General features: G+C 31.6%; 7 protein-coding genes across 12 annotated transcripts; 4 read left to right on the top strand and 3 right to left on the bottom strand.

Annotated features, from left to right (window-relative positions):
- Positions 1-14,093: 14,093 nt before the first annotated feature.
- Positions 14,094-15,166, bottom strand: LOC114185758 (myelin transcription factor). Of its 2 annotated transcripts, none has more exons than XM_028073661.2 (3): positions 14,647-15,166; positions 14,483-14,557; positions 14,094-14,393 (listed from the first exon to the last, which is right to left on the bottom strand). In XM_028073661.2, the coding sequence occupies exons 1-3, from the start codon at positions 15,085-15,087 to the stop codon at positions 14,253-14,255; spliced, it is 657 nt and encodes a 218-aa protein (XP_027929462.1). In that variant the 5' UTR covers positions 15,088-15,166; the 3' UTR covers positions 14,094-14,252. The 2 variants fall into 2 exon arrangements, with proteins under 2 accessions (XP_027929462.1, XP_027929463.1); XM_028073662.2 differs by having other exon boundaries at positions 14,094-14,390.
- Positions 15,167-16,065: 899 nt separating this feature from the next.
- Positions 16,066-21,211, bottom strand: LOC114185905 (uncharacterized). The gene is made up of 7 exons (XM_028073855.2): positions 20,444-21,211; positions 20,170-20,250; positions 19,779-19,853; positions 18,707-18,751; positions 18,539-18,628; positions 17,233-17,334; positions 16,066-16,421 (listed from the first exon to the last, which is right to left on the bottom strand). Exons 1-7 carry the CDS (start codon positions 21,023-21,025, stop codon positions 16,254-16,256), a joined length of 1,143 nt encoding a protein of 380 aa, XP_027929656.1. The 5' UTR covers positions 21,026-21,211; the 3' UTR covers positions 16,066-16,253.
- A 1,095-nt stretch (positions 21,212-22,306) lies between these two features.
- Positions 22,307-28,931, top strand: LOC114185109 (serine/threonine-protein kinase AtPK2/AtPK19-like). 2 transcript variants are annotated; one of them, XM_085673932.1, is made up of 8 exons: positions 22,307-22,433; positions 24,216-24,417; positions 24,949-25,889; positions 26,060-26,142; positions 26,234-26,354; positions 26,462-26,635; positions 27,622-27,729; positions 28,370-28,931. In XM_085673932.1, the coding sequence occupies exons 3-8, from the start codon at positions 25,236-25,238 to the stop codon at positions 28,667-28,669; spliced, it is 1,440 nt and encodes a 479-aa protein (XP_085530058.1). In that variant the 5' UTR covers positions 22,307-22,433; positions 24,216-24,417; positions 24,949-25,235; the 3' UTR covers positions 28,670-28,931. The 2 variants fall into 2 exon arrangements, with proteins under 2 accessions (XP_085530058.1, XP_027928427.1); XM_028072626.2 differs by lacking the exon at positions 24,216-24,417 and having other exon boundaries at positions 22,335-22,433.
- Positions 28,932-30,274: 1,343 nt separating this feature from the next.
- Positions 30,275-34,818, top strand: LOC114186316 (serine/threonine-protein kinase STN8, chloroplastic-like). Of its 4 annotated transcripts, none has more exons than XM_085673982.1 (5): positions 30,275-31,037; positions 31,619-31,763; positions 32,063-32,484; positions 32,929-33,300; positions 34,074-34,818. In XM_085673982.1, the coding sequence occupies exons 1-4, from the start codon at positions 30,462-30,464 to the stop codon at positions 33,268-33,270; spliced, it is 1,485 nt and encodes a 494-aa protein (XP_085530108.1). In that variant the 5' UTR covers positions 30,275-30,461; the 3' UTR covers positions 33,271-33,300; positions 34,074-34,818. The 4 variants fall into 4 exon arrangements, with proteins under 4 accessions (XP_085530108.1, XP_085530107.1, XP_085530106.1 ...); XM_085673981.1 differs by having other exon boundaries at positions 30,276-31,037; positions 31,619-31,792; positions 32,080-32,484; positions 32,929-33,278; XM_085673980.1 differs by having other exon boundaries at positions 30,276-31,037; positions 31,619-31,792; positions 32,080-32,484; positions 32,929-33,304.
- On the bottom strand, positions 34,807-37,688 carry LOC114186317 (mannan endo-1,4-beta-mannosidase 6-like). Its single transcript, XM_028074374.2, has 6 exons — positions 37,432-37,688; positions 37,076-37,352; positions 36,359-36,553; positions 36,045-36,167; positions 35,642-35,853; positions 34,807-35,452 (listed from the first exon to the last, which is right to left on the bottom strand). Exons 1-6 carry the CDS (start codon positions 37,581-37,583, stop codon positions 35,020-35,022), a joined length of 1,392 nt encoding a protein of 463 aa, XP_027930175.1. The 5' UTR covers positions 37,584-37,688; the 3' UTR covers positions 34,807-35,019.
- A 6,122-nt stretch (positions 37,689-43,810) lies between these two features.
- LOC114183116 (alpha-galactosidase 1-like) lies at positions 43,811-47,615 on the top strand. Its single transcript, XM_028070002.2, has 15 exons — positions 43,811-44,099; positions 44,380-44,438; positions 44,637-44,693; positions 44,823-44,857; positions 44,964-45,067; positions 45,161-45,236; positions 45,334-45,392; positions 45,475-45,540; positions 45,627-45,710; positions 45,959-46,023; positions 46,111-46,193; positions 46,292-46,382; positions 46,608-46,657; positions 46,742-46,882; positions 47,301-47,615. Exons 1-15 carry the CDS (start codon positions 43,927-43,929, stop codon positions 47,391-47,393), a joined length of 1,236 nt encoding a protein of 411 aa, XP_027925803.1. The 5' UTR covers positions 43,811-43,926; the 3' UTR covers positions 47,394-47,615.
- A 2,461-nt stretch (positions 47,616-50,076) lies between these two features.
- LOC114183212 (receptor-like protein kinase FERONIA) lies at positions 50,077-53,565 on the top strand. The gene has a single exon (XM_028070144.2). It carries the CDS (start codon positions 50,606-50,608, stop codon positions 53,306-53,308), a length of 2,703 nt encoding a protein of 900 aa, XP_027925945.1. The 5' UTR covers positions 50,077-50,605; the 3' UTR covers positions 53,309-53,565.
- The last annotated feature ends 1,573 nt before the right edge of the window (positions 53,566-55,138 follow it).

The following is a 55,138-nucleotide window of genomic DNA, read 5'->3' as shown; positions in this document are numbered from 1 at the left end:
CTTCTTCTGATTTTGATATTTCTTTTATATCTTCTTCGTTTGTAACCAACAATTTTTTCATCAAATTTTTAGCAACTTTTGTGTCTTTCGTAAGAAATTTGAATACTTTGTAGTTGTTTGTATATTTAACCACATAACTTTGTTTTTAAATGACACCTTACAACCTTTTTCTAAGAGTTTGAGAAACATTTAAACAAAGTTTGAGTAATATCAAGATCATATAAGATATCAAAATACGATTTGACACCTGATTAAATTTTAATTGTAATTGTTCTTGTATCCTTCACTATAAGTTGCTATTTGTACTTGATTCTTATTTTAGAAATATATGTTTTGTTGAGACCTTTGAAAAGTTGTCGATCATGAGTTGTGTGGTTTGATACCTTACAACCTTTTTCTAAGAGTTAGAGAAACACTTAAACAAATATTGAGTAATATAAAGATCATGTAAGATATAAATATGTGATTTGACACCTGATTGAGTTTTAATTGCAATTGTTCTTGTATCCTTCACTAGAAGTCGCTATTTGTTCCCGATTCTTATTTTAGAAATGTATGATTTGTTGAGCCCTTTGAAAAGTTATTGAGTCATGTGGTTTGTAAAACCATTATTACAAGTCAACTTTTTTGTTTCTTTTATATTTGTTGGTTGTAACACATGAGATTACAAAAAACAACTTTTCTTTTTTTTTTTTTGTCCTCTGTAGTCTTGATATATTCTTTGGTGTTGGGAAAAACTCCCGAAAACCACTTTATTAATAAATAAATAAAACAAACACAAGGAAACATATAGACAACTCTCTCATGCCCTTTGACCCCGAGTACACTCACACTCTCCAAAACCATAATTTAACCCAAACCTCACAACTTTCATATTACAATACAAGAGTATAAAAAATAAGAATAAGAAGAGTTAAATACAAGCTTGAAGTGTCTTTGACTCAGGACAAGGAACATTGTGAACTTAGAGCCCATTATATAGTCACTAACATTCACCCCTAGGTCCATAGGTTATCCTAGCCGATGTGAGACTTTTCAAGACATGTTATTTTCACCGGCCCAACATTCTTTACCATGATTAAATAAACATATCTTCATTACCTTTACCAACCATCATACTCCACCATAAAGAGTATCAGTTGGAATTTAATCTTCCAGAGAATTTCCACTTGGAATTAAACTATCCCAAAAATTTTCACTTGAAATCAAACTAGCCTAAAAATTTCAACTTGGAATCAAATTATCCCAAGAATTTCCACTCAGAATCAAACCATTCAAATATTTTTCACTTGGAATCAAACCATCCCAATAATTTCCACTTGGAATCAAACCATCCCAAGAATATCCACTTGGAATCAAACCATCACAAGAATTTTCACTTGGAATCAAACCATCCCAAGAATTTCCACTTCGAATTAAGTCATCCCAAGAATGTCTATGCACCTTGCATCAATGTTAACCAATGCCCATGTATAATCACCACACACCTTGCATAAATATTAGCCAATCTTCGTGCATAAACACCATACACCCTTCGTCAGAACCATACTGCAACCCACAACGCAAAACCATCGGACATTGCGAAAAAACATAGATCAAACGCCCGCACTTCGTAGTCGCCATGTCAGTTGGCTCCCTTGCCGGAGACGCATTACCCGTCGACATAACACCACCATGGCATCACGACATCCTATCGCCAACAAAGCACCGCTCGAAACTATGTCACTAAATATCAAACTTCCACCATGCGTAAAATGAAACACCTCCACAGACCCAGGAGCATCTCGCCACACACAAACTCGACTACAGATCCAGCACGACTCACAGTCCTTGCACCTCCACAAACCCAGTTGTAGATTCACAACGTCAACACAATGCTAACAATGATCATTCCATCAAATTTCTCATTGCAACTTCAGCAAAGAAGGATGATTTTCCAACAACAAGGAATTATTCTTTATGATGTGGAAGATTATACTAAGTTGCAACCATAGAGCATACTAAGAAAAAATCCTATCGAACCATAGCTCTTGATACCATTGTTAGGTCTTTCGAGAGAGGATCACCAAGGAGATACAACACCAATGAGCATGAGCCTAACCCACACATAAGGGATTGACAACACTCTTAACCCAAAACCTTAAGGTAGTGGGTTTATGGGTCTTCATCCTTATATGATGCTCAATTTTCTCATTTTTATTCAATGTGGGACTTAGACTCGCACTTGGATTCCCAACAATCTCCCTATCAAGTGAGTCCCTTTACATTGGTACTTCCCCTTACCTGACCCACTGTCATCCCTTTGGAGCTAACTACCGAGTGCCCCTTTTTTGTACCGTCGTTCTTCTAAACGGGACACGCTTATCTCATGTAACATCCCTAAAAAATATTACTTAATTAAATAATTAAATATAGAAAGGTGAATCTCAAAAGTCGCAATATTATTGTTCCCAAACGCGGGAAAATTTAAAATGTGTAAACACGCGCCAAAATTTATAAAATAGTAATAACAAAAGTATTACAAGTTCCAAAATTCAATAACATAAATGATAGTATAGCAAAATCCCTAACTCTAATCCCAGCTAGCCCTCACTTCGTCATCTGAGCATCCTCAGCATCACCTGTATCATCCTCTGCTCCTGTGTAACGAATCACACGATCATCGTCAAACACAATAAAATATACAATAACAAAAGTTATTTAATACACCTATCTTATTCTTCCTAATTAGTTATTGGCTAAGACCTTAAACCCTAAGGCTTTTTAGCCTTCAAATCACACAATTGGTTAGCCTTGGACTCAAGAATATGATGCTCACACGAACCTATCTGCTCGTGGTCCTGCCTCTACAAACCTCCCCGCTCGTAGTCTTGCTCTACGAACCTCCTCGCTCGTAGTCCTGCTCTACGAACCTACCCGCCTGTAGTTCAACACATGTGATCCACCAGCCACGTACCTCCTCGCACGCAACATCTCTCAAGCGTGAGCACGGAACATACGAACCTACCTCACTCGTATCTCCACGCGAGAGTAACTGGATATGAACCTCCCTGCTCATATCATCACATGTTAACCACCATCCATGAACCTACCCGTTCATGACAAAACATCTCCCGATCCAAGTATAGCATCACTGCTTAAACGCCACACACACAAAATCACGATCTGTAGCGTTATCGCCTGGCGCAGCCCCAAGCGTCGCCAGGCAAAATCTGCCCAGACCGCCAGGCACCAGCCCCTTACTGACCCACTGTTGTGGTGTCCATCGCCTGGAAGACCACACCCTGTCGCCAGGCACGCGCGAGACAATAACTCTTCCCTGGTACCCTCATCTCCTGGCGCACCCACCAGTGCCGCCAGGTGCCATATTAGTAGCAGACATCTACTAGTTTTAGCACCTCAGCTGGTCTGACATGCAGTACACCTCACTCCCACAGATTCAAATAAACACTTATCTATCAAGGTTACATTATGGGTAGTCTGCAACTCTTATATGTTCATTCACCTATAATTTACAATTGTAAACCCATCCCTTCAAGGTTTCTAAGTTGCCAAGGGCTTTATCATAGTATAGTAATTACATCCATCCTATGGTAATAACCAACAATCCACTACCTTAAGTCAGACATTTCAAACATTATGCACTGTAATGAATAAACCTTCCTTCCAATAGTCTTAAGTACCTTTCATAGAATTCCACATGGATGACCATCTGAATTGACATTTTTCATCCACTTAGTACCAATCAAATTCTACCAATAGATATTATTAACTTATTCCTACTTACCACACCCAATATAGCATAACCACATATCACCCCTCTATGCATATGAGCCACGAATGACACCTAAAGTCCATAAATTGTTATCAACAATTATCAAAAACACGTAAGCAAAGAACTAGGATTCTATAACCTGAAACTTTTATTTAGAATTATCATTCTCCCTTTCTTTCCTTAACATTCCTTCCAACACACCATAACATAGTCATACTTTCCAACCTATTACCATTCACATACTCACTTCCCATAAGTATATTATCTCTTCCCGTGTCATCATTTAATCTCTAATACCACTCACAGCCTTTTCCCTCATAACCAACCAAAATCAATACAACATTGTGCCACTATTCCCGTCATCGCTTGGCGGCAAGCTGAGTACCGCCAGGTGGTACATCAGAACTCAGGAAACCCCCAGGTTGTTGTACCCGCGATATGCCCAAGATGTCCAAAACTCGATTCAGACTCCAAATTCAATACAACATAATAATTCACACATGATTTACCAACCCAACGTCCTATGACATTATTTTCTCTAACTCGCACATACCATGAGCCATAACAATTCAAATTCAGATTCTACCCTTCCAAAACCCCACCTTTATCCGTGATTAATCATACAGAGTATTCCCACAGCACCATCAGAACCCCAATTCAGCATCATCATACACAAGATCACAATCAAAAGTCCCAATGACCCTTGCACAAAACGCAAGCCAAGAAAAAAACACGAACAGTGTCGCGCCGCCTGGCAGATGCTCATCGCCGCCAGGCGGTTCATACCAAAACCAAGAACAAAACCAACATCTAATGTGTCGCTTGGCGGCAGTGAGCCGCCAGGCGGTTTCTGGGAAAAATCCAGAAACCCCAATAAAATAATGCAGAACAAAGTGAGAATCATGCAATATTTTATGGCAACACACAATTAAAGATTTTTGTCCTCGAAAATAGAACTTACCAGGAAACAAGTACGGGTAGGATTACCTCATGCGATCCTCCCACTGTCAGGAAGACTTTTGATACAGGGTCTCAACGCCTCGTCTTAGCTGATCACCACACGAATCGGACTCTGATACCACTGTTGGGGAAAAACCCCTGAGAATCACTTTAACATCATGGACTTAGAGCACATTATATAGTCACTAACATCTACCCCTAGGTTATCATAGACGATGTGTGACTTTTCAAGACATGTTATTTTCATCAGCTCAACATTTGGGATGTTTCACATTTTTCTTTTACATCTCCCAATTGACCAAATTTATGGTATTTTGTATCTAGCATCCACCAAACACTTGTTGTGTTGGTGATTATTTTTCTTATAATAGGGACAAGATGGAAAATTTATGTTGTTGATTTGGTTTTATTTGTTCCTTTTTTATTCTTGATTTTGAAGGTTGTCACTATGAAGTAAAGTAATGGCGGATCTAAGACCCTAAGTCAGTGGAGACAATTAGAAATTATTTGGGTCTCACTCAAACAACCTTTTATAGTAAAAGTAAAGAATTAAGAGAAACAAAATTAATGGGGACAACATTTATTTCTTTTTTTCATATATTTGGTAATAATTTTAAAAAAATCAGGGGGCGCTTGCCCACGCTTAACTACATATAGGTCCACCACTAAAGTAAAATACCTTCAACTGCATGATCTTCTCTCACTGTTCCTCGCTCTTGTGCTTGCAAGATATGTATTACTTCAACTAAAGTAAGTGTAGACAACTCTTTTATGTTTTCAACAAAGTAATAGATATTTTGTATCTCTCTGACACTATTATCAGAATTTTCTCAACAAGTATGGAATTAAAAATCTTTTTTCCCAATAATTTTATCTTTCTAACAATACCTAACAATTTCTTTAAATATTTCTTAATTGCCATAAATTTTTTCATCCTTTGCAACTCAAATTGTCCTATCAAATTTAGTATTTTCATGTCTCGAATCTTCTTATTTTCTTCACATTCTTTTTTTAAATAATCCCAAATTTTTGTGGTTGACTTTAGAGTCAAAATTTTGGTCATGATCATTTGTGATACACTGACAAACAAACATGACTTTATGACAATTTTTGTGATTGACTTTAAGGTCATGATTTTGATTAGGATTGGGCATAATTTATGAGACTATACTGAACTATACATTATCCATATTATTATATACTAAACAAAACTGAACTTTTTTAACAAAAAGTGAACTGAACCATTTTTAAGTTTAGTTAAAAAAACTGAAATTATGTAATTACAGTTCAGTTAACTCTTAGAATTGTAAAATGATACAATCATATCTTTCATTGTAAAATTGAACCGTTTTCACGTATTTTACATTATCTTGAATTTTTCATTATGCAAAACGCTATAATCAATCATATTCTTCGGTGTTAGTGGTTTTTTTTTATCAATCATAAAAAATATTTACTTATATGATAAACTTAAAAGTTTTCCATCACATTAAAGTAACTTAAAAGTTTAATTGCGAAACAAAATGCCATTTATTTAGAATATATATAACATAGTTCTACCTTAACAATTATTTTAGTAATTGTAATCCAATTTCAAGGAATAATCACAAATTTAGTGCATTCAAAGATTATAAAATAAAAAATGGTAAATATCGTATAATAAAAATCTAATATACATCACAATTAAATTGTATGATATATTAAATTTTGGATTAAACCTAATCATAATTAATTTTAACCACAACGCTATATTAATACAAAGAGCAATAAAAATGAAATCATCATAAAAAATAAATAATAAACAAGATACTGCTTAACAAAATCCATAACACGGACATAAAAAATAAATTCACACTACACAATAAAATCATCTTATACATTGGCCAAACGAATTAAAAAAAACATTGACATTGATCGGAGCGTTTAACAAGGATATGATTGCAACGTTTTTACAGTTCAAGAGTTAACTGAACTATAACTATAAAAGTTTAGGTTTTTTATACTGAACTACAAAAATGGTCCAATCCAATTTTTGTTAATAAAGTTCAATTTCTTTAGTATATAATAGTGTAGATAATCCATAGTTCAGTATAATTTCATAAACTATGTTCGGCCTTAATTTTTTATCATAATCATTTGTACCGACAAACAAACATGACTTTGACTTTATGTGTAGATAATATGTAATTCTATGTTTTTTTTTTCTCTTGTATTTTTATTTGAGTTATGGTATAATTTGCAAGTATCATACACAACTTTCCATAATTTACTCCTCTACAAGTTTATAACTTTAAAAACAATATACTTTTAAAGATTATAAAAATATAAAAGATGCGAAAGATTTGTTATATAGAATAGCTTTTTTATTTTTATTCATAATATATATATATATATATATATATATATATATATATATAAATTTAAATAACAAATAAATGTATTTTTACCTTTATAAAAACAACAATTCTGAAATTAAAAAATATTGTAAACAAATTAATTTAAATAAAAAAATATTAAATAAATATTCTGAACAAATATAATATTAATGGTGCATTTATTAGATTAGTTTTATTATACAGAGAAAATAATTCAAGTGTTCTCATGAACTTATCAGTTTTATATGATAATATGATAACTTTTAATTAGATATTTTTTAAATTCACTATTTGAGTAAAAGTTTTTATCACATTAATCATGTGTACAGAAAAATTATATAAATATAAATTATTAAATATTTTTATAAATAAAAAATTATGTAATATATGAAGAATTTTCTTTTTTTCATATTGCTAGAAATAAGTCCTTAAACACTCATGAAGATGGCTGCTACATATATGAGAGAGCTTTTAAAAACAAAGCATATCTTCTATTTGTGCCAATTATGTCATGAATCAAATACAAAGTATACACACAATATAGTAAGCATTGACAATCTTGAAATCGTTTACTCTATACTAAGAAATTCGTCAGTACGTAATAAGTGATCACTAACCATCTTGAAGTCATTTACTATATATTAAGAAATTATTTTGATTTATTAAACCATTTTTTTTAATGTCTTCTCCGTGCATATATGTACTTAACCTAGTTCCACTTACCAGCACCACACAATATAGTCTTAAATTTGGCCACCATAAATTTTAAAGTATTCACATTCATACATACTTTTTATCTTTGCATCTATTTAAGATTAAGACAGAGAATAATTATTCATTTATTGAGGATTTATTTTTTTAATTTTTGTATTGAAGATCGATAATTGATATGGTTGTGAACATTTAAGTCTTCATTAAAACAAAGCAAAATGACAATAAAATAAAATAAATTGTGTGACTATAATTTATTACTTAGAGTATTATTTTTTCTTTTCATTTGAAATGATAGACCATAAGTGGAGATATAAATGTACATAAATGAATATGAAGTTGCATGTCGGAAAGGAGTCGAACAGAAAAAAAAAAAACTCAAAATAACAACATGGTAAAATAAATAAAAACAAATTGCTAGTGAAATAATAATAGCTATAAAAATTATAAGGATTTTAGTAAAGTATGAAATTGAAATTGTTATAACTATATTAATTCAATGGTGATGATGAGGGAATAACTTCATCGAATGGGAGGGAAAATATTTGTCTCATGAAGTGTTTTCAACTTCATTATTAAGGTTCATCCTCAATTTTAGGTAACAAAATTGTTCTTTGAATCTCATGTATAATTTAAACTAAATGTTTTATGACATAATTAGCATTCCATAACTATTTTATCAAATTATAGTATTGAATAAGGTTAATCATTTGTTTACAAATCATGAATTATGATATGCATGTTGTATCATATAAACAATTGATAACCATCAGGGCCGGTCAATTGTTGTGGCAACGGATTATGGCACCCAAATTTTTTTATATTTATATAATTTTAAATATGCTTTTAAAAATGTAATATTTTATGTATTTGGTATTAAATTTTTTTATACATTTATATTTATATACAAGGAAAAATATTTTTTTTTTCATATTTATTTTTTAATTTTATCTTTTAAATATTTTTTAAAATAAAATTAATTATTTTATTAATATTATTTAAATGATTATTTGTTTAATTTAACATCTTTTTATTTGATTATTTTTTAAATTTAATCATTATAAATGAAAATTAATTGTAGTAAAATTATAAAATTATTTATATTTAATTTTATAATTATAATAATAACAATAATTATAATTTTATTATTTTTTACTATCATAAAAAAAAGTAAATATAATGTTTTTATTAGTTTGTATATAAATTTTGGGATTATGTTTTTGGTTTTTATTTTTGTTCAAAAATATTAAGTTGGTCCTCCAATTTTTTTTAGTGTCAATTTGGCCCCGATTTTTAAAAAAAATGATGTAATTTAATCTTTTTTTTGTTAAATTTCTTGAGTCAGATAAAAGTTTTTTCATCAAAATTAAAGTTGTGAATAAAGATGATTTCCTTTGTTGGTCTAATTGACATAATTCTATGGTCAAATTTGATAAAAAAATTATCGCTTCGCTTTAATAAATTAAACAAAAACGATCAAATTACATCAATTTTTAAAAAATCGAGACCAAATTGAGATAAAAAAAACTAGAGGATAAACTTTATATTTTTGGACGAAAAAATAGACTAAAAAGGTAATTCAACCAAAATTTGGCATCTCATATTATTGGCCGAAGATCCGCCATTGACTATCATTATAACATCTTGATCAACTCATCCCATTGGTTCTCGAATTCAAAGCATTTTTTGAATTCGTGCTACATGATTCCACTTAAACCACCTAACAAATCACATATTTTGCATCTATATTTTTAAGATTCTTTTGTCTATTTGTTATACCAATCAGACAGGTCTTTGTGCATGTTTGAACAGTCTGCGCTTTATTATTGTAAAATTTTAACTACTTTAATAATCTTTTCACATATGATAAGTTATAATATCCCTTAGGTTTGCTTTTTTCTTGTAATCATCCTCACAAACTTAGAGACATGTCGATATCTTATTCCATATCAACTTCCAATTCACTTCATCTACTAGCATTGTCCTTTCTCCTCCAAAGAAAATTGTGAAAAAACACAACATGCTTAATCCATACTCCTCATTATTTCTAAACAATAATATGGTTCAGTTCCACTAATTATAATGGAAAATCTTTTTTTCAAAACACCAAAAGTTCCAATGATAATTCTGAAGAATGATCGAGGATGGTTAAGTAATTCTCATAGATTTTGTGCACCTTTTTGCGAATACTCTTTAAGGTAGTATTTAATGTCTTAACATAATGTATTTATTCGTCCTTTTAACATAAATTTAATACTCCTAGAGTAGTATTTCCTACAAACATTAAAGATATACTCAGTGGAATTTTGTAACTATGTCACAAGCAGTGGCAGATCTTCAACCAATATTTTGAGGGTGTCAAAATTTTGGTTGAATTACTCTTTTGGTTCATTTTTTCGACCAAAAATATCAAGTTGGTTCTCTAGTGTTTTTTAGTCTCAATTTGGTATCAATTTTTTAAACTTGATGTAATTTGGTCCTTTTTGTTAAATTTCTTGAGGTGGTGGAACAAAGATTTTTCTTCAAAATTGACACTAGGATTATGTCAACTACACCAACAAAGCAAATCATCATTATTCACAACTTCAATTTTTATGAAAAAATATTGATCTAATTCAAGAAATTTAATGAAAAATAATCAAATTGCATCATTTTTTAAAAACTTGGGACTAAATTGAGACTAAAAAATTCTGGAAGACCAACTTCATATTTTTGAACAAAAATAAAAATTGAAAGAGTAATTCCAATTTTTTTTATATAAATTAGTAAAAACATTGTATTTAAGTTTTTTTTATGATAATAAAAAAACTAAAACTATAATTATTGTTATTATTATAATTATAAAATTAAATAAATAATTTTTATAGTTTTATAATATTTAACTTTTATTTATAATAATTAATTTTAAAAAATAAAAATAAAATTGTTTAAATTAAGAAAATAATCACTTAAAATATAATATTAATAAAATAATTATTTTTATTTAAAAAACATTTAAAAGATAAGATTGAAAAATAAATATAAACAACAAAAAGAAATTTTTTTATAAATAGATATAAATGCATAATTTTTTAAAAAATATCAAATATTAAAATATATTAAAAAATTTAATTTTTAAAAAATACATTTAAAATTATATAAATATATATAAAAAAAAGAGTGGTTGTGGCCCCCCTTAGTCATAACTATAGTCCGCCCCTGGTCACAAGACATAACCTTCAATATTTTTGAATAAAATGTTATTCATTCCGCCTAACTATAACATATATGAACTTCATATCAAAAGCACGAGCCAGAAATTAATTTTGCATTACATAATATTTTATTCCACTAAAGCAAATGGCTTTGATCTTGACACCTTAACTCGTACATGAGCTCCATCTATGACCTCCAAAAATCCCAAAGGGTAACAAAAATGATAATGATATGTTGTAGTTATTCTGTATATGTCAACCAACACTTCAATTTACCACATTATTACCTTAAAATATGAGTAAAATGTGTTGTTGTTAAGAATGTGGAATTGCACAATAGTTCTAGTTATTGACCTAAAAATTCTATCTCCAATATTATTATCACATTCAACACATTATAAAAGTGTCAATTAACTGTTTCTCCCGATCAATGAAAAAAATAATAAAAATAGTTCAATTATTTACGTTATATCCAATTATTTGCAAAATATTTGTAACATGTTCTTCAACTATTGACCAAAATGTATTATTGGTCAAGTCAATTATCCTCAATCGTTTTTATATAAATGTTTGTACATTTGGTTTAAGTGCACATATCTATGATGCACAAATACGATACATGTATCAAATGCAACACATATATGATACACCGATACAATAATTTTGAAAATAATATGACATGACATATGATATATGCATATTGAAAAATATACACTTTTTTAAGAAAAAAAGAGAGAAATATGTGATTATTATTTTGTGAATCCAAATTAAAATAAAATGATTAAATATTTTCAACATAAAAATTTATAAAATATTGTCATCGTAAAAATATTGTTGATTTATATATTAGATACTTCATTGATAAGTATGAGTAAAGTAAGTATCAAATATATATAAATGTCGTAACATAAATTGAAATATCAGTAGACATCTTCTTAAGTCTTCTTATAGAATATCATTATTTATTTTTTGCATGTGTTTAATACAAAACTAAAAACAATATACAATATAATTTGACAAATTATATTTTTTCCCACGAATTATATTCTTTACCTTTTTCACAATGTGGGGTAAGTTTTCTTACTACTGTCTTTCATTTATTATTAATTCCTAGATGATATTATTTAAATAAATAACATCAATATTATACAAACAATTAAGATTCACACTTAACGTAACGTAATTAAAAAAATATTAACAACTTATCTTTTTCACAAACTTCACAAGAAAAAAAACCCATAAAAGTTATTCCACTTTTCTTACATTATAAACTACATACTATACACAAATTAAGGTTAAAAAACATTAATTAATTAATTAATTATATATATATATATATATATATATATATATATATATATATATATATATATATATTATATTATATGACATTATCATGAAACATGGATTATAAAACCAGTAAATAGTATTGTTAAATTCACAAATATTAATATATTAAAGTTGTGAGAAAACTTAGTCTACCCCCTAAAATAATGGGTTCAAATACACCATTTTAATAGACTAATTTACTATAACAAAGAATTTTTTTTAGAGAAATTCTATTAAAAATAATTATATTTTAAAATAAAGTAGGAATGATATATTTAGTTTGCATAATAAATTTAGTTAAAATAATTGTTATACTTATTATTTTTAACAATAAATCAAACTTAGAATAATAATAATAAAATTCATTCATCTCATAGTTATCAATATATATATATATATATATATATATATATATATATATATATATATATATATATATATATATATATATAACATTTATCTGTTTGTATACAAGATTCAAATTGATAACTAGAATCAATTATAATTTTTTATATTACTAATTAGAAAATTACTAGTTTAATAATTTTTATATACTATTAAAATTGTTAGTAATAAATCTAATTAAAAATAATAATTTAAATTTATGAGTATAAATTCTGATATTAAAATTAGTATTTAAAAGAATTATGTATGACTTAAAACAATAATAGTTTTGAACTTTTTTTTTTATTGAAATCAACATTTTAATTTTAACATTTCAAAATAGATTTTTAATATTTTATTAATTTTGTTTTAACATAATTTTAAAATAAGTAGTAATTATTACTGTTACTCATAAATATGTTTATTATTAATTTTAATGATACTGATAATTTAAATTAAATAGTTGCAATAATTAGTACTTGTTTTAATAGCATCCCTTTATATTAATTATTATTAAAAGTAATAAACTCTACATATGATTAATAATGTTAAATACATTAATTATTAATTAAAGTTGCCAAAATATTTTTGAAAAGTTTATTTATCAAATATAGTTCTATAAAATATACAAAAAACAAAAGCCATGTCCCAGTTTTGTTATCACTGACGCGTAATCAACAACGAGAAATCGGTTTTTAAGGACCGGATCTCTGAACATAAAAGGTTTTGCTCGTCATACTTCAAATTTGTTTCACATATTTCTATTTGATGCGTATTTATATCTGATCATATTTTAAAATATTTATTAATTTTTATAAATAAAATATCTTATATATATCGATAACAATGATTTATAAATTTTTATATTAAAAATATTTAATATATTTGATTTTAATTTAAATTTATACAATAATTTATTTCTTATAAATTTTCAAAAAATTGTATATTTTTTATATATATGTGTCATATTTTATTATCTTCAAAATAACATATTATATTTGTGTATCATGTATCTGTGTATCATAGGTCAAACAGAGTTTATTTGTATAATTTCTTTGAAAATGATTGGGGAAATTTTTCACAATAAGGCACAGTAAATTTTTATGTTTAATTTGATTATGAACCGACATGAAATCTCCAGAAAGTATCTTTAGAGGAAACTGTGAACTATAAATATGGTGAAAACACATTTCAATTTTTGAATTTAAATACTTCAATTAGGTGAATGAACTTCAGTGCTTTCGGATTTAAAAAAAAAAAACACAGAAGCTGTAATTCTCTATTCGAGAATAGATTATTTATATTTTCTTATTAGTCAGCTACTGAATAAACTGTGATTATCGAGCAATAGCGAAACAAAATAGGTAAAACAGAATGCACAAGTTTATCAGCAATATAATATAATACTATGAGCCATTTTCTTTCTCTAAACAGAAAAGTACAAATTGCAATGTGAAATAACACGGATTTTTGAAACAAACATAACGAGCCATTATGTATGGAAAATTCATGAGAGATAATGTCTCAACTATCTGATTTTGTGTGTGTTGTAGTATTAGTTTGTGAACAAGCTGAACCTGGACTCTGCAGAACTTGGCATTCGCGGCCAACAGATTCCGATTCCGAATCCGATTCCGACGCCACCGTTTCCTCCGTTTTAACCTTCTTCATACAAAAACAAAGGTACAATTCTTAATACTACTTCTTCATTCGGTTAATGAATTCAAAAACTCAAGAACACCACATGCGCGTACCTCCGATGTCGATGGCGCTTCGTTCACGATCTTTCCTTGTTCCTTCTCCCTGAGCGTTCGCATAGGAGAAACTCTCTGTTGCAATAAGAAAAAGAAAAATCAGCGTCGAGAAATCGGAATTGAAACGAATCGAACATAATATGTGCTGTTATTGTTGTACAAACCATGCAGCGATTCTTGAGTTCCTTCAAACGGAACAACCGGTCAACCTCGATTTCGAGGTTCTTCTGAATCTCCCCTCGCTCTTCCATCTCCTTCATCTTCACGTCCAGCATCGCGTGTTTCTCGTTCAGTATTTTCTCCGTTCTGTCCTTGTCCGCTTTCATCCTCTCTAACTTCTTCTTGACCGCGCTGAGCTCCTCTGCCAGAGACGTCTCCGGCGGCGCAGCTGCCGGAATCAAGACGGCGGCCATTGGATTGTTCTCTTTGTCGATCAATGAAATCTCGAAATACGACCGGTCGGGCTTGGGCTTGGGCTTGGCGGAAGGCTGGATGGGATCGGCGGGAGAGTTCTTGAGCTGAAGCGGCGTCCGGCCAGATCGCGGCCGGATCTTCGGTGCTCCGGTCGTCGGAGTTATCATTTGTGTCTGCATTGTTGTTTGCATTTGGTTTTATGCCGTGTTTGGTTGGTTTGTTATTGATATGGGACTGGGAACTGAAGGGAAAGGTATAAAAGGGATTCGAGACGACGAGTTTTGAATTTGAACCAGACAGGCGCTAACGGCTAGTGCCTTTTTTTATTGGGGTAGGGCTTTGCTTATGAATTATTTTGCTTTTAAAAAGAAATACATTGGATTCTCTCTTCTATAGATTCGCATAGTTAACACTTAGATTTAAACTTATTAATCACAAGTTTTAAATCATATATTTTATAACAAATTTATGCAGATGTCATTAAGCGGGAAATTTCTGTTAATAGCAACACGCAGCAACAATGCCGGCTTATTAATAAAGGTATAGACAAGTTATGAACATATTCAATTTAATTTATTTTAAATGAATATAATTCTTTTACATTATCATTGAATGCTTTCTATTTTCTTCTTGAAATCAAATTTTATTTGGTGCTGATGTTCAAACTGTCTAAAAGGATAGATATTTTATGTTTTTAATGTTTGAATTGGAATTCATAAAGCAAATAAGAACTCAGTATCAATATGTCAAAGAAACTTTTTGAAACTCTTAATCATTTTTTTGTGCTCTTTTGAATTTACGGTTTTGATGTACGAGTCATTATTGACTTTAGTGAGCACGTCCATTATTAGTTTTGAAATAACATGTCCCTTTAAATTGAAAGAAACAAGAAAATATTAATACAAGACTTCTTGAGTAAAAGTTTTACTATAATTGTCAACATTATAGTTAGATTTATGCAAATTATTTAAGGAAACTTTCAAGAATTTCATCAGCGATGTCAGTTATATTTCACTGAGTCATAATTAGTAAGATAAAATGACAAAAATAATTGGATAGAAAAAGCATTGTAATTAAAAACAAAACATTACATGATACTATAAGCTTTAAAGAAAACCTTATTCAGTGGTAAAAAAAATATCATTGTAAAACTACAGGTAAGAGATTGCTAAAACAAATATATATTTTTTCAATTTCAATGAAACTAACTGTACAAATAAATGAAGGCCTACATCTCACCAAAGGTCAAAAGGAAATAAAATATTCCCTTTCGGTGTTTATAACAGGTTTATTTCAACTTCCATAATTTTTAATAAATAAATGTTTCACATGAAATTTAGCAGAAAATCCATAAGAATCAGAGATAATCCATTGGAAGCTCCCAATTATCTTCATCATCCCATTCTTTATGATTGGGTTTTTTTCTTCCCACACTTTTTCTTCTCCTTGAAATTTGACCATATGTCTCAGATTGTTCGGAGTCATAATCTACCGAGGTTCTCACATTGTGATTCCCCAAAAAACCCTACCACAAACAAAATAGGTTGGTTTATGATAAGCAGGACAGAATAAATGGGCTTATTATTTTAATGACAAAAAACAACAAAGTTCAATCAGTTTCCTGCACTGAATTCCATATTGAAGATGTAAACACTTACAGAAGAAAAAATGTTAACTTCTCTCTATCGAAGTTCTTTCACATTATTTATTCTATAATGACAAAAACAGTACCAGAAAGGTCAATGTTTTTGAAACTAAACTAGGTAATTGAGAATGTATTCATTGCTTGTTCATTGGTTGGATAATACTTAAACAGGATCATAATGGAAATAGTTAAATATATTTTTTAATAATATATAATAATTATCAGTAGCTTGCTTTAAAATCATACGAAAATTAACTTGAACTCAATTTGAAAATTACTATAAGAGAATAATTTTACTTGCCTTATAAATTCATAAAAAAATTAGTTAAATAGAAAAACAGAGGCAAACCTAGTATAGAGTCTTCATTTATTTAAAAAAAAAAGTTTAAGAACTTTGTTCATAATAAATTTATAAAAAGACTTAATTCAATTTCAAATCCTTCATAAATTTGAGTATTTTATTACTTTCTTCTTCTTTATAAAAGTAGACACACTACACAAGGGCCTGTGCTTCTATTCGTTGACACTAGTTCATAATAAGTGTGATTGTCTATTTATGTTTCCAGCAAGAAAACTAGACAGGATTTAGAACCCGAATCATTGAAGAAGAAACGTTTACAGCAGTCAAGAAACAGATGAGAAGAAAATCATTAAGCAAACATAGCAGTTTTATTGATGAAAGTAAAGGTACCTTAGAAAGCCTTTGAATGCGTAAAGCTGCAGCTTCATGCACAACAACTGCATCAGATACTACCTCCAGAACGTCCTCAACCAGCAAAGAGTAGGTACTCACCTAAAATGTTAACATGTGTATCTGGATGAGCCAATTTTTTTGTGATCGTTACTTGTTATCGAAAGCTGTGAGAACTTTTACAGAAATCCCTAGAAACAATCAAAATTTTAACATGCTCTAGATGTTATAAATTTATAGAGTAAATCCTTACAAGTCCTAAGATATTAGCGTGGATCCAGGATTTTGATCCAAGTGGAGCCCATAAGACTAGTGAAGCTAAGTCTAATATAAGATAATGCTAAGTTTGACATTATCGTATGGAAGTCTTCTCATAAAAGATCAGCATTTTCTATGTTCTTAAAATAACTCAGACAAAAACTAATTCTCAATTTAATCCACCAAATCAAATTCAGCAATTTAGTCACCGACTAATAAAAATTGGCCAAAATTTATTCCAATTGTTAACTCACCATTAGAAGGATAACTCAATATTTTACTTTCCAATAAAGCCTTTCCAACTTAGTTGTCTAAAAATCAGCCCTGAGGGTTAATTTTATCAAAACTATTTTGAAGGAGGAAGTTGAGAGAACAGAGTCATTCAGTAACATTTTCTAGTAGATTATGATGCGTGACAATCAAGGGCCAAAGATTTTATTAGAAAATAAAGCATTTATTACATTGGAATTTAGAAGCATAAAATAAATATTTTCTTTTCCAATAACGCCTTTCCATTTTAGTTGTCCAGAATCAGCCCAGAGGGTTAATTTCAACAAATTTTTTATTGAAGGAAGAAGTTGAGAGAACAGAGAGATTGAATAAAATTGTCCAGTAGATTAGGCTCTGTGACATGGGATGATCAAACATAAAGCAAGAACCCCTATTTATATACTAAATAAAACTAGATGGTTTCCTATCCAAGTAAGGAAACATCATGAGATAATAAAGACAGGTGGAAACCAAGGAAATGAGGAAACTTATCTTAAGATACCTCTAAAATGTTCTAAAAGATATAATATTGATATATTTTTCGTAGATACTAACTCCGTCAATGAATTAAAGCATACCAAGCTTTAAGCTTGTTACTATTAACCTCTAGAATATGGCCTCCACCGGACATGCCTAGAATGATCATCATTAAACAAAATAGCTCCTGGGTTACCTCCCCCAGAGCATAAGTTTGGTATTTCCTATTAAATGACAAAATTTGCATGCAATCTAGCTCTGTACATGTACTATTAATCTTACAAAGAAGCCACCTACTTACCAAGCTTGATGGAATGATTGATAGTCCAAATGAATCTAGTTCAAGTTCTTCAACAGCACCTGAATTGATGCAGAAAGTGTACCCACGCACCTACACGTTAAGATTTCCACAATTAGATAACGAAGATAAAAGAATAAGTGAAAACAACAAGGTCAAGAGATTTATAACCTTTCCAATGTTCCGTTGAGAGGGTGTTACAACTTTGTATCCAACCTAGCAAATAGCAACATATTAAGATATCTAGTCACTTTTATCAGATCAAGCTACTCAGCTAACAACTCAAATGGCTATTTCATTTTGGAAAATATTAAGAAAATTTATTGCAATTACCCAGTGTCAAGCAGAATCACCCTGATAGTGCAAACCCAGGAGTTATGAACTTATCTGATTCTTTCAGTGGCATTCATCCAACTTATCAAGTACTTAATTTTATCTAGTTGTGGCATATGGCATTGACTATCCATGCTGGCATGCTGTGTACCGAGGTTCTTGTTTTGCTAAGCAATAACGGTGGTCTTATTACTCTAATTTGAAAGAATCGGATAAGTTTCCAGTTTCAAATAACCATAGAGAATTTAGATCTCGCCAATAAATTCTTTATCCCAATCCGTGTTGAGTAGTAGGTTGCCTTATTTACACATTATTTGCAATAATTTACACGGAAACTAAGAATTTCGAATCAAACCCTAACAAGGTTTGCAAATTACTCCGGTAACTATTCCAACAGGTACTTGTATACGGCTAAGATGTAAAAGCTAAGCATGCTAGCTTTGTCAATCATCACCTAACTCCACTGCTAATGTTAGCTAAAGGATAAAATCTTATTTTTCAACCCAATAACCAATGTCAGGATATTTAGAACACATTTAAATAAAAGATTTTGAGATCTGCCTTCATAAATACTTAAATAGAAAAATTGATTATTTAGAAAGGCAGCTAAGACATCTGACATACAATATCATATCAGAGGTTATGTTCACATAGTTTGCCAACCCTGGAAAAAAAAAGTCACTGATACAAGCTTAGATTCGTTATTCGACATAATATCTCCCTCTAAGGCAAGGTTATGGTCATTGCATTAAATATTAATCTGCACTGCTTCAGCAACACCAAGAGTTTGAGTACCGTATAATACACAAAGACAACGTCTTATCCATATTGTGCCACACTATGAACTCAAATAAATCATGTGAAAGAAAATGATCCTCAAGTTTGAATAATTAAAAACAGTAAAACATACCAGTGTCTCCAATCCAATCATTTTAAATTCATTATCTATTACACTTTCATCTTGGACAAGGACGACATCTCCAACCTGAAAAAGGAACAGCAGAATACCCAAGAAGTCACTTGTTGGCAATTTGCCATCAGAACATTCGATCCATCGGACATTTTTGACAAAAAAGATTTAGAGCCCCCTTTCCACTGAGGAAATCCCTAAGTAATATCTTTTATGTTATTGCAGGCCAAAAAAAAAACAAAAAAGCAAAAAAATTCCACAAAACTGATGCAAAAGCAATACTTGGATTAAGACTAAGTATGTTTGAAGCTGGCATGTACATATTCAACCGAGAGAGGGATCAAGCCTAAATCAGAAAAAAAAAACTCTCCTGAATCCAAACTTCTTATACCTGGCTGATATCTTCCAGAAGGAATTTCTCTGAATCCCCAGAAAGCAAGTTCGGCCTCACCTCCACAAACAACACCATCCACTGAAAATGGAATCCACCAAAAGAATAAATGCATAAACAAGTTAATTTCTTTGTCCTACAAATAAGACATCACACCAACAAAACAAACAAACACTATTAACAGACTCCATGACAAAAAAAATTGTATTCTAGAGACATGCTAGCAAAACAAACTGCACAGAACTGAGATTGAGCAACTACTTTCAAGACTCACAGAGGTGGTGTCCACCCAAAGTTGCGAGACAAACCCCATGCTAAGGGCAGAGCGAATGCTTATCACCTGCTTGGCCAACAAATTCGACCTTCTAATTACCTGTTTACCTCTTCTCACACGTTTACCTCCAAATTTCTCATTCTCACCTTGATCAACATCATCATCTTTCTTCAAATCATTGCCATCCCCATCTGCACCCCCCTGAACCCGAACCAAATCACCTTCTCCCTTATCATCACCACCTTCCACTCCATCAAACGGGACAGACCCACTTTCAGTGGCAGAATCTTCACCAACAGGGTTTCCCTCCAACCCAAAAGTCTTTTCCTTTACTTCTTCAAATTCAAGTTCGTTGTAAAAGCCATAGCCCCTTGATGGGCCTTCATTGGAGCGGGAGCTGAGCGCCCAAAATACACTTTTGTTATTGCAACTGGTTTTGGAGGGTTTGGAAGAGAAGGGGACGCGGGAACTTGGGTTAAGTTGGGTTCTGGGTGTATGAGTTTGGCGCGAATCGAGGAAGGGGAATCTTGGAGATTCTGCAGCTGAAAGGGTGAGAGGGTTTGTGGCGAGAAACTCAGTCATAGTGAGTGAAGGGGTAGACAGAGACAAGGCACGAAAGTAGCATGGTACAAATTTTACAGCATTAGAATATGGTGTTGCGTGTTGTTGAGTATGTTGAAGCAGAACCAGAAGAAGCAGATGCAGAAGAAGGGATACGAAGGAGTAATGTATGGAATGAGTGTAGAGGAAAAGTAGAAAGGTAATCAACAACGGATGTTTAGAAATTAGGGAAATTAGTCTATTAGATAATTGGAGTTTTCCGAATTTCTTTTTCTTTTTTGGCATTTTTCTGTATAGATATATTGACTATTTACTAAAATATTATCATAATTATCAATCTTTTTATCTATCAACATAGTCTTAATTCATGTTTGAGTTTTACATTTAGTATGAATAAAGAAAACTTTATACTAACAAATAAAATTCACTTTCGTGGTTTTACCTTTGTAAGAATTAGTTTTAAATAATTAGTATTTAGCAAACATACTCTTAATGCAAAGTCTTTCTTCCTGTATCTTTGACCACTTCTCCTGTATTTCAAAAAATTTTAAAATTTTCATTTTGCCCTTCAGTTATAAATAATTACTTTCTCTCATTCTTATTTATCCACCTCCGATAGCTTAATTTGTTTTACAGATATCAATATTTAGTATCTTATTTTTTTTCAATTTTATCCGTTACGGATATTGACATTCAATATTCAATTCTATTTTACTAATATTGATATCTATAACACTTTTTTTCTTTACGAGATGTCGAGATATATATATATATTATGGATGTCAAAATCCTTTTTATATATATACCAGATGTTAAAAAGTAATTATTTTTATCTGAAGGACAAATTGAAAATTTTAATTTATTTTTGAGATAAAGGAGAAGTGGTTGGAGATGTAAGAAGAAGCAACTAATGCAAAACATATTTTGTTCTCTTAATGTAAAATATATTTTGATGCATTTCAGAAAGATTATTCTGAAAATTTTCCAGAACATATAATCTGAAAATCAGTTTTACGAATGATAAAATAGTCATTTTGTAAAGCTGTGAGCTACGTGAAGAAATTATGGGGTGCAGAAAGTAGAATCTCAATCAACTCGGTTTGTATTGGGCTGAAGAGCCCATGTTTATCAATAATTGTCCTCCTGTGATCGGAATCCAACGGAGGAAAGTTCACAGTAAACGAAAGCCACTGGATTGAAAAACAAAAGATTTAGGAGGTGAACTTTGGCACGAGCGGTGGGTGACAGTGACACGAGGCTAACGCAAATTCCAGGTGTTGGTTGTTGTATAAAGGAAGAGGGATGACACAGTGATTCTCTTTCATTCCTTCTCTAACCCAAATTCCCATTCTTTTCTATCAAACTCTCCTCCCTCAGAAACACCGTAGCAGAGAAGAGAAGAGGAGAATTTGGGTTTCATTTTAGCAAGGTAATACTTTTTTATTCTTTAAATGTTTATTCATTTATTTACTATTTATTGGCCTGCTACTCATTAAACTATAACCGTGCTATCATTTATACATATTTATACTTAGTAACCATAACTTATTATAATACTTTATTATGTCATAAATAATTATTTATTATTTCATTCAATACATGTGCATAACTAGTTTCCGATTAAAGGTGGTAAAATGGATTTTCTGAAATTATTAAGAAAGATGATTTAAATAAACCTATTCAAATATTATTTTCCTAAATAGATCTGTTGGAACATTATTTTTTTAAATGAACCTATTTAATTTTTGTTTTGCTTTTCTAAGATCGTTTTTATAGAATAATATTTTTTTTAAAGAAAATTATTTAAGTAAATTTATTGGAACATTATTTCCTTAAATACAGGAACATTATTTCTTCATATTGCCTTATTTGTTTTTTTTTTTTCTGTTTTTCTAAAATGAGAAGAAAAAAAATTTAAAACTAAAATTAAAATTATGAAAAATTAATTAATTAAAATATTAATTTTAAATTTTAATTATTTTAAGAGAAGGAATAAAATAAAATAAAAATTATAAATTTTTTAATATAATTTAAAACTAAATCTACTATCATTAATTTATTGAAAAAGAAAAATTTTTATGATCAATAATAATAAGAGCAAATACAATAATATTCTAAAATCTTAAAATTATATTTTATTTCAATTAGTTTTTTACAAATTATTATAGTAGTAAAATATTTTATTCTAAATATATTACAAAATTAATATATTTTAAAATCTGCAAACAAATATAGTATAACACATTTTTTTTAAATGGATGGAAGTCAAAATTTTAACTGAATTTTTTATGTTCTTATCAGAAATTACTTCGAAATTCAACTTCCCAAAAGTTGAATTGTGAAAAGATTTTTTCGAAGACGAAAAAAGTTAAAAAAATCAAGCATTGAAAATAAAAATAAAAAATTTAAAATAATTACTTAAAAATGTTGAAAGTAAATTTTAATTGCTTTGATAGAAAAAATACAAATTATTTAAAAGTGAATAAATTTTAGTTTTGTAATACTAATTTTGTAATATAATGTAAAATAAAATTTATTATTATTATGATAATAGTTCGTAGAAAAAAGACGAATAGAAAATAAAATATAATTTTAAACTTTAAAACATTATTATTGATCATAATTCTTTTTTAACTTTTTAATAAATTAATAATAACAAATTTAATTTTAGATTATATTAAAAATATCTTAAATAATTTTTTATTTTATTCCTTCTCTTAAAACAATTAAAGTTTAAATTCAATGTTTTAAATTAATTTTTCGTAATTTTGATTAAATTTTTAATTTCTTACTTTCCTTTCATTTTAGAAAAAAAAAAGTTTTATTTGTTTTGTTATGTTCGGTTGTTGCTGGCTAAAAACACATTGAGATAGATATACACATACGCTATAATTGGGTAGATTTTGATCCATCCCACAACCCTATTTTCAAGTATTTTGAATTGATAACAACGTTTGGTAAACTAGGTTAAGCTATTTTTACTCCTTTTTTATATTTTTCTGTAACAAGGTCAACACAACTTATGTGCTTCCACTTTCAATGATTAATAATATAATATTTCATCTACCATTCATAAATCATTGTTTTTCTTTTTCTTCCTCTTGTCTTGTCCGTATTCATCTATAAGAAAAAGAAATCATTTTAATTCCCTAAAATAGAGAACCCAAAAAAAACACGTGGGCCTAACTCCAAATTCTGAGCCCAAAAATAGTTCAGGGAACGGCATATTCGCATCCCTTGAGGGACGATAAAGTACCAGTCACGTACCGCCACGTGTCGGAGAGTAAAGGAAAGAGAACCATACATCTATCAAAGAAGCTATAAGTGGCGACGCGAGTCTCTCACCGCTCGGAATCAAATATTCCAGAAATCATCGCATTCCCTTCGCTGCCCCTTCCCAATTCCCTTCCCTGGTACTCTCTCGCTCTCTCGCTCTCTCGCTCTCTCTCTTTCTCTCTCACGTTCTTGAAATTATTTGTTTTGTTTTGAATTTTGATTTCATTGTTTCGGGTTGCTTCAATTTCAGTTCCGTTTGTTAATTGTCTTCTCCGTTGGTATGTTTTGTTTGTCGCTAACCCTAACCTAATTTTTCCGGTTCGTGATTCAGTGGTTCGAATTTAACCGTTAGATCTCGCTGTCTAATGTTGCTTATATCGATTTCAGTTTGTTGGATGACAAAATAACCTTTTTTTTCTTCTTATTTTCCGTTTCTGATGTTGCAACGTTTTGGCATTGAATTTCGTCCTCTTTAGGCGTTGTGAATTGTGATGTGTTATTTATGACAGTGTTGTTTGTGGAGTATGTTATGATTATGTATTTGGGTTAGGTTATGGTAACAAAATTTTGTGGGATATTTTGGAGTTCGTCCTCTGTTGGTGTCATAAATTGTGATTTTAACTTGGGTTTTTCGTCTTTGTTCCATTTTTGGGTGAATTGAAACGCAGATTGTCAATTGGATCTTCATGAGTTCAGCAACCACTGGAGCATACTTCGTTTCCTGTGTTTCGGGAAACAAGAACAACGACCTCCTCTGCTGGGTTTTGCTCTTCTTGCTGCCTAAGTTTTTGGGAACTCCATTTGCCTACATCAACTTTCTCTTGATTCAGGCCATTGACAGGAGTCCATCTGCGGTGGGGGTTTTGGGAAACTTTGGGGTGGTTAATCTATAGTCATTTTTAGTTTGGTCATCAGCAGCAGCATATTTGGATCCCTGATTTCTGAGCGGTGAGAAATGGTTTCCTCTCAGTTTTCTGGTTTTACGAAGGGCGGTTACAAACCGTCACAGACTCACTTACTCTTTCCTGCAAACCTTCCTGATACTGTGAACACGGAGCATGTTGAGCTAGATTTCTCTGATGTATTCGGCCCAGTTACTGTAGATTTGAACAACATTGATTGCACTACTGGTGAACCTGTAGAAGACGTGAATGAGCTGGTTTATGATGACCCACCAGTCATTCACACCCGATCTCATTCTCTGGTTGGCCCTTCTACTTGTGTTAGTCAATCACTTAAGCTTAGCAAACTCACCATACACGAGACTGAGGATTCACTGGAACTAGTGGATTATGTTGATGAAGAGACCTTTAAGGACATCAAAGAATCCTCCTTTGTCGAAGAGTCTTTGAAAGATGAAGACGGCAATATCTCGAAAACCCAAAGAGTTAGCATTGAAGATTTTGATATTTTGAAGGTTGTGGGGCAGGGTGCATTTGCTAAAGTATATCAAGTGAGGAAGAAAGGTACTTCAGAAATATATGCCATGAAGGTTATGCGGAAGGACAAGATTATGGAGAAGAACCATACTGAATACATGAAAGCTGAGAGGGATATCTGGACAAAGATAGAACACCCTTTTGTTGTTCAACTCAGATACTGTTTTCAGGTACTTAATTTCGAAATGGCATGCCCTTTTCTTTTCTTCCTGCTTTTACTATCATTGTGTATTTTACACAAAATCTAAATGAACATTTTATTACTATAAGTTATGGATATCCAGAATTGTTTTCTTTGTTAGTAAAATGCTAACTCATGTTACATCTTACGCTCTTTCAGACAAAATACAGACTGTATCTTGTGCTTGATTTTGTAAACGGGGGCCATCTCTTCTTCCAGCTTTATCACCAAGGCCTTTTCAGGTGAGTTTAGCTTTGAGATTTTTTGTTTCTTCTGTTTCTGTTTTTAATCTGCGGGATTAATTTGTGGTTCTATTTTTCGTCTACTGTTCAGAGAGGATCTAGCACGCATATATGCTGCGGAGATTGTTTCTGCAGTTTCTCATCTCCATTCAAATGGAATAATGCACAGGGATCTGAAGCCTGAAAATATTCTACTGGACGCTGATGGCCATGTACACTGTCCTCCCTCCCTACCTTCCTCATGTTTTTCATAATGACTTTTTAAACCGTGCTTCCATACCTGTAATAACTGAACAGTTTTTCTTTTTTGATCTACTAGGTTATGTTGACTGATTTTGGCTTAGCAAAACAATTTGAAGAGAGTACAAGATCAAATTCGATGTGTGGTACATTAGAGTACATGGCACCTGAAATTATTCTAGGCAAAGGCCATGATAAGGCTGCTGATTGGTGGAGCGTAGGTGTTCTACTGTTTGAGATGCTTACTGGAAAGGTTTGCATCTCTTTCCTTCTTAATTTGTAAGGCTGGTTTTTCTGTTGGGTCTTTGTAGTTTAGATTGTCTTTTTGGGGGGTATGAGGGTCTGTTTGCATACTAGTTGAGGGAAAATCTCACTTAGTAAATATAATTGGCTCTAAATTATGAATTATGGGGTTTAAGAGGAGTGAAGTCTGTGTCAAACTTATACTTGCATCAAATACTACCTAATCATGGCTCAATAATACACTTTTACAGTGTTTGATGTTTTTTCCTATTGTTTCCTGGCTGCCTTAGGGTGCAAGAAAATTTATCCAAAAGAAGTACCTTCTTTGAAAGCTACATGTTTGTACCTGTTTTGGAAGATATCAAGAAACTATTATTGGTTCTCTGAAACCAAAACACTAGTCTTAATTATGTCATTTACATGTCAATAATATATTTTCTTTCTTTTTAAAGTTTTTTTTTTTTTGTGTAACAACTCTAGCCAGCATAAATGTGGTTTGTTCAAGTTTTCCTTTTCTGTCGGTTTTTGTTGTGTTATAATTGCACGATTTATTAAATGTTTAGTTGGCAATAGGATGATAATGTTTTTCATTGATTTTGAAATGCTAAAATATTTTTGATTTAGTAACAATGTTCTTATCTTTAAACCTTAGTGTATAAATATTCAATTCAATTTATTGAATTCAATTAAAGTGTTTTCCTGTTCCGTGCTAGTTCTTGTGGAGTTATGATTGTGTGATTTATTCCCATAGGATAGTATACTTTAATTGATTGTATAACGGTACATATTTTTTTGGTTCAGTAAGTCAATGTTCATATCTATGAATGTGAATTTTGGGAATTTCTGGGACAGTATGACCACATATATTATTTGGTTCATTGTTTTTGTTATTGTAGTACTATATATTTGTTAGTTGTAATGTCGTGGGAACTGAATAGCTGCTTGGTCTTTTGGAGTTGCTAAATGTTTGTTGATGTTTTCTCACCTCCTCTGCAGCCGCCTTTCTGTGGTGGGAGCCGTGACAAAATTCAGCAGAAGATAGTTAAAGACAAGATCAAGCTGCCAGCATTTTTGTCAAGTGAAGCACATTCACTGTTGAAAGCGGTAATCACTACTCCACAGAAATTATTTTCTTTGATTGTTTTGATATAGTTAATCATCTTCATAATCTATATCTTATATATTATTATTTGGTGTAATTATGAGCTACTTCACATTAGACTTGATATATTTTAAACTGGCTTTCTCTACTTAAGCATGGAGTGAGTGGTGAACTAGACCACTAGAATTTTGTTTTCTGGTATCTTTGCAGATACCGTAAAATGTTTGAGATCATTGTATCTTTTAGTGGTTGCAAAAATTGCGAGACAATTACTAATTGGATTAACTTAGAAGTCTTATGAACATTGGTCTGGAAAATGACTTAACTTCCAACATAGTTGTTTAATCAACCAAACTAACGTGTACCGAAGCAAATAAAATACGGAGGTACAAATACCTATGAGATTGTTAATTGTCCTAAACTGAAGGTTATTAATAAAATTAGTGTTAGTTTTCTTTTGGGCATGATCACTAATGCATCTATTGCGATGCTTTTTTTCCGTTGACTTTTAAAAGGATCCAGTTTGTCACAAATATGAATTATTGTTTTCTTAAAATGCTGTAGAAAATTGACAACTTTTCTTCGTTGTAAGAGATTTCAATTCCTTGATTCGCATTGTATTGAGTTTTTCTACTATTGCAGCTGCTACAGAAGGAAGCAACGAAGCGCTTAGGTTGTGGAGCCCGGGGGGTTGAGGAAATTAAGGGACACAAGTGGTTTAAACCAATCAATTGGAGAAAACTGGAAGAACGAGCAATCGAGCCAAGCTTTAGGCCAGAAGTAGCTGGTACGCACTGTGTTGCCAACTTTGAGAAGCGCTGGACTGATATGCCTGTTGTGGACTCGCCAGCTGCCAGCCCAAATGGTGGAAACCCCTTTAAGGACTTCTCTTACGTCAGGCCTGCACCCTCTTTTCTTCAGAGGAATAGCCCTGCCTACTGACTAGACAACTTGTAACGCCTTTTACTTAAGCTGCATGTTTTTATAGTACTCCTATTCTTTTCATTAGGTAGTTGCCTGTATCTGGATGCGTGAACAGTGAGTAAACTGTCACAATTGCCTACACTAAAGAATTTCTTGTGCCCCTAGCTAGGACTTGTGTGAACTTTGCAGGTTGTGAGTTCAGTCACTTATTTATGTGCCTTGCGGCTCCACAATTGTATTAAGCTGTCATGCCTGGAGGAAATAAATTGCGTTTTTTATACCCTGATACCGTGCACCTTCTCTTCCACCGGGCTCATAAAGTACTGTGCTTACTTAGCACTATCTGTCATGGGATTTTAAGGATGCTGAAAGTAATTTTTGCCCACAGCCAATTTTACGATTTGGAAATTAAGTTTTATCAATCAATAGCGATTGCTTCAAAATTTCTAATATAGTAAAAGGTTATGTACTTTTATATGTTTCTACTGGAGTATGAATTAGAATCCCAGTAATTATAGTTCCTAGGATAAATTAAGTTCTGAAACTATTAATTTAACTGCACAATCATACTAATTGGTTTTATTTTAATAATCTAGAATTATATACGTTGATTGATTGTACTGTTTTGTTTTGATACTTTTATTTGCATTAACAATCAGTGAAATATGTATTAATTGCGGATGTTTATTCAAATTAAAAACTTAAATATGATAAGTATTCAAACTACGGATGGCAAAATGGGTCTGGCCGGCTTGCCAATCAGTCCAAAAAAGGACGGGTTGGGCGAGCCAGCCCGCCAGTCCCTTTTTTCTTTAATTTTATGTTTAAAATTATAAATAATTAAAAAAGAATACTTTTTTTTATATTACATTAATAAATTTATATATATAAAATAAATTTATAAACAAAATTTTAATAAAAAGTTAAAAAAAAGAGATGAGCCTGTCGGTCCGCTAGCCTGCATAAAATCGGAACGGATTACAGTTTTCAGCCCGTTTATTGATGGCGGTCGGCCCGACCCATTTTGTCACCCCTTCAAACTAATTCTTAAGTCCAATATTACGTCTTCTTTTTAGTCAACAACTGGATGATTTCAATTCTAATAATTATAGTAATTATTAACTTGAATTTTTTTTAATACCTCAATTTAAAGTAATTGTTTTTTTATTCTTTTAAAAAATAGCCTGCACAAATTAGTCTTTGAAAATCAGTGTTATTTCATGTTTGCTTATTTGATTGATATTGTTGTTGTTTGCGTAAAATAAAATTTGGACATGTCGGTCCTTTTTTATTTTTTATAATTTTTTCCTAAATTTATAATGTTGCAGGAAAAGGATTACAAGATTTGTTTTCTCTAAATAATAAATTTAGTTGGCTGAGGAAGGGTGAAAATCACGTTTTCCCTAGATTGTGGTCGTGAAATTTATCTTTTCCAGAAAATGAAATTGATTTGACGAGTAATGATGCCAATTTTTTGGAAGACTAATTTCTACTTTTTTATAAGGATAAAATGAATAAAAGAAATCCTTACAAGATTAATTTCTGCATTTACTTTTTGAAGAAATTTAAAATCAATAGTGTGAGGCTACAAACATATTTAACACAGTATTTTTTGTGTAAGGTTTTTGTTGGATGAGGTTTGGGGTGATTTTGAACCTAGAAAATAAACAGAAAAGGTGGATAAAGAAAGGAGGAACAGATGGCCAAGAGCTACCATGCATGCTGACGTTATTCGTTTGTAGCTTCTAGTTTTGTGAGAAAGAAGCAACCAACATTGCTGAGAGCATTGCCTTCGTTTGAAATAAGGGTCATGGCTTCTCTGCTTCCCACAACTGCAACAACACTTCAACATAATCGCACCATCTGCTTCTCTCCTCTCAAACTCAGCATCCCAATTACCATTTCCTTCTCAACAAACCGTTGCAAGAGTACTTCTGTAAAGTGCAATGCAGTTTTTGGTGATATTCCCAAAGACTTGTTGGAGACCACTTTTCACTTGGACCAGTTTTCTGTCTTCCAATCAGTGTTAGTGAAGTTTCAGAATGTAACTGAAGATTTATCAGACGTGCAGAGGTGGGGGTTTGTGGTACTTGCAGGGCTGACATGGGCCTATTTAACTGCGAGGCCGGGTGTCCTTGTGGGCGCCATTGATGCATTCCTTTTGGCCCCTATTCAACTGCTTTTGGACAGTTTATCTGGAAGAAGAAATCTTAAAAGGACTGATTTTCTTATTGGGGATAAACTAGGAGAAGGGTCTTTTGGTGTTGTTTATTCAGGTGTTTTGGTCCCAAAGAATGTAGATGCACAAGAGTTGATGCAAAAAAATGGAAGAGACAAGGTGAAAAAGTTGGATGCCAAATCTAAGGATAAAGTCATTCTTAAAAAGGTAGACTCATGATATTCGTTTATTTTCCGATGCTTCCTTTGTTTATGGAGTCATTGTTGGAACTAAATGGATATGATTTACTGACATTGCTTCTCACTTACTGTTTTTGAATCAGCTCCGGTCGTATGTTCCCATTTGTTTCTTCAATATAATAACTATTTTTTTTTTCTGTTCACTTTGAAGTCTTAAGGGTTTGAGGGAAAAAAGTGGGAAATGTGCTGTGGAGGTTTAATTATAGCCATTCCTTCTTACAGAGGATAGAATGATTGATGCAGAAGAGTTAGACAGCTATTCAGAAAAGGAAGCTAACTCCCCATGTTTCTTTTGTTTTGGAGGATTATATGATCCTTTTGTTCTTTCTTTTCCTCAGAAATTTCTCCTTTTTCATAAAGGGAAAATAGATATATAGACTAGATTTCGAATATTTAATCTTTATGTTGTTGATGGTAAATTCAAACTTGTGTGCTGACTTGATTTATCATCTCTCAATTTACATATGATGTTGTAATTCTTTTTCTTTTTCTGTTTATAATCATAAAGCCGGTTAAATGTACTCAGGAGCTGACTCACGGAATGTGCAGGTAAAGGTTGGAATTGAAGGGGCGGAGGAATTTGGTGATTTTGAGGAGTGGTTCAATTACAGACTCTCCCGAGCAGCTCCCGAAACATGTGCCAAGTTTCTTGGAAGTTTTGTAGCTGACAAAACCAATTCACAGTTCACAAAAGGTGGAAAATGGCTAGTTTGGAAGTTTGAGGTGCTATACCAAATATTCCCTTTAGATAAATATAGAGCCATAGGTTGCCTATCCATGCAGCCATGCATCACTTAACTCATGAATTTTGTCATGATATTGAATGACGTTGTGTGCTTACCCACCTAGTTGGATAAGGCTTTGCTGTGGTTTGTTATGGTGAATTTAATTCCAAAATGTTGTCATGAATATGGAACAATAGTAACTTAATGCATGCAGATATGCTCCAAACATATTTTATGATATACCAACTATTCCATAAACTAATTGCAGGGTTGTCCACATCACAGGGAGGGCGATCTCTTGCTGATTACATGGCTGATCAAAGCTTCCCATCAAACTTAGAGTCTACCATGTTTGGACGTGTCTTGCAGGGTGTAGACTCTTCTAAACGAAATGCACTAATCATCAAGCAAATAATGCGCCAGATCATTACTTCTCTTAAGAAAATTCACGACACTGGAATTGTTCATAGGGATGTTAAGCCTGCCAACTTGGTAGTTACCAAACGGGGGCAGATTAAACTCATCGATTTTGGTTCTGCAACAGACCTTAGAATTGGAAAGAATTATGTTCCCAATCTTACCCCTTTGGATCGTGACTACTGTCCCCCTGAACTGTATGTTCTACCAGAAGAAACCCTGAGTCTTCCACCAGAGCCAATTGCAGCTTTCCTTTCACCAATCATGTGGCAGGTTTTATTTATATACTTTATTGATGTAGTAAAAATTCAGTTTCTTCCCTAAAGGGTGACATCGTGTCAGTTTTAGTAAAATTATATAATACGGGTGAACTTTGTTAAAGCATTATATAGGACAATATATTCACTGAATCCTGTATAATTAGTTAAGGCACTTCTTTTAAATGAATGTCTCAATAGCACATTGACTTAAGTGAGTACTGTTATGGCTAGCATTACTGTATTAGAAACATCTTCACTGGGATTTCTAAATTGCTCCAAGCCTGAGTTATTCATTTTCCTATAGATTTTGCATCATCAGCTAGTAATTACAGATTGTGGCATGATTGACATCGTTTGGTAATTAATCTGTATGGTATCATTTCATTCAAGTACACGCACATTTTCAATGTGCATGGATCATCCCATGATTTTTCCTCTTCCCTGTTTGTTTTTGCAGTTAAAGAGTCCTGATCTGTTTGATATGTATTCTGCTGGGATTGTACTCCTGCAAATAGCAATTCCAACCTTAAGATCTTCAGCTGCTTTGAAGAATTTCAATTTGGAGATAAGAACATGTGGATATGATTTGAACAAATGGAGAGCCTCTACTCGCATGAGGTCTGACTTCCAAATTCTTGATAGTGACTCTGGAAGAGGTTGGGACTTGGCAACAAAGCTTATCTCCAAGAGATGTTCCCAATTAAGAGGACGTTTATCTGCTGCTGCTGCTTTGAGGCATCCTTATTTCCTTCTGGGTGGGGATCAGGCCGCTGCAGTCCTTTCAAAACTAAGCTTTTAAAGCACAAAGTGAGCTACTTAGAAATGCTATGTAGGTATACTTGTTCCATTCTGTGATTGTTTCATTTTTTTCACCTGGTCCATATTTCTGACTCTTAAATAAGCTTCAGCAAATCCCTGTTGGCTCCTGAACATGTGTCTACAGTGGTACACTAAGTAATTAGATTTGCATATGGAAACAATGATTTATATTGACTTAATTAAACAAGATGCATTTGAATCGTTGATAAAAAAAAAAAAAGATGCATTTGGATCTTTATGCAAGCATCTAGAACTTTATATGGTTGACTTTTGCACCTTAAGGTTGTTAGGACAATTAGTTGTTAGTTGTAATAGTTAATTAGAGGGGAGTTCTGAAGTAAGTAGATAGGAGTAGGATCTAAGGAAGGGATAATGATATCAGTATCACTTATAGACTAAGCTATTGCTCTCTGAAAGGAGAAATCCAATCAGTTTTATTACAAAGGAGCAATTGCACAAAAGAAAAAAGGGAAATCTTCAAGCTGAGGTAGCATGAGTAAGTGAAGAGGTTGTTACAAACCAGAGCTGGTATAAGTAGTGGGAGGCGGTTTGATGTGGGAGAATACTTTTATTTGTGTCTCATGAGGCAAAGGGGAAAGGGGGTTATGCTATGACTTTCTGTTAGAGGAGCTATGCTCTGAGCAATTAAAAGTTATCTCCTTTTGTAGTTTCTTTTAAATTGCAAATAACATACAATTCTGTAGTGCCTTCATATTTTCTGCTTTTCTTTTTAACACTATAATATTGGTCTGTAACACCTATGATTACACTCATAATATGCAGGGACAGTATACCTATTTGTTTTTGCTCTTTTGATGAGTGCATGCCATATCACTGTTAATTGAAGTTCTCTTTGGCAATGTTATTGCAAAACGTCTGTTTCCTTCTGGAGGAGCTCGTATGATATGGATATAATGGCATCCCATCTAAATGCCGACTAATTTATATATTTACAAGCAGAAATCCGCAGAATTTTTCCCTATTTTCTATGTTTAAGCCTGAGAACCTTCAGAAGATCTGAAAGGAAAAAGCTATGATAGCTGCCTAGCATGTTGGCGGTCTAAATTCATACATACCTTGTTTGTTATCTGTTTGCCTATATGATATAAGCATATCTCCTCTCAAAATCAATGGCTGATTCAAAATGAGGAAGGAGTACTCAATGGTTTACATTTCTCATGATTTTTTCTTCAAGGGGTAAATATTCAGAGTTTGGCAGGATATGACCAGTAATGCCAATGGGTACACAAAATATAGAACTAAAGGAAGAGAGAGACAATCTGTTTTTTTTTTTTTTTCCTGATAAGTAATGATTTTTTACTTATCCAAGATATTTACTTTCAAGATTGGATGGTTTATTCAATTTCATTTGACAATTCCAATCAACCATTGCTATTGTACGAAGCTGTTGTTCATTGTATTCCAATCTACAATTTGCTATGTTTTGCACAAGACAACCGGTTAGCACCTATAGTATAATGCTAACTTATTTATTTTATAAATTGCTATATAATGGTACATATGTATATATTCTTTCTTATTGTAAAACAACAAAGAGTACTGCATCACTCTTCTAGTTTTATATGGTGGTGACCTTGCATGACCATAATGCCACAACATAGAAATTAAAGCATTGTTCATAACAAGATGGTTTGGTGAATCACATATTTATCCATGCATGGTTGTATAGGACCACAGCATTACAGTCGGAAACTTTCCATATATGGTTTTACAGTTCATCGTGATAGAGTATGTTGTTCAACAACTTTTTCTTCTTACATCCCCAGCTGCATTTAGTATTGCACACTGAATTGAACAGCGCAAGCCTAGATGATTGAAGCTGTATAATGTTTGAGGTGGAAGGAGATTTTGAGAGAACAATTGCATACCCATCATCCATGTTATCAGTTCCATCAGGAAAAAATTGCCACAAAAGGCTTCCAGCCCCACTCCCTCCTTTCTTTGTGGAGTTTAGGATGGTATTATACACACTGCTTATGACTGTATCTCTGTATGATGAATTGTAGCCAGGGTCTTTGGAAGATACACCAAACTCAGCAAAAACAACTGGCATTCCAAGATACTTTTCAGCATCCTCTATGTGGGCTTCCATCCATGATTTTATAAATGAGAGGTGAGAATCAGCAATTTGTTGTGAAATCCTTCAACCAGATAATTGATTAAGTTAGAACTGTAGTATATGTATGCCAAACAACAAATCACTAATAAAAATTAGTGTTGTGATACACTAGACAAATGCGCATGCATATGAAATGTAACACTGACATAAGTAAGTTTTATGAAAACTTAATATTTTTTTAATAAAACAATAAAGTTCTGAACAGACTTACCAAGAGTCAGCATAAATATGAACAGAAGCGAAGTCCACACCAAGAGCCAGGTGGTTCCTTATAAAATCAGTTCCAACCTGTGTAGCATATGTATTGGGATTGAACTGAGTTCTCTGAGGTGTTGATGGGCCATAAAATCCTTCTAGTCCAACCTCTACCATGTGTTTTGGATCAATTTTCTTCACTTGGAATGCCATTTCTTGAATCCAATCCTAGAATACACGTTCAAGTGAGTAGTTGAGTTCAGTGAACTATGTGACATCATGGAAAGAAGTTGCTTTTAGAATGCAATTGTTTAGTGTGATGTCATTATATGACATCACAAAGTGTGTTTATATTTTCTTTTCAATCAATACCTCTAGACCCTTCCTTGTGATATGGAAGCCAAAAGAAAGGGATAAACCTGTAACTTGTCACCTGTAGGATCTGAGGTGCAACGAGGCTCATTCATCAATTCCCAAGCAAAAATTGTTGGATCCTCCTTGTAAGTGATGTTTGTGAATGTGTTAACTCTATTGAGCACAGTCTACACAGTAAAAAAAAGAACAGTACTGGAACCAATTTAGCATAATCATTAAGAAAAACAATGACAGAATAAAACAACAGTACATATCAAGATATGATTCCAGAGTAGTTTTAGATGTTGCAATATATACCAAACAGGCTTCAATTCAGGTGTGGTGGTTTTGAACTGTTTCTGTATTTAAAGGAACTTGCCTTAACATGGGCCTTGTAGTAGCTTCTAAGAGTTGGATGTGAGAAGAAGTCATCATCGGAGGTCAAGTTAAGGCCAGCAGCATTACCCCATTTCACATATTGTGCTTTGCCTCCATATGCCTCCCAGTTGTTAGACAATGATAATATAAGCCTGATTTTGTATTTCTTTGCTTCACTCACCACAAAGTCCAGGGCCTGAGAAACAAATAATAAAATGGAATTACACAAGGTATGCTAAATTACCTACACTGATGAGTAGAAAGTCAGAAGTTTGATTGTAGCAGATTCTGATTTCAATTACCATGCCAAAGCTTACACAAGCAAACAATTATAGCACATTTAGCATGGTTCAATTGAAGTAACAAATAGCTGATAATACTGGGCAAGTTAACATTATAATAATGTGCGGTTATAAGTAAAGGATTGTTCCAGGAGACTAAATAGTCTCACATCTCTTAGAAGTTTAGGTCATGCAGTTTAAATTTGGACAAAACCGTAACGGAATTTCAATCTTCAAAGCGGAAACAGACTAATGTTCCGACCACAAGTCCGACAACATCGATTAATCACCTTGTTCTCGATATATTGTCCGCTTTAAAGACTGGAGTTTCGTCACCGATATTGGATGCACCGGAACAACTATTATTTTATGCAGTAAACTGAATACCAATTTAGTATAGAACATTGCACAGAATAACAAACTGTAAAAAAAAGCACCTTGAAAACTTCTTCATCATAAACTGATGGAGATTTCTGTAGGGCCCTCCATTGGCCATCATTGAAGGCCCACGTCCTACAAACTGTCATACCCACTGATGATGCCTGCTTGAACACCTCAGTGACCTTTCCTCTGGTGGACTCATCTGCAGCAAATACCATAAGCCAATATGTGTTGAATCCATTCACATAGAAAGGTTTGTCATTCACCACAAATTGGTTTCCCTTCTTTTGCACCATCTTCCAATCATCATCATCTTTCACGCCCCTCATTTCACTGAAAAACATGCAATACGTAAGAGCCAAGTAAACATAAGATACAACAACTATAGATGCAAGGAATTTCAAACACAAACCCATAATTTGAGACAGAATTTTCCATGTCATTTTGGCCTTCCTTGAGTGCTTCCTCGTCCTTCATACTCCCACCAAAAGCATTGCAACTTAAGTTTCTAGTAAGCATCAAGAAAAGTACCAAAGAAATAATGCGAACACCAAATATCTCCATTGAGCCTGGTTACACAGCCACGGTGTGTATATGCTGTATTGGATCATATTATATATATATGTGAACATCTTAAGCTTTCTTCCATACAAATTCATCAGATACAGAAGAGTAGGGTGCAAGTGGAGATCAATCTGATGATGTTTCTACTCTACCTTTAAAGCAAAGAAAATTCTCTATTCCATTGTTTAGCAATGGATAGAGGAAGGTGATTAAAGGGTAGGAGTAAGTTGCATAAACTTCACGTCTTCACCCTCTACTCTTTAAGGTAAGTTCAGGTGGGTTCCACACTATCACTAACTAGGTTTCGATACACAGAGAGAGGCTTTGTTGGATTTGAACTGGTTTTTATAGCATTACAGGAATAACTTTAAGATTATTAAATGTTAAGTCATTAAATGTTAAGGTCTTATAATCAATTCTTGTTGTGCTGTCTCCATCACAAACATTTGAGGAAAAACATTTTGGTCTGCACCCTTGAAAAGTTTTGAACTTTAAATTGTAAAATCTGAAAATATAATTTATATTTATAATTGTGTATTTTGAAATTTTAAATAAAATATATACTTTAGATTGTATATTTAAGAATGTAAAATTTACATTTGAATTGTGTAATCTGAAATTAAAAACTTTATGAAGGTACAATAAAAATATACAAAATATATGATCTTCTTTGTCCTCTTTTCTAACCCTTCTCCTCCTTCTTGCTAAACCTCTAAACTAAAATATGTGATTTAGTTGTCTACAAGCTAGCAACAGTGAAACAATAATATCACTTTAAGGTGTAACCTTTAGGAAGCTTTCTTCTTCTTTTTTTCTCAAAATTTTTCATATTTTCCTCTTTTGAAAACCATGCATGTCTTAGAATTGCGATGTTAAAAAGAATATTGGGTTTGGGTTGAATCTCAACCAAGTATAACCTTGAGTAAATTTTCTTTTTTCTTTCTTAAAAATTTTCATATTTTCCTCTCTTGAAAACCATGCATGTCGTAGAGACTGTGATGTTGAAAGGAATTTTAGTTGAAATTTTAACCTTTGAGGCGACAAAGAAGTTCTTTTAAATATTATCCTTTCTTTAATCTCTAACTTCTTTAATGTATAAGGATGAACATGGTTATTGAAGTTTAGACTCAACTCGTAAACTCATGTCACTTTATAAGTTCACTCATCAATTTCAACTTGAATCGAGGCGTAAACTCATTTTTTGCACACTTTTTGAATATATATTTTTTTATTTGATGTTATTGAGTTTAACGATGAAATAACTCAATTTGTTGTAGTTTGAACTTACATTAACTTGGATAAAATTTTTAGGATTGGCAAATTAATATTTTTATATATAAATTATTTTTTCTAATTAAATCAAAAGACTCTTCATTTTTCTAATTAAATCATTTTTTAATTTTCTATTTTTATAAAGTGATTCTCCTATGCATTTTTCAGTTTATAATCTTTCTAATTTATTGAATTAACATATATGGACATTTTAATTTTTACTTTAATTCAAGATTATTTGACTAATTCATTATGTGCAACTTGTAATGCAGTCTAAATACATCCATAAAATTTTACAAATTTTACCATATATGCAATGGAAAACACAAAATTTCATAATTTAGGTTATACTAATTTTGGAAAAAATAATTAGGGTTCGTGCCAATTTTATGAAAGAATTCATACAATCATAGTTACATACTAATTTGGGACAAAACTTGATTTGAGAAAAAACATCACTAATAGGATAATCATAAATACATAAATCATAGATACTAACATCAGTCAGAAGAGTAGAGATATTGTGGATATTGTGCGTTTTTCAATCTTTTTACCTTTCTTTCTACTCTTATTCTTTCTTAATGATTTACTTTAAAAAAGACCTTATAACTAGTGACAAAATCTTATTATCTCTTGACCAATATCCATCAATTTAATTTTTATTTTATTTTTTAAACAACAAATATATATAAATAAAATTGGTGATACAATAAAAATTTGTACTATATTTAATATAAATAAAATAATAATATATAAATATAATTTTAAAATATATAAAACATATATAAAAAATAAAATTAAAAATTTTTGGGAGAGTTGTGACTCCCCTCGGTCATAACAATGGTCCGCTATTGCATACATGGAAGTTGTGCATTATTATTTTAGAATGATGAAATTATTATTTCCTATTTTGATTGATTATGGTATTGAAATATTAAATTAGTATAATATTTATCTTTTTCGTATGACATTACGAGTTAGGTTCATGAATCAAATCTATGAACTTCTGACAAGCTATGATGCATCCATATCTCAACTTAGGTCACATATTCGTCTCTGACACGTATTCATGTTCAATATTTTAGGATACTTTATTAATACTTATTAATGAAGTATTTAACTTATAAATTCGTGACTACAAGAAAATATTTGAATAATAATTAATTTTATGACAAAAAATATTAGTGACTACAATTTAAGTACCAATTTATAAATTAAAAATTATTGATAACTAAAATAGTTCAAAAATTATAATTGATCCCTAAATTGAGTATATTTGAGATGAAAATTTCTCAATGTTTGTATATGATATGATGGATATAATAGACTAAAAAATATTTTAACAAAAATTAGATGATTATCATTTTAACTTTAAAGATAAATATACTATAACTTTAAATATAAATAATAAAATTATATTAAATGAAATTGAAATTGGCATTTAAAATTATAAAAATATAATAATAACAGCAACAATAATAATTTAAAACCAATAAAAACTTAATAAAACCTAAAACCATTATACAAAGGGGACAACCTCACGCATATGCACACCATTCATATTTTTCAAAACACCATTCATAATTTTCGAAACAGTTTAATAGTATCACCAGGAATCCATGAAAAGAAGATAATCGATCTTGGAAAGATTCAGACAGAGGAGAGTACATTCTCCTCCATTAATATTTTTCAAAACAATTTAGTATTATCACCATGAATCCATAGAAGATAATCGATTCTTCTTTAATAATACAACCAAATCGATTCTTGACTTTTTGAACCCTTTTCTCCTTTTGCAATCCATCATCTTCCATGAGTCTATCATATTGATAATAAAATTAAAATATATTAAACAAATATAATATTAAATTTCATCAACTAAATATATTATAGTCAAATTTTTCATGAATAAAAATATAAAAATAAATTATTGTTTAAACTGAAAAAAGAATTATATTAACTAACATTAAATGTAAATAAGAAAAATGACTTTAATATTCAAACATGAAATAAAAAAATAAAAAATAAACTAAAATATTAAAATATGATTTTTTTACTGATTATGTGAGACCGACTTAAATAAGTTGGTGGATCAAAATATTCGAGGGGGCTTCTTCCTGTACCCCAAAACATTTCTTGTACCTCCAAAACTTTCCTTATTAACTTTCTTTATTCCCAATTTTACCCTTAAATGAAGAAAGAGAAAAAACAGTAAAAAAAATTTAACTGCAGTGCATCCGTGCACCCAGCCAACGAATCTGCTTTTGTTGCAGGCCTCTGCACCCCCAAAGAATATCAATTTCATGTGTGCCAAAACGAATTTTCATATCCGCTTCAGAGAATAGTACAGCAGATTGCGAGATCTGTCTCATTTATTTTATATTTCTCATGAAACGGATGACAAAATCCATTACAGAATTATAAGAAACGGATGGCAGAATCCGTTTCAAGATTTTAAGAAACGAATTTCACAATCCGTTTTGCTTTTTTTTTTTTCATTTTGTAAAAAATGGATTTCACAATCCGTTTTATATAAATTAAATTAAATTAAAAAATACTTAAACTTTAAATTAAAAAATTATTAATAGTATTATAACTTTTTCTAATTTATTTAAAGTATATGCTTTTTAAATTTTAAATGTATTTTTTATTATTTTTTAATTTTTGTTTTGTTTATTTATTATGTTTTCATATATTTTAATATATATCTAAAAATAAAGTAATATATATATATATATATATTTAATTTGTAAATAATTTTTTGAAAAATAGATGTAATTATAAAAATAAATAAAACTAAGTGATAATTAAACTTTAAATTAGATAAAACCCAAAAATGAAAATTTGTTCCCGTTCTTTTTAATTTTATTTTAAATATAATGTCTTTTGAATTTTAATTATTCTTTTAGTTTATTATTTTCAGTTTTAATCATATTTACATATTTAATGTATATTTTAAAAATAAAATAATATATTAATATCTTTTAACAAATATTTTAAAATAATATAAAATATTCATATTTATATAATTTTGCTTTTATATAATATACTAAAAAATAAACAAAAAAAAGTATGAAACAGATCCGTTTCATTCTTTAAATTTGTTTTTTTGAAATGGATATCGAGATCCGTTTCATACTTTTCTAAGACGGATCACAACTTCCGTTTTTAAAAAAAATGCTAAACGGATTTCGTAATCCGTTTCACATTTTTCTGAAACGGATTACGAAATTCATTTCATAAGAAAAAAAAGAAAAAAAATACAAAACTGTCACAGTAAATATCATAAATTTATTAGGAGTAAAATGGTAAATTTGGAAGATATAAAGAAGATTTAGAGGTGCAGGGAGAAGACCCCAGTATTCCATCTATTTCACATTTTTTTCTACAAAATATGTGGACCGGTTCACATGATCCATCCCATATTATTCTATATTTTTATCATAATAAAATATGCAAATGAAATATTTAAACTCTACTAATACTTTTTATATAAATAATGAATACTAAAAAATAAAAAAATGATAAAGATTCTTACCACTTATTTTAAAAATAAAGATCTATTCTTAAAGCATTTTATACGCTGTTGATTTTGTTAAAATAAGATTCTCTCTTAATGACTAGAATGTGTTTAAAATAAATTTTCTAGAAAAATATTTTTATTAATTAAGTTAACTTATTATAAATTATAAAAATAAACATTTAAATAAGTTAATGATAAATTGGCTTTATTTATTTATTTATTTTTCAATCTTATATATTATATATGTGTTGGAAGAAGTTTGTAGAATTATATTGGTATTGAAAATTCCACCGACTGGAGTATAGTGTAGATAGTTTCCACAAACCCTTATCTTCTGATTTCATCTCACATGCATTGTTCACAAAGGGTCCCTTTCTTAGTACTTATGTGTCATGCTTACACCACAACCTTCCTTTTTCAAATACAAACTACACTTTCTACTTTTCTATATGTTTATCCATTAATCTTGCTACTTTAATTCTTCATTATTCATTCATTAATTACAATATACAGAGTATCGTTTAATATTATTCAGTAGTTTAATTATTCAATCAATATAATTAAAAACATTAAGTTGTGTTAAATCCAACCATCATTTTCAAGTCAAATATTTGAATATATATATATATATATATATATATATATATATATATAAACAAATGTAATATTATTATAAAAAATATAATACTAGCATTTAAGATTTTATTAAAAATAAAGTATATAGATATAGATAAATCTAATAACCCATTTTTCTTTTATGTTTAATTTTTAAGTAATTTGAAACTATATAGTAAACTCGTAATTATATTCCATATAAAAATAATCAGAATTAAAAAGAAATGACAAACTACTAATAATATTAATTTCATGCTTTAAGTATTCATTAAATATAATTAAAAGCATTAAATTTAACTAAATCCAAAGATCATTGTGGAATCAAAATTTTATTAGGATGTTGTATATATATTGTGTTTGGAAGAGTTTTATATAATAATTCTTTTATAAGAAGATAAGAATAAGAAGAAATAAATTTTATGTAGACCGAAATTGATTTATTTAAGTTGAAAGTAAAATTTAGAGAAATAATATAAAAATATGAATTAATATATAAAAAAATAATTTGTAATTCCCTTAAAAAAAAGTATTTTGAAGATAATAATGCAAACAAGTTTATAGAAGCTTGTAGACAAACTAGTATCGTCTTTCAATTGAATGTCTCAAATTATATCTCACATGAAAATTGGATCTTATCACATTACAGTCAAATTACTGTTTTGCAGAGTACTCACACTTCAACGGTCTGAAGAGAATACAATGAAAACAGTATTTATCCATGACTCATGAGTGAATCATTATAAAAGTTCAAACCATATTAAAAAATTTGAAAAAGATCATTTTTAACTTTTAAAATACTTTATTTATTTATTTATGTGTAATTAAACTCCAAAAGAACAACCTTGAACCGAGGAACATAGCAGTGAAGAGAATCTGTGTATAAAAAGATAAGGGATCTTGTCTTTCTCACTGCAGTTGAAGTGAACACACACAATGGAGAGAAGAAGGAATGGCTATGAAGTGCTGGTGGCTATGTTGACCCTTTTGCTCTTCTCATTGATTTGTGCCACTGCTTCATCATCAGACCCAGCACAACTTCATGACCATGTGGAGCAACACAAGAGGAATCTTCTTGCTAATGGCCTTGGTAGAACTCCTCCAATGGGGTATGTCTGTGATTTTGTGTTCAGTAACATAAAGCTTCTTCTTTGAGTGAAAATGAGTGTTTTTTTTTTCACTCTCTTTTTCCCTGTTTATCTTTACAAATTACAACACTTCTCAGCCGACTGTTGTGAATAGTGCTGGCAAGAATCTTGGGAGAACATTTTTTTTTCCTCGTACCTTAAATAAGCAGTTGCAACTACACATAGCTCATTCTTGTCTGATTCCAAGTCTGTCCATCAAAAAGATTTATCATATTACTTACAACAGTTCCTTTTAGTGCAGGTGGAACAGTTGGAATCATTTTAGCTGTCAAATTAACGAAAAGATCATCAGAGAAACTGGTATTTGGCCCTTTCTGTGTGTGTGTTATGTGAATTTTGTATCTATCTATCTATTATCATCAGTTTATGATTAGATATATGAATTATGTGTACAACTGAAATTAAACTAGCTTTTGGCTTTTATTTTAGTTTTTCTTAGAAAAGATTCACTTGGTTGAGAATTCAGTCTGATTGTGAATTTTTCATATGGGTTTACAGCTGATGCCCTTGTTTCTACTGGTCTTTCTAAGCTTGGATACACATATGTCAACATAGGTACATGGAAACACCTATTTGTTTCAAGTTTCTTCTTCTTATTACTTAATTAACATTGTGCTTCTTTACTTTGCAAAATGTCATAAGCACAAGCAGTTAAACTTAATCCACAATTTTCTATTATTGCAGATGATTGTTGGGCTGAACTAAACCGGGATGCTCATGTAAAGTTGTTATGGTTTTTATACCTGAAAGTTCTCACATTCAAATTAATTTTTGTTTTTGGAACATTTTTTACATAGGCTATTGTTGTTTGTTGTATTGTTGTAGGGTAATCTGGTAGCAAAAAAGTCAACATTTCCTTCTGGAATCAAAGCTCTTGCAGATTATGTTCACAGCAAAGGTCTTAAACTTGGAATTTATTCAGATGCTGGGTACATAGACTTAACCAAACAACTAACCAATGCAGTCCTATGTACTTCTTTGTAAAATTCTTAACTAAGCTTTTAAGATGCTCAATTTTGCAGGTATTTTACCTGTAGCAAACAGATGCCTGGTTCTCTTGGTCACGAGTTTCAAGATGCCAAGACTTTTGCATCATGGGTATTGCACATTGTGCTCTTTTCTTCTTTTTTTCCTTGGAATAATCGTATTCAGTGCAATCAAACAAATGGTTGTTTTGGTTTGGTTTTTTTTTCAGGGTATTGATTATTTGAAGTATGATAACTGTAACAATGATGAATCAAAACCAACTGATAGGTACTAATGCGTATCAGTATTATATTTTAACTGATCGAAGTGAACATTTGCATTTTGAAAACTATGGTGTTCATATGACTAGATACCCTGTTATGACTCGGGCTTTATCAATGGCTGGTCGTCCAATCTTCTTCTCTCTATGTGAATGGTAATTTTATTTGTTTTAGTATCTTATTGCTCCTCCAATTTTATGTTCATGTTCTTCACTCTAATCATAGGTGCTGTGTTTGCTAGGGGAGACTTGCACCCTGCTTTATGGGGTGCTAAAGTGGGAAACAGCTGGAGAACTACCAATGACATTAATGATTCATGGGAAAGGTGAAAATTGTGCTTTTACTTAGTACAAATGGAGCAAAGTTTTATAGCCATCAATCTGGGTTGCTGGGTTTTTCTATGTTGTTCTGCTGGTCTTCAAAATACATTGATTTGGACATAATGATATTTTGATGTTTTAAAATATATTTTGTATAGTACCAACGTCAGTGTCATCAAATCAACTGGTGCAGAGTTATTGGATTAATATGGATCTGTAGCTAACAAAGGTTACCTACCCTTGTCTTTGGCAGCATGATTTCAAAGGCAGACATGAACGAGGTTTATGCTGAATATGCAAGACCTGGTGGTTGGAATGGTTAGAATCTCATTAACCTTGTTCTTTCTGGGAAGATGTTTTATCCAATTGAGAATTTGATATCCATTGAACATGTGAACTCAACAGATCCTGACATGCTTGAGGTGGGAAATGGAGGGATGACAAAAAATGAATATATTGTTCACTTCAGTTTATGGGCCCTTTCCAAGGTAGTACCATAATTCTTTTGTTTTCAAATTCACTGATTTATTCAAAAGCATGTACAAGGCCTTCTTCTTTTATTTCCTCATGTGAAGGTTTATTGCAGGCTCCTCTTCTTCTTGGCTGTGATGTTAGAAACATGACTAAAGAGACTGTGGAGATTGTAACAAATAAGGAAGTTATTGCAGTTAATCAAGGTGATACATAGTAATCCATAAAAAAATGTCATATGATAGATTTATCAATCTTCACAAAAAATACTGAAAAAGTCACAGCTACCATGTTGACAGTCTAAAACCGTTTTCATTGTCTAGAAACTTTTCACACTGTAAAAATGGGTAATTTTGTAAGTTTATATCAGACTCATTTGTTATTCATTATAGCAAGGTGCTGTTACTGATATTTGTGTCATACAATCTCAGATTCACTTGGTGTACAAGGTAAGAAGGTTAGGATGGAAGGTGATAGTGAGGTAAGTTGAATTTGGAAGACAGCACAAGATTTTGTCTCTATTTTCAGATGAACAATAAATTATGATGCATGAGCTTTTATGCAGATTTGGGCAGGTCCTCTTTCAAGCTACAGGGTGGCTGTTGTCTTGCTTAATCGTGGCCCTTGGAATGTTTCCATTACAGCCTATTGGGATGACATTGGTTTACCATCAAAAAGTGTTGTTCAAGCGAGAGACCTTTGGGAGGTACTGTGTTTGTATGCATTCAATCTTTTGTTCTTCTTAGTCTTCCATGCCTGTTTTGTTTTCAGGGTGTTTTTTACCTAAGTGGGGCAAATTTGCCCACAAATTAAAAATGATAAGTTTGAAAAAATTACGGATTATGGGTAAGTTGTGTGGACTCCAGACGAGTTCAACTTCAGATATACAAAAGTCATGACAATTTTAGTTTATACAGGAGTCGTCAAGAGTTTACACAAAAGTCAAGCTCTTATCATTAGATTGTGACTTAGGAATCCTACTTGGATTGTGACTTGGTTCATAGTCTCCGTCACAGAACAATTGTACAACAACTCGTAACATGATGCTATGACTTATCTCCTACAATGCATGTTTTATCTTTTCATTACAACTGTGCTGATCTTATCTGCTACAATGCATGCAGCACAAGACAGTGGTGGGACGGTTTCAGGGAAAATTGAGTGCCGAAGTGGAGCCACATGCGTGTAAAATGTACGTGCTGAAGCCGGTTGCTTGAGTTCTGAAACAGCTTGTGGAGTCACTGGTGTCAATATTGTTTTTCTTACCGAGTATAACTTGTGCACCACTTTCACTTCAATAAACATTTTTCTGTGCTTCTATTCATAGAAGCTTGCTACGTTGTTTAGTGTACAAAGCTGCTCAATGGAAGCAGTCACTCGGATGATAATAAAACTGTTGACATGCTGAAATGATTCCAGCATCCACAAATTTAAACAAATCTTAAGTGAGCAATCTTAATACAAATTAGCATTTGTTGGAAATCCCAGTCAACCAAAAATACAATAATTTACAAATAACTTTTGTTTAGATTAAATATACTTTTAATTCTTAAACTTTAACATTAAATTAGAATTCGGTTTTGTCTTAAATTTTAGATAGAAATAGTTCTTTTAATTAATGATCTTAATTTTTTTTTAAACATAAAATTGATTTATTCCAATTCTTTAGATGATGTAGTTTTGTGATAAATATAAAATTTATTTATAAATTAAAATGTATCAAATAATATAAATATTTAATATACTAAAAAAAATTAATTTAATTTAATTATTTATTTATTTATTTTAAATTTAAAATCAAACAGTACGAAACTATGAAACCAACATAACATATCTATTTTATTTTATTTTATAAATTGATTTTATAAAATTAAATTAAATTTAAAGTTTATTTATTAAAATCATTTAAATTTTATGTTATTAATATTTGTTTTTTTTTTCGCCTTATCATGTGTTAATAGATCGCCGTATATAAGATGTAAACTTATCTTCCTAATAAGTTCGACTTTCTTGATAATTAATTAGATAAATAAAAAAAAAATGAATTTTTGAACGGAAAAAATTAATTCAAATACAACTTTCAATCTCATTCATTATTTTAAAATCAATTCGAGCTTACTTTCAACTAAATATAGTAATATGTTATGTTCCTACCTCATGATTTGATATATTCTTGACGAAAGTCCAGTCTTTAGTCTTCACTAGCTTCACTAAAACAAAACTAACAATACTATGTCTTTTTGTTAATTAATAAAAGCCCGTTTCTGTTAATAGCTATCCAACAACTGTCATAATCATATTGCTATTTTCTGCGTCAGTAATTTGCAATTAAGGACTTCTAAATGTCTCAACATATCTGTCATTTCCATGTTAGATACTCCTTACTACCAACAATTATTCTGAGCAATTAATTAAGCATAAGAAAGAGACCTGATAAGTATGAAAACGCGTTTTTGCAAGTTGGAAGCTGTTATCTGTCATCCAATCATCAACGCTTTTGAATTTCTCTTTTCCTGCAGAGTTGGAACGCCCAACTGGGTGGTTTACAGCCAAACAATCATGGACATTCGGTGCATTATTATAAAAAAAAAATTAAATATTTTTTTTTTCTCAAATTTAAGTGAAAATTTAAATAATTTACTCTTTAAAATTTTGATTTAATTTAATCTCTCAACTTCAAAAATACGTGGATTTAGTTATTTTAATCCAATTTTCTTAAATTTGTTTGATGTTTTAAATGTATTTTATAGTAGTATTTTAACTAACATTGAAGTAAAAATGTGTCAAACGGTGTAAACAATTCAAATATTATTATAAAATGCGTTTAAAACCTTAAATAAATTTAATAAAATTTGATTGAAATGACTAAAATCCACACATTTCTATAATTAAATGATTAAATTGAGTCAAAGTTTCGAAGAAAGACTAATTTTAATTTTCATTGAAATTTGAAAGATAAAAAACATATTTAATTCTAAAAAAATTATTAATTCAAAAACTTCATTTTAGGGTTAGTTTAGAAATCTATCTTCATTAATGTTTTATAATTTATCTTCATAGTAAAAATTTAGATACTGTGAAAACGAAAGTATTCTTGTAATAGAACTACGATTTTCTCTTAATAGCTCGTGTAATAAAAATCATACAAAAATTAGTTATAATTGCCGTGGGTACCATTTCCATTTTAATTAAACGTCACACATAAAAATCATACGCATTAGTAATTAATACAACATTAATTGTTTAACTTACAAATCATCTTGAGTTATGGTTTACCGTCCACAATAACTTGATCCAAATAAATATGGTTGGCTCTTCTGAAAAATTCTCAAACAAGAATTATTCTAAATCTTCAAGAACATCTTCAGAGTGTAAGCATTCAATGTATCTATGTTATATTATTATTATTTTATTCAAATATTATATTTATTATTTTTAGATAATGAGTAATAAATACCATAAATTAGTAAGAAAAATTCTCAAAGAAGATCGGAGGAGGATGTGATATTCACACTAGAATTACTTAGATGAAGTATAATTAAGTGAAAAAATAGATGATGTATTCCAATTATTTTAAAGTTAATTTAGAAAAAAAAAACGGAAAAACCATCAGCAAATTCAATTTTGATGTTACTAATTAAATTGAATATTGCTTTTATGAATATAAATTAATGAAATATATAAGAATACTAAATAGTTTTTTATTTAATGTTTTTGTTATAAGATAATTGATTTGTCTTAGTATATATTACTAGTTAAATAATAAATAAAGTTATACATATTAAGAAAATGACCGAAAGCTATCGGTTTATTAATTAATTTCAGTTTTGTTTGTGAAATGTTTTTTTTTTTTCTGTTACAGGTAGGTGTTGTATTTAAGATAGTTTTCGGTATTTGTGGCACTTTCTCACTCCTTTTCCCTCTTCCACCATTTTCTCTCTGCTCCTTCCAGCTGCAAGCAACTGCCAAATCCATTCCAGTTCAACTCTCAAAACTCGGGATCGTCCCGCTTTGACTCACCGAGTTGCTTTTCAGCTCCTCTTCCCATGGCATAAGGTAAAATACCTTCTTTCTCAAACTTCACTTTTCTTCAATATTCAAACCATTCTCACCCTTAATAGTGATTATCCCACATCTTTCATTGTTCAACCTGTTGTTCACTGAAAACGTAGTTCATCATTCCCCTCCACCTCTGGATTTTACCGGTTTTGGAAAATCCGGGTCCAAGCTGACCTGATCATAACCCACCACCCCACTTCCCTTTCCTGATCTGGGTTCCTAAAATATAAGATCTTCGCATCGAATTTGTGGTCTTTGATTGTTTTTAAATTATGGATATGTGGGTACTGTAATTCCCTGCAAGAGGTGTTGGCAATTGTATGGTAGAAAACAAAGCATTTTGAGTTTGGGTTTGGAATTTTGTATCGTGATGTGGAGCATGAATCGGTACTGTGTTTGTGTTCCATTGTTGGTGTGCTTGGTGTTGGCTATTGAGGTTGTTGTAGCACAGGATTTTAAGCCTACAGATAATATCCTGCTGGATTGTGGAGGTCCTCCATCTAGTACTGATACTGATGGCCGTGAATGGACCACTGATGTTGGTTCCAAGTTTGGTTCCTCATCGGAAAAATCCACCACCGCATCGCAGGCTGCAACTCAAGACCCTGCCGTCCCCCAGGTGCCCTACATGACAGCACGTGTGTTCCACGCGCCGTTTACCTATGCTTTCCCGGTGGCTTCCGGTTGGAAGTTCCTCCGCCTGCACTTTTACTCGGCTTCTTACTCCAACCTCAATGCATCTGATGCCCTTTTTGCGGTGACGGCAAATTCATACACGCTTCTTAGGAACTTTAGTGTTGCTCAGACCACCCTGGCTTTGAATTATGCCTACATTTTGAAGGAATATGCCATCTATGTAGAAGGGAAAACCTTGAATGTGACTTTCACTCCATCTACAAATGCATCCAACGCTTACGCGTTTGTTAATGGGATCGAGGTCGTGTCCATGCCTGATATTTATACTTCTACTGATGGAACTACCATGATAGTGGGTACAAATACTGCTTACACTATTGATAACAGCACTGCACTTGAGAATGTTTATAGGTTGAATGTGGGTGGGAATGATATCTCTCCCTCCCATGATACTGGTATGTTTAGGTCATGGTCTGATGATGTTCCCTTCCTCTTTGGCGCTGCATTTGGAGTTACAGAGCCTGCTGATTCAAATGTGAAGTTTGAGTATCCTCCGGGCACACCAAGTTATATTGCTCCACTTGATGTCTACACTACGGCCAGATCAATGGGCCCGAATCCGAAGATCAACACGAATTACAACTTGACTTGGATCTTCAACATTGATTCGGGGTTTTCCTATCTAGTGAGACTTCATTTTGCTGAGGTATCATCAAATATAACCAAGGTTAATCAAAGAGTATTTGATATATTCCTCAATAATCAAACAGCTACTCCACAGGCTGATGTTATTGCCTGGGCAAACATTTTTAGCCTTTCACATTCTAATGGGGTGCCTGTGCATAAAGATTATGTTGTCTTTATTCCCGATGAGGGGGAACCACGGGTGGACCTGTGGCTTGCATTGCATCCAGATCCAACTGACAAGCCCATGTATTATGATGCTATCTTGAATGGAGTGGAGATCTTCAAAATTAATGCTACTGCAGGAAATCTGGCAGGGACAAATCCTATTCCTCCCCCTGTGCAAGATATAATTGACCCATCAACAGCTAGAACACATAATCATGGTAAATCAAAGAATCATACAGGCATAATTGCGGGAGGTGTTGTTGGAGGAGTTGTTGTAGTACTTGTGATTGGGCTATTTGCTTTAGCTGCATCTCGTCGCCGTAGGCAAGGAAGGGATTCGGGTGCAAGTGAAGGGCCATCGGGCTGGCTTCCACTTTCTCTTTATGGTAATTCACACTCTGCAGCTTCTGCCAAGACCAACACAACAGGAAGTTATGCTTCCTCTCTCCCATCAAACCTTTGCCGTCATTTCTCATTTGCTGAAATCAAGTCTGCCACAAACAACTTTGATGAGGCTTTGCTTCTTGGCGTGGGAGGATTTGGTAAGGTTTACAAGGGAGAAATTGATGGTGGAACAACCAAAGTTGCAATTAAACGTGGAAATCCACTATCTGAGCAGGGGGTGCATGAGTTCCAAACTGAGATTGAAATGCTCTCTAAACTTCGTCACCGTCACCTTGTCTCTCTGATTGGATACTGTGAAGAAAACACTGAAATGATCCTTGTTTATGATTATATGGCCTATGGAACACTCAGGGAGCATTTGTACAAGACCCAGAAACCTCCACTTCCATGGAAGCAAAGGCTTGAGATATGCATTGGAGCTGCTCGGGGTTTACACTATCTACACACTGGTGCTAAACACACAATCATCCACCGTGATGTGAAGACAACAAACATTTTACTGGACGAGAAGTGGGTGGCCAAGGTTTCTGATTTTGGATTGTCAAAAACAGGTCCAACATTGGATAATACCCATGTAAGTACCGTGGTAAAGGGTAGCTTTGGGTACTTGGATCCAGAATACTTCAGGAGGCAGCAACTAACTGACAAATCAGACGTTTACTCATTTGGGGTGGTTCTCTTTGAGATATTGTGTGCTCGTCCAGCTTTGAACCCAACCCTTGCTAAGGAGCAAGTGAGTCTGGCTGAGTGGGCAGCTCATTGCTACCTCAAAGGCATTCTTGATCAAATCATTGATCCCTATCTAAAAGGCAAGATAGCTCCCGAATGCTTCAAGAAGTTTGCCGAGACTGCGATGAAGTGTGTGGCTGACCAGGGTATTGAAAGGCCATCCATGGGTGATGTCTTGTGGAACCTTGAATTTGCTTTGCAGCTGCAAGAGAGTGCAGAGGAAAGTGGCAACGGCTTTGGCGACATTCACAATGAAGAGGAGCCGATTTATACAGATTCTAAAGGAAAGAAAGACTCTGATGCGATAGCGGGTTATGATGGTAATGTGACTGACTCCAGAAGCAGTGGCATTTCAATGAGCATTGGAGGTAGAAGCTTGGCCAGTGAAGACTCTGATGGGTTAACCCCAAGTGCTGTCTTCTCCCAGATCATGAATCCAAAAGGGCGTTAAGTTCGTGCAGTAACAACCCTCTCACTGCATACAGAGCCAATCACTCATTCTGCAGTGCAATCGGCTTTCACCAAATTTCAATGTTACACGTTATTCATTTTCCTAATATTTCTATTCATTTCTACGGTTGTTTCTAATTTATTATGATTATGTAAGTTGTAATTTGTGACCATGTTATGTAAAGATTGAAGAAGAGCGAACGTGTTGTAACGAGGTTGCTATATCTGAATTTTTTGAAACCCTCATTTTCTTCCCAAGATGGATAATGTCGTGCTTTTCTTAGTTGAACTACTTTGTTTCTTTGTAAGATAATAAGAGTCAACAAACTCAAGATTAACTACTGGTTTATAGTAATAAATTATGATAGTACGAAAGAGTGTGCTCTATACCAAATCATGTAGGTCAAGTTACTATGCAGTGTGTTGATTTTTATTATATGGGATGACTTAAAACCAAGCATGCCCATTACCATCATAATTATCTGTATAAAAATACCACTATTATCTGTATAAGAATTTTAAATATTGTAAAATTATACCCGAAAACATGTTCAGCAGAGATAACGTGTGAAGGCCTTATAGAGGGAATAGCATTTTTCAATATGCATGACACCATCTGACACCTGTGCGGTGTGTAGACAAGAAAGAGGAGCCATAAAGGATGAGGAAAGAGCCAATTATCATTTATAAATGTGACACTTGCACCAAATTCCACCTTCATATTTTTTATTCTCTTTTGTCTTAATATATGGGTGGTTGTTTATATACTCTGATATAAGATTAGGTTATAAATAAGCATATAATAAAAAAGAGGCATTGACCAAGGAAATGCTTAAATGTGAAGTGAAGGTGATCTCAGCTTTGTGTGTGGAAGGCACATTGTTGTAAATTGTTTGGTTTGAATTGGCTGGCTGTGTAATCTTTGTGTGAGGGATGTCTAAAGCTCCATCACTACTGAACAATTGAAAAAACAAAACGTTTGAGGTGTGAGATGTTGATGAAACCTTGCAATACAGCTAACCAATTGATCTATTTTTTGTCCAAGTTTAAATCCTATAATAATATTTTTATAAGTATTTTTAGTTATTAAATAGAAAAATTAAGTACATTTTTTCTAAAGTATTAAATACATTTTTCATTTAATACTTATTAAAAATATTTATAGAAAAATATAATAGAAATGCATAAAAAAATTGTTAAAATGAACGGATAAAATAAAATGGGTGAACAAATGAAATATAGGAAATTTTTTAAGCCAGATGTGTTGGATAGGTATCTTTCATTGCTGTTCTCCAACAGAAGTCAATTTCACATGATCAATGACAAAAGAGAGACAAGCCATGTTAGGATGTCCATAAATACTCTCTTCTCTCACCTCATAAAAACAATCGGTTGAATTTTTCTATTTTAATTATTTGACACGAATAATGTTTTATAATTTTTGTTCAAGTAAAACTAATTTTTGGGGAAAATATCTAAGGCCTAAAGTTATTCTAGTATATTCTCAAATTGGACAATCTACATAACTACATCATGACCGGTCAATTTGGTTTTGTTTACATGGTATTTTTTTTTTCCTTAAATAAGCCTTTGTTTCCTTATTTTTGATAATTTTATTCAATTTGGTTTCTATTTTTGTTTTATATTCAATTAGATCTTCATTTTCGTCAAATTATAGTCAATTTGGTCTTTTTCATTAACGGCGTTTAAATAGTTAATATTTTTGAACAGTACATGTCACGTGTCAGCTCCTAATTTTTTTTTAATTTTTTTTAAAAGTTTTAATTTCAAAAAAAGTGTCCATATGTCAAGTCACAATTGTGCCACGTGT

This window comes from Vigna unguiculata, chromosome 5 (assembly GCF_037176805.1).
Source record: "Vigna unguiculata cultivar grain cowpea cultivar isolate G323 ecotype 2 chromosome 5, ASM3717680v1, whole genome shotgun sequence".
Classification (NCBI taxonomy): domain Eukaryota; kingdom Viridiplantae; phylum Streptophyta; class Magnoliopsida; order Fabales; family Fabaceae; genus Vigna; species Vigna unguiculata.
Note: the sequence above shows the minus strand (reverse complement) of the source record. Positions and strands in the feature narration are given on the sequence as shown.

Coding starts and splice junctions, on each gene's coding strand:
- LOC114185758 (XM_028073661.2), bottom strand. CDS start 15,087: ATGCAAACAACAATGCAGACACAAATGATAACTCCGACGACCGGAGCA. Junction 14,558..14,646: donor AACTCAAGAATCGCTGCATG/GTTTGTACAACA, acceptor TTATTGCAACAG/AGAGTTTCTCCTATGCGAAC. Junction 14,394..14,482: donor AAGCGCCATCGACATCGGAG/GTACGCGCATGT, acceptor TTTTGTATGAAG/AAGGTTAAAACGGAGGAAAC.
- LOC114185905 (XM_028073855.2), bottom strand. CDS start 21,025: ATGACTGAGTTTCTCGCCACAAACCCTCTCACCCTTTCAGCTGCAGAA. Junction 19,854..20,169: donor TTCTGGAAGATATCAGCCAG/GTATAAGAAGTT, acceptor TTCCTTTTTCAG/GTTGGAGATGTCGTCCTTGT. Junction 17,335..18,538: donor CAATCATTCCATCAAGCTTG/GTAAGTAGGTGG, acceptor TTAACATTTTAG/GTGAGTACCTACTCTTTGCT.
- LOC114185109 (XM_085673932.1), top strand. CDS start 25,236: ATGGTTTCCTCTCAGTTTTCTGGTTTTACGAAGGGCGGTTACAAACCG. Junction 26,355..26,461: donor TACTGGACGCTGATGGCCAT/GTACACTGTCCT, acceptor TTGATCTACTAG/GTTATGTTGACTGATTTTGG. Junction 27,730..28,369: donor CACATTCACTGTTGAAAGCG/GTAATCACTACT, acceptor CTACTATTGCAG/CTGCTACAGAAGGAAGCAAC.
- LOC114186316 (XM_085673981.1), top strand. CDS start 30,462: ATGGCTTCTCTGCTTCCCACAACTGCAACAACACTTCAACATAATCGC. Junction 31,038..31,618: donor ATAAAGTCATTCTTAAAAAG/GTAGACTCATGA, acceptor CGGAATGTGCAG/GTAAAGGTTGGAATTGAAGG. Junction 32,485..32,928: donor TTTCACCAATCATGTGGCAG/GTTTTATTTATA, acceptor TTGTTTTTGCAG/TTAAAGAGTCCTGATCTGTT.
- LOC114186317 (XM_028074374.2), bottom strand. CDS start 37,583: ATGGAGATATTTGGTGTTCGCATTATTTCTTTGGTACTTTTCTTGATG. Junction 35,854..36,044: donor CTACAGGTGACAAGTTACAG/GTTTATCCCTTT, acceptor CGTGTATTCTAG/GATTGGATTCAAGAAATGGC. Junction 35,453..35,641: donor CATATTTATGCTGACTCTTG/GTAAGTCTGTTC, acceptor ATCTGGTTGAAG/GATTTCACAACAAATTGCTG.
- LOC114183116 (XM_028070002.2), top strand. CDS start 43,927: ATGGAGAGAAGAAGGAATGGCTATGAAGTGCTGGTGGCTATGTTGACC. Junction 45,068..45,160: donor GGAATTTATTCAGATGCTGG/GTACATAGACTT, acceptor TCAATTTTGCAG/GTATTTTACCTGTAGCAAAC. Junction 46,658..46,741: donor GGATGGAAGGTGATAGTGAG/GTAAGTTGAATT, acceptor GCTTTTATGCAG/ATTTGGGCAGGTCCTCTTTC.
- LOC114183212 (XM_028070144.2), top strand. CDS start 50,606: ATGTGGAGCATGAATCGGTACTGTGTTTGTGTTCCATTGTTGGTGTGC.